We start from the raw sequence: 53,239 nt of genomic DNA, 5'->3' as shown, positions 1-53,239 counted from the left end.
TGCACATGGTTCTGGGGCAGAGGGCGTCTCTGTCCCTGCTCCTCTCCTGTAGTGACCCGTTTTTATCACCTGGGCCACCGGGAAAGCTTCTGAGTTATTTCCCTCTCCTCCTCCTTGACATTCAGAGGAAGCTTCCGGAAGGAGGCGAGACCCTGCCATTGATGAAGCTGGGGGTCTGGCTGGGCAGCGACCGGAGGCACTTCTGCCCCCTGATTCCCTTCAGCCTTTTTCTCTAGGGGCTGGAAGGGGGCCAGGGATGCAGCTCAGCAGCACAGTGCCTGCCCAGCAAGCGAAGGTCCTGAGTTCAAGTCTTGGTGCCAAAAACAAAACAAAACAAAAACAGAAAATATTTTCAGCTTTGGGGACATCCAGTCTCTGTCACTTCTGACCTCTGCCTCCGAGGAGCAAAGGGAGGCTCAGACATCATACAGACAGACAGGCGTGCTGTGTTCCCATAAAACTTTTATTTGTGGACACTTTACATGTCAAGATTAGTAGCATCTTCGCATGCTGTGGGGTTTTATTTTACTTTATTTTACTTACGTATTTACTTTTGGGACAGGGTCTTGCTATGTAGTCTAGGCTGGCCTTGAACTCACCATGGGCCCAGACTGGCCCCAAACTCCTGATGATCCTCCTGCCTCAGCCTCCTGAGTGCTGGGGTCACAAGTGTGTGACACCAGCCTGGCTTTTTTCTTTTGCTATTTTCAACCACTTAGAATGGAAAAGCCATTCTTAGTTCGGGCACAGCCTTTTCCAAAAACAGGCATGATCGGTGGGCCCTGCTGCTTAAGCTCTGGGCTGGAGGAGGGGTTGGGGAGGAGGGGGAGCCCATGGTCCAGGGCCGTCCTCCTGGGGTCAGGGTCAGATCTCAAGCCCTGCCGTCTGTTGGGCTGTTAATTTTTTATGGGAATGGGGACTTTGTAGCCCACGGAGAGAGATGCTCGCAGAGTCTGAGGACCTGAAAGGGAGGTGCCTGCTCCCCTCTCACCCCTGCACCTGTGTGCCCCAGCCCCTTGGGTTTGTAAAACCTGTCTTCAGTCTTCCCAGTGTCTCCCAAGTTATTTCACCTCTTAATCTTGCAAAGGACAGGCAGCTGGACAGGGCCCAGGCCTAAGGTAGAGCCAGAGTCCAGATGGGGTGGACCAGGCCTCGTGGAAGGCTGAGTGGATGGAAACGAGGCTCCAAAGTGGCTGGGGGGGGGGGGACGGGGGTCTCCCCAGAGGTACCTGGGCCGCCCGCTGTTTGTAAGCAGCAGACAGGGTCCCCTGAGCCTGAGCAGCGTAGCGCACATAGAAACCGCACAAGCGGAGAGGATCCCGCACCCGGTCCCGCACCCGGTCCGCTGCTGCGCCTGCCTGCAAAGCCTTCGTTCTGGGCCGCTGCCTTCCTTGCCTTAGCTCACAGGGCTGGGAGGGCCAGGAGGCCTCATTCCACAGCCAGAGGCTGTCACCGCCCGTGGAAGAGGGGGACACATGCCAGGGGCAGGATGAGGAGGAGGGACCTCAGGAGTTCACAGTGTTGTGGGCTGCGGTGGTGCACGGGAGGCTGAGGCAGGAAGATTGCGAGTTTGAGCCTGGTCCCAGCAATTGAGCCCGTTAGCCAGACCTTGTCTGAAAGGAACAAGCTGGGACCCAGCTAAGTGTGAAGGCTCCCACACGTGCTGCAGCTAGAGCCAACGCTGAGAGGGGTGTTTCCTGTGCCCGCCTTGCCAGCCGCCAGCTGTCATAGGCTAAGGGCTGCCCGGCCACCACCCACTGATGTCACCAGCTCTCTCATGAGGGGGTGGAGGACAGCCCCACAGGTCACTCATTAATCTCCCTGATGTAGCTTTTCCAGGAATCTGGCAACAGGACTCCGTGTCCCTCTGGCTGGGGACTGGAACCTGGGGCCCAGCGGGAGGTCACTGTCCACTCCAGGGACCGTCACCCAGGCCTGGGCTGTTTCAAAGGGGCTTCGGGTGCCAGGCATGAGGTGGCTGCAGGGCGGGGTCCTTGGAGTCTCTGTGCACTCAGGCCCCTGCAGGACTAGGTGGGGCAGGGCCCTTGGGTGTCAGGGGACAGGAGGAGACTTGCTGGGTCAGTGGTCAGGCCAGGAAAGGCGTCAGAGCAGAGAGGTCAGAGCCCACACTGTTTGCTTTGTTTCTTGTTTTTTTGTGACAGGCTCTCACTGTGCAGTTCAGGCTGGCCTTGAGCTCACGGGGCACGCATGGGTGTATATAGGTCCCACTATCTCAGACACATGCTGATGGTTTAAATTAAAATCTAAATTCACCATCAATGAAGATTATCTTGAGAGGTCACTGCCTACAAAGTGTCCCACCATGAGCTGGACAATTGCACGTTTTTGAATAAATAATTACAGGATTATTTTTAACACTGGGAAAATTTAGGAAGCTGTAAATAAAGAGACAGACCATGTTAATAGGCTGAACACCTCAGTGGTGTTAATATGCCCGCTTCTCACAAGCTGATACACGGATTTATTTCAGCCACCAGTCAAAATTCCAGGAGGCTTTTAACATAAACTATGCCACTTTCCCTACTCATATGGGCAGGAACAGACTCAGTAGCACAGAATCGCAGCCTGGGAGGTTTGCTCGGCAGCCAATGGCACAGGCACAAGGACAGATAAACAATGAACAGAACGGAATAGTCAGACCCGCATTGGTTGGGGCAATTAGTTTGCAAGTAAACTGTCCACCACAGTAAGCGGGGAAAAGTCAACCAGATATTGATATTGGGGGGAAAAAAAGGACTATCAAAAAAGGGTAGGTCCCATCTATTTGAACTCACGGCTTTTGGTGTGGTTTGGTTTGAGACAGGGTCTTATATGTAGTTCAGGCTGACCTTGAACTCAGTATGTAGTCTGGTGATCCTCCTGCCTCAGCCTCCCAAGTGCTGTGATTACAGGCATGCACCACCATGCCTGGCTATGATTTATGTTTTTAAAGAACTCTGTGGCCTGGCTTGCATGAGGCCCTGGGTTCAACCCCAACTACCAGCAAAACAACAAAAGCCACCTCTGGCTATTGGAGGGGTACCCAGGGTAAGCAGGGGACATGATCACGGTCTAAGAGAAGGTGGGAGGACCAGTGTGGGAGATGGGGTGTCGAGGAGGGGCAGCGTGGACATATTCAGAAGACACAAATGCCTGTGAATAAGGAGCTGCCTGCCTCAGTTTCTCCACCTGGCTGGGCCCAAGTTCCAAAGTGCTGCTAGCGACACCTCCCAGATCGCTTACCTCACAGGGACGCAGGGTCCCTGAGGAGCCCTGACCTGGGCCTAGAAGAGGGCAGGAGAAGGAAAGGTCATCTGAGGGCCATGCACCACCCCAGACCCGAAAGCCAGTCTGCAGGGTGAGGGCCGGGGTGTTGATGGGTTGCAGCAGCCAGTGGAGCACAGCTGAGCCGGAAGCAGACTGGTCCCCCACACCTGATCTCTGTCCCCACCCCAGTGTCCTGTCTGCTACTCTGTGTGCAGGGCCACTGCTGGCCTTGCGGGCCCTTGTTCCCTCCCTGGAGTGGGTGACCTCACTGCCCCTCACGTCACCAGTGCCCGGGCATCAGGAAGCCCCAGTCCCCTGGCCCAGGGCTATTTCTGCAGCAAGAACTGAAGGTTTCTGATGCTTGCAGCCCTGGGGTTTGGGTCAGAGTGCTGGGCACTAGCCTCTGGTTCCGTGGAGCTGATGTGACCCTGTGTGACCCTGGAAGGTTGCACCCAAAGCCTTGGGTTCCCACACTTCTCTCCTGCTCCCTACTTATTCATGGTCCTGTGGAAGGACCAGCTCTGAGTCCCCACCCCCGTCACCCCTGGGCATCCAAACCCACGTGGCTCATCTGGTCCCCGGAATTCAGGGTCACACCTGGGCTTGGGTGTGAGAGGTGAGGGGGGTCACTAGGGTCTCCAAGCTGTGGCTTCACATGGAAAGCAGAGGTGCCCGTCCCTCCCGGAAGGACTCAGCTGCCTTTAGTTCCAGGTGGAGGCTTCATTTACTCCGTGTTGGTGGCACAGACACCAGCAGGAAGCACAGCCAGAGCCCAACTGGTGACTCAGGGTGCCACCAGGGAGGGAACGGAGCCAGCCGAGTCCTGGGACCCATCCTTCCTTGATGCCAGTCCTGATGGGAGCCATGGCCTTGGGGGTCATCTGGGTCCTGCTGGGGCCCTGGGTTGCCAGGCTGGGTGTCACGGGGCCTGTGACCACGCTGGGAGCCGTCGGACGTAGCAGCCCTCTGCTGAAGGCTAGACAGTGGTCAGGACTTCCAATTTCATTTCACAAGGGAGAGGCGTCACTGCCAACCTCAGCCTCCTGAGTCCGCGGGGTTCGCACCAGGCAAGTCTCTCACGCACCATTTACTGGGTGCCCCAGGGAATTTGGTCACGGGCCAGGCTTTGGGGAGGCAGCCAAGCACTGCCGTCCGCAGCCAGGGAAGCACCCTCGGCCTTCCAGAGAGGCAGAGGCCGCCGAGGGGTGAGTGTGGGGGTGGGGTGAGGGAGGGGGGGCTCTGCGGGCTGCGGAAGGGCGTGGGACGCGGGCACCGGATCAAAGCGGGCACCTGGCTCTCCCAGCAAAGTCGCTTTCATCCCCACCAGCGCCTCCGCCAGGCGCTCTCGCAAGACCGCCGTGCTCGTCCGGCCAGGGGCGCAGGTTCGCGCCGCGAGGCGCCTGCAGTCGCCGGCCTGGGCCGGAGCCGGCCCCCCTCCTGCCCCCGGCTGCGCTGGCGCAGACCCCGGGCGCCCGGGGCGCGGGGCGGAGACGGGGGGAGGGGCCGGCTCCGCCCACCGCAGGTGCCGGGGCTCCGAGAGGCTGGCGGCGGGGGCCTGGCCCGGGGCGGGGTCTGTCGCCGCGCGCCCCCACGTGCCCGGGTCCCGGCCCTGCCCCCGGGCCTGTGTTTATAACCCGGGGCGCGCGCCGCTCCCGGCCCTGCTCCGCCGCCTGCCACCCGGGTAAGGAGCCTCGGCTCGCCTCGCGCTCCCCAGGTCCCAGCCCGAGCGGGCAGCGCAGGCCGAGGGGACCTGCGCGCCCTGGCCTGGGCCGAGCCGGAGGGGAGGCGGCGGGCGCGGGGCCTCTGTTGCGCACACGCGTGGAGACCGGACGAGTCCGGCAGTGGGGTGGGGGGCAGGCCCGGTGTCCCCGTGCGGACCTGGTCCTTCCCAGAATTCTCAGGTTCGGCTTCCTCTGAGTCGTGGAGCTCGTGGGTGGAGACCTGGGAGCCCGACGTGAGCAGGGGCCCGCATCCCCTCTCCCCCGCGCGCCTCGCCATCTGCGCCACCCCGTGCTAGAGGTAGTGTGGGGGGGTCCAGCCCCAGCGCCACCTCTGGCCCTCCAGACCTGCGGGCGTAGCTTTTCTCGAACCTCAGCTTACCCTGAGCGGAGACTCTGGCGACCGTCCTGGGGCCTTGGGTGGGAATTCCCCATCCATGCGGGACGGCGGAGGCCGTCCTGCCTCTGTCTGGGCAAGGCGGCTGCCACTCTGCTTCTTGTGTCCTAGGCTGGGCCAGGGGGAGGAGCTCTCCAGGAAACGTGGGCCTCTGGGTTTTATTGCCTTTGGCCCCCTGCAGGATGCAGGGTCTTTGAGGCATGGAGAAAAGGCCTCTCCCGTTCTGTAGGGCCCTTCTGGGAGCAGGTGTCTGGGCGGGAACAGACCTGACCTTCCCCAGGGCTCCACACAGCTTTAATCCCTCCCCTCCCAGCTCCAGGCCAGGCCCAGACCTGAGGGCCGGGGAGCCTTGGGTCAGCCGCCCTGTCCCAGTCTCGGTTCCCTTTCTGCCGGATCGGGCTCAGCCAGGCCCCAGGGCTAAGGCCATCCACGGAGACAGTCAAGGCAAAAGCAGCCAGGAAGGAGACGGGGCCTTGGCACCGTGTGGAGCCTGGTGGAGTCTGTCCCAGCACCCCCCACCCCGTCACCTTCTCCTGGTCTCCTTGGACATTCAAGATAGGCCTGGTCCTGGGGCAGCAGAAACTCTGAGCCCAATCCTCACTCTCCCGAGCACCTATTCGGGGCCAAGCTTGAGTTGGGAGACAGGGGGACCCCCACTCTCTGGACAGCCTCTGTCCCCTGAGTGCTGGCAGGGCCTCCACATTTGCCTCTTGCCCTGAGCTTGTGGAGCTCCACAGGGGTGGAGCCATGTCCTGCCCAGCTGCTGCGCCAGCAGGTTGGAAGGCAGGCAGCTGGGGGCCCCTGAAGTGGGCTCTGGGCACCCACACGGAAAGAGGTACCAGGCTGGAACTCAGGGGCTGGAGCTCTGAGTTCTGCGGCGATTCCGAGCACAGTGGAGCTTCCAGCCCTGGCTGCTTTCCTGGTGCAGGGCAGGTCCCACCCCGGACGGGGAAGGGCCAGGGAGGAGACACACTGTGACATTAGCAGAATAAACAGCCAAGCATGCTCTCGCTTCCTATGACCAAATGTTCCTAGGAGAACATTTAAGCGTCTCTGTCCAGGATCCCCGGAGACCTTCATCTCCTCCCCGTCCTGTACCTGGGGAGCATTTTCGTGGGAACTAGAGACCAAACTGGCCAGAAATGGTTCGGATTTTTCACGAGTTCAGACCCGGCCTTGTAGAGGGAACATGCGCCGCCTTCTGGTCGATAACGGAATTGCAGCCTAGCTTTACCATACACAAAACCTGCGAGACTGGTTGGGAGCTGAAATCCTAGCATGAGGAGCGTCAGGGTGGGAGAGAATTTTCCTGCTCAGGCAGAGTCACGACTTAGCGGGGGGGGGGGGGGGGGGATGACAAATGGAGCTCAGCTGAGCTCGACTGCCAGGGAGGACCTGGGAGGAGCAAGGACCGGGGATTCACAGGGGCCATGGCAGAGTGCAAAGCCTCCCACAGGGCTTGAAGCCATTGTGTCTGTCTTTGACAGAGAGTGGCTGTCTGCCCTGGAAACGACCTCCGAGTGGCTCTGACTGCGGCCTCACTTGTGCTGTGCCTCCAGCCCTGGCATCTTGGAGCCGTGGGAGTTTCCCGGGGCAGAGCGGGCACGCAGGCTGGCCTGGCGCAGGTCCCCTGGGCGCTGGCCAGATGACTGAGGCTGCAGAGAATCACCCCCCACCTTGCCAGCTGAGGCCAGTGTGCCCGGCGGCGTGACACGAGGTCACTTTCCCACTCTTCCCAGGCAAACGGCTCTCCTGGCAGAGGCTGCCCTGCCTGCTTGGGAACAGGGAAAACCTGCCCTGGGCCCTCCTGGGAGCGCAAGGGGTCTGAGGGAGGAAGCCCCCGTCCTGGGGCATCCAGATGGCTTTGAAGTCGAGCATCTGGGGAAAGCCTGGCCAGGAGAGTGAGGTCGTGAGCAGCCTTGCCCAGCCCTCAGCTCCCGCCCAGCGCCTCCCCAAGCCCTGGCCATCGCCTGCGGTGGTTGGATCTTCCTCGAGCTTGATTTGCAGATGGGCAGCCTTGCTTGGAGAGCTGCAGAGACTCGAACTCAGATCCGGAGGACGTGGCCACGGTCTCTGCCTACAGAGAGAATGCTCTCTCTCCCTCCTCAGTCAAGGCCTCCGCTCCTTTCAGATTTTGCCCCTGGCCCCAGCTGGGTTACACAGCCCTGGCTCTGTGGCTGAGGGAGAAGGGCGCTTCACCATGGTCTGGGAGCAGAGGAGACAGGGCAGAGGTGACTTCAGGTTACTGTCCCACTGCACCATTTACCCAGCCCAGCTGGCCCCTGATCTCCACGTGCACATACGGGCCCCAACAGGACACACGCATGAACATGCAGAGAAACGTACACACCCACGAGGGCAGGGGCAGTGACCGGTCTGTTCCTGCTGAGTGTCCCCCCCTACTCGGATGCCCCTTCTCGGCCCCACATGCATTGGTGAGGGGCGGGGGCTTCTGGAGCCACCTCTGCTGGGAGAGCTCAGGGGAGAGGGCTGAGCTTGGGTCTTGTGGCTGTGTTTATCATCAGGATGTGGTGAGAGTTTCAGGGTTGTGTCCCCACACTCGGGCCTCCCGTGTATTTTATGTTATCCCCAATCGTGCTATCTCAACAAACGCAATGGGATTGGCTGTTCACCGGACCCTGCCAGTCCCTCACTAAGGCAGGGCAGGGCCTCTGGGGCCCCCGGGCTGCCGGGCCAAGCAGCTGAGCCACTGTTCTTTTACAGAGTGCTCCCCTGCACTGGGAAGACAGACTGTGACAAGCGGAAGCCGCACCCCGATCCCAGGTACTGCCCACCTGCCCCCTGCCACCTTCCTGCAGCTTCCCAGCCGGTTGTCTGGCTGCCGTTGCCATGGGCACCGTCTGCTGGCTGCAGGGTCAGGGCCTGCAGCTGACCAGGGACTCAGCTGACAGTGGTCGCAGGCCCAGTGGAGGGGAGGAGCCAGGCCCACTGTCCCGAGAGTTCCAAGTGGCAGCAGGCGCTGTGAGACTGGAGGGAGGGTGGCCCGCGGCCTGGCCCAGGATGGTGCTGGGATCATATTCCACACTTTCAAGTTCAGCCCCGGAGTCCTGCAGAGTCTCTCAGGGCTGCCGGGGCCGTGGGCCAAGTTCGGAGGCCCCGCCCGCTCCTGGCTCCAAGTTTTGATAACACTAAGCCCAAAAGGCTCCAGTCAGCCCCGAGAAGTGGTACAGTTCTGGGGACTCTGGACAATGATTTTTAGTTCCATTATTTCTTCTGGGAAAAATCCACTTGGCAGTGGTGAGTTTGAACTCACGTCCCGCACCCCAGGCCTAGGATCTGGAGAAGTTGCGGTGCACTTGGGTGTGGGGAGCTACCCAGGCCAGGTGCACCCCTCCGCCACCTGTCCCTGCCCGCTTCCTGCAGGTTCCGGGCAGTGCTGCCTGCTGGGCAGCAGCCCGGGCTCCCAGACATTGGCTCTGTGACCTTGAGCTGTTAGTTCCATGACCTTGACCAGGAGCCTCTCTGAGCACTGTGTCTGCTCTCCCCAGTGGAGGTGACTGTGCCTGGGATGTGGGGCCCCGGAAGGGGTTCAGAGTGACCCACGAGCGTTGCTTTGTGAGGAGCCTGGACCTGGGTCACCCCTGCAGGCCACGCTGAGCCTGCTGTTTCCCCTCCGCTCTCTCCAGACGTGATGTCCGGCAAGGGCTCCGTGGTGCTGGCCTACAGCGGCGGCCTGGACACCTCGTGCATCCTCGTGTGGCTGAAGGAGCAGGGATATGACGTCATCGCCTATCTGGTGAGGAGCCGCCTCGGCTCCCTGTCCGTGTGTCCTGCTCCCTGTCTGTGTGTCCCACCACCTGCCCGCTGGGCTCTGCCACACACATCCTTGATGCCCGTCCCTCGCGGCTCTCTGAAGATAGTCCCAGGTTGGGAGGGGCACAGAGGCTGCCTGGGCATTGCTGCCATCCAGCGCGCATGGAGAGGGCCCTGGCCTCAGACAAGAGACCCAGTGCTCCCTCCCGGTCCTGGTCAGCTCCAGCAACTCAGTAAAGACGGCAGCTGGGAGGGGAAGAGACCTGAGTGCCCTGGGCATGGTAAAAGGTCGTGTGCAGTGTCCCCCTGCCTTGCCTGAGCACCCAGCAGTCGACCCTCATCAAAGCCTTCTCCACCTGGCTTTGTGTTCAGTCTAGAAATTGAACTGAAACCATGTAGGGAGAAAAACTCAGCACCAGCTGTGGGCACCCCCACCCCCACACACACACCAGTTGCCTCTCTGAGCCGAGACGCCTGGCAGTAGGAGGGTTCAGGCAAGGCTCCACCCTGATGCTCACCCAGCTGTCTCTAGCCTTACTCAGCTTCCTTCATGCCGCCTCAGGGCACATACGGGCTGCCCACGGCTACCCTCACAGCTGAGTTCTCCCCAGCCTAAGGGTGCCTTTGCGTGGGGGTCAGTCTTGGGTCACTGGCCTCTTTCCTGTGTCCCTGAAGAAGGGACCCTCCTAGGACAGCTTCTGTTTCCAGGGGAGGAGACGATGGTACTCTGGACAGATAGGTATCAGCTGTAGCCCTGGCGTGCTCTGTGCCGTCCCCTTGTAGTCCAGGTGGGGGAAACCGAGGCACAGGGAGAAATGCTTTGTCTGCAGTCACTGGATGGATGGCAGCCACAGTGCTGAATGGAAGCCAGGGCCCCGGGGTGATCCCCTTGTGGAGTAGCCCAGGCCCTGTGTACCCTTGGACCCCACAGGTGGAGAGGCTCTGATCTCAGGCCACCACTGCAGGCCTGGCTCCAGCAAGATCAAAATGCAGGACCCCAGGGGCTGGGGATTTAGCTCAGCGGCATAAGCGCCTGCCTTGAAAGCAGGCAGTCGTGAGTTCAATCCCTGGTACCGATAAAAATGAAAAAAAATGCAGGACCCAGGGCTCAGTCCAGAGCCTACAGCATCTAAATGGGGGTGACAGGAAGTGGAGGCCCAGTGGCTGGCACAGGGCTGCCTGCTCGGATGGGCAGGCAGGCAGGGCACTTCCTGTCTGGGAAACTCGCCCTGCCAGGCACTTCCTGCATCGCAGCCTCTGCACCAGCTCGTGTTGGGCATGCTGGGCCCTAGATGAGGCCAGGAAGCCAACAGCAGAGAGCTGGGCCCAGTGGCCTGGGTGCCAGCCCATGGCGTCCTGCTCCACACAGTTCCTGTGCTACCCACAGCGCCCCACCTGGTCCATGCCCTCTCCTTCCTGCCATGATCATGGCTGTGAAGGGCTGGGCTGCTGGTCCCTCCCACCCTCTTTCTTGTCCCTGGGCTCACTGGGCCTCTCCACCTTTGCTCCCCAGGCCAACATCGGCCAGAAGGAAGACTTTGAGGAAGCCAGGAAGAAGGCGCTGAAGCTTGGGGCCAAGAAGGTACGGGGCAGAGCTGGGCTGGGCTGGCGGTGGAGCTGACTGCTGGGGACACTCCTGGAGCCGTGGAAGCTCCGGCCCCGAGCACTGCTCCCCCGCATCCCGCCAGTGTGTCAGGAGTGTGAACCCCACTCTATCTGCTTCCCCGGCCACTCTTCTCCACTCACCCACTTCCTGTCCATCTGCTCCTGGCCGTTCATCCATCCCCCAGGCACCCTGTCTTTCTGTCTCCTCTCATCCATCCATCATCCATCAATCTGTCCATCCACTCACCTCCGCTAAGTGCAGCTCCTCATGACCATGTGGTCTCAACCTTGGCACTGTTTACCTGCAGCTGGCCTTTATCTACCCGGTATCACAAGCCCTCTGTCTTCCCCATACTTGGCAACTGTGACAAAATCCTGCCCAGATATTGCCAAGTGCCCCTGGGGACTTGGCACCACCCCTGGTTAAGAACGAGGGCTCCAAGTCTGGGTGGGGACTGAGTTTGGTTTTGTTGGGAAGGATTTCTGAGCTGCCTGGTTCTGTGGGTTGATAGTGTGGGATTGATTAGCAATGTCTGTCATGAGTGTGGCAAGGAGAGTAAAGATATGCTTTGCAGGAATCAGTTAGTGATGTCTGCTACAGCTGCAGAATAAGTGGAGGTGAAACTTCCACAGCTCTCCACTCCAATCACCTCACCCCTGTGGAACACCTGTCTCCCAGGTGTTCATCGAGGATGTGAGCAGGGAGTTTGTGGAGGAGTTCATCTGGCCTGCCATCCAGTCCAGTGCACTGTACGAGGACCGCTACCTCCTGGGCACCTCCCTTGCCAGGCCCTGCATCGCCCGCAAGCAAGTTGAGATTGCCAAGCGGGAGGGAGCCCAGTATGTGTCTCATGGTGCCACAGGGAAGGTGAGGAGGGGGATGGGCGGGCTCTGGAGGGCTGGGCCAAGGGAGGGGGAGGCGGGCCCGCCACCCAGAGAGCACAGCTCGCAGGGGGTGAGGGAAAGGAGCCCTGGGACAGCTTGGTGCTCAGCTACAGTCTGGCTTTAAGATCCCAGCAGAGCTCCCAGCTCCTGGGGAGGCTGAGGCAGGAGGGTAGCAAGCTCCAGTCTCCACCTTGCCATTGGCTCTTGAGCCTCAGTTTCATCCTTTGCAAAATGGGGATATGGCCCTACCCTGGCTCCTGGGCACCCTTGCCCCCCACTTCACCCACAGGACCACCCTCTCTGTGTCTGTCCCTGTACACATTTTTCTGTTTGTAAGGACACCCATCGTGTCCACCCTGACACCGTCATCTTAACGAGAACCCTGGGAAGGTCAAGTCAGGGCTCATTCTGAGGCCTTGGGGATTTGGACCACTCCTGTCCTTTTTTCTTTTTTTTTCAAGTTGGGGTCTCACCATGTGGTCCTGGCCTCACCCTCAGAGTGATCCTCCTGCCTCAGCCTTCTGAGTGCTGAGGTTATAGGTCTAGACCACCACACCGGGCCTTTGACCCCATCTTTTCAAGGGGACGCAGTTCGCTGGGTAACACAGCCCGTTCCCCTGCCTGTGTGAACAGGGCAGGTCTGAGGAGAACCCCAAAAGGGCTGAAAGACTGTCCTGAGCGTGTCAGCCCACGCTGCAGTGCCCCAGGCCTGCCGTTCTTAACAGTTCAGCTCCTGTTAGCTCTCAAAGTTAGTGAGAATGGCTGCTTAACCACATTCCAACATGCAGGCTCTGAACCTCCCTGGTGACCGGGAGCTCACTACCTGGCCTGCCCTGGGCTGCCGAGGCAGTACTGGCAGGAGCAGGTCTCTGCCTACTGAGGTGCAGGGCGGAGGGAGGAGGAGAGGGGTGAGGGCGACAGGGTGGGCAGGACCTTTGGCCAGGCTGGACGGAACGCCGTTCTGCAGACCTAGACGCAAGGGGCCAGGCAGAAACTGACTGTGGGAAAAGCAGCAAGGTCCAAGTCAGGCCAGATTGGCTGAAGGCCACATCCCGAGGGCGACTGATGTGGGGTCCTGGGCTGCATGGGGTGGCTAGCGACCCCCCAGGAATGTTGGGGAACCGCTCCAAACCGACCTGCGGATGTCTCAGCTGGGTGCAGGCGCAGTGGCAGTCCCGCCTGCCGGCAGCAGAGGGCGCAGAAGAGACACCCAGAGGCTCTGAACATGGGGTTCAGCGCCCCACAGCATGGCCCCGCCGTGACCTTACCCCCCACAAGCTTCTACTTCCTGCACAGTGAGGATAAAAATAGACCCAGCTGCTCGGGTGCCTGGGAGCGATGGGTAGGATGATCCCAGAAGGTCACCGCGCGGGGCGGGCTCGCGGGAACGCCCTGCGCGGGAGGCGAGTCCGGCTGGCAGTGATCAGAACTCGGGAGACGGGGTGCTCCCCGGGGAAGGGTCCCCTGGAACCCCCAGTGTGCAGCCGGCAGAGCTGTGGCGCTTGGGGCGTCTGCAGCCTGGGCGGGGACCTCGCCAGCCTCGACGCCCCGCAGCCTCCCGCGGCTGTGTGCGCACTGCCCCCGAGTGGCCACCAGGCGGCACCAGAGGCCCGGGTTTGAGGACACCTCGGTGGCCGGCGCCGCCCAGGGGCCCCAGGCGAGGTTGGCTTCCGTGCCTCAGTCTAAGTGTGCAACGCCTGGGAAGCCCTGGCGGAGCTTGGAGGGTGTCTTTCAGACTTGAGGTGTGAGAAGGGAGGCCCGGAACAGAGCACTGGGGAGCCCAGCTGTGGGCTGGTGGAGGCGGAGGTCAGCAGGGAGTAGGGCAGAGGTTGAGGGGATCCGGGCTGCCCCGTGGCAGCGTCTGCGCTGGGTGACCAGGAGTAGGGGTGCACGAAGCGGGCGACCCCAGCCCTGAGGTGCTTGCTGCAGCCTCAAGGCACCCACTCCGTGGGTGGTGGCCTGCGTACAGGGTTGCCCAGGGCCGTCATGGGGGCAGCCAGAAGGGGGAGCTTGGTGAGAATCAGAGCCCTGCTGCCTGCTGCACCCCTCCCTGCCTACCGGGAGAGCCGAGGTGGGGGAGGGGAGTCCTTCCCTGCTGTCTGGAAATGTGAGCCTGGGGCCGCCGGGGTGCGGGCAGCGGTTTGTAAGCTGCGCCATCTGTAGGGCTGGCCCGGGCAGATGGGTGGCCTGGGGCTGCCATCCACATGGGCGCTGCTCCGTGTCACACGCGTGGACACAGGTGTGTGTGATGCACCATGGCCCCTCCTCTCCCAGGAAGCTGCAGTGGTCACCCCGGCGCTGGGGGACAGGGTAGGCCCCGGGTTTCTGCCCAGGACAGACTTAGAACCTCGGAGGCCCCCCGCTGGGCTCCTTGGAGGGTCCCTGGAGCAGATGGGCCCCCCTCCTGATCCCCCCCTAGCAGCGTCTGGGTCTCAGACACCAGCCCGGCCCGGGAGGCACAGGCTACCTTTGTACAGGGGAAACGAGAGAGGCCTCTGGGGAAAAGAGTCCCGGGGAGGACAGCCACGCTGTGGAACCCTGGACTGTGACCTTTCCAGGTGCTACCTTGCCCTGCCCAGTGGGCTGCTGGTCAGGGCCCCCTAGTGGCCAGGGGCTCACTGGCCAGGTGATGGGGTGGGAGTGTGTGCTGTGTGACCCCAGACCGCTGGCTTCACTTCTCTGAACTCTGCTGTCTTCGTCCAAAGCAGGGCTGCCCTGGTGGCTGTCTGGGTGGCCGCATGTGGCAGGTGTGCGCTCCCGGAATGGAGTGGACAGGGGCTGGCGGCCTGCTCACTCTGGGGTCTGTGGGAGGGGAGCAGCTCAGCGCCCTGGAGCTGCCGGGAGGGCAGGGTTTCTGCATTGCCTGGCGAGACTCCGGGAAATGACACGTGTCCGTGCGCTGCCCGCCGCGCCGTGCAGTCTTCACAGCAGGCTCGGGTCCCTCTGTGATTTCCCGGCTCGGAGGCCAGCAGTGGGCGCCAGGCCCCCTGCCCGAGGGCTGAGCAGGCTCCCGTCTTCCCGGCGCATGGCCTGGTCTGTGGGTGTCACAAGAGCTGCGTTCAGCAGCAGAAGGAGCAGGTGTGGGTGCCAGGGCCCCCAGGCCTCAGTTTCCCCCGTGCACAGAGTGGAGCTGAGAAGCAGAAGGCTTGCTGGTCTCCTGTGTTCCTTCTCCATCCCCAGCAAGGGACCGAGGCACATGGGATGACAGGACCCGCCTCTCAGGCTCAGAGGAGCTGAGCACCCCTGGGCCAGGCCTTGACTCTGGCAGGGAGAGCCCCCAGGCCTCAGATGCCCGCTGTGGGGTCCTGCATGCGCCCCCAGAACACTGCACATACATGTCAGCGTGTGTGAATGCTGTGGGATTGCCATGAACTGCCTGCGCCCACACGGGGGACCCCACTCCATGTTCCTATATATGTGTACCCCTTCTCCTGCTGGGTGCCTGTAGCAGGTACCCCTGTGCTGCCAGGTGTGTGCCCCCTCCCTGCCACCTACACAGCCACTCATGTGCACACATGAGTCCCGCACACCAGCTCCTCCCAGCTGAGTCCTGGAAGCTGCCTCTGTCTATCAACGGAGGAGTGGGTAGAGAAAATGCATGTACGCACGGCGGAGTACTATGCTGCCATAAAGAAGGATCCCTCAGGCCACTTGTAGGAAAGCGAATGCACCTGAAACCATCGAGTTACCTGAACTGAATCCGCTCGGAGATCCCACGGCTTCTCTTCCAGGAGAAATTCAAAGTATAAAGAGCAAAATAACAAATCAGAGGAAACAGGGGTTAGAACTTACACAAGTGGAAGGGGGACCGAGGGGTGCGGGGAGGGGAGTAGAAGAGGGTCAGAGGGCTGAGCAGTGGTGGGTGTGCGCGCTGGCTCCCCAGAGCGAGTGCGTCACAAATGCTCGCCGAGGAAGAGAAGCGTGAGGCCTAGCTTGGGTGGACACCAGGCCAGTGGACACGGTTCCCCGCTCTCCCTGGAGCCGCAGGGCTTGGAGCCAGGCTGGGAGGACCTGGGTTCAAGTGCCACCTCAGCCTCTGTCTTTACCGGGTGCTGCGGGGCTGCCTCATTCCGTCTCCGACCCCGTGGCTCCTGACGGTCCTGCATCCTGTGTTTCAGGGTAACGACCAGGTCCGGTTCGAGCTCAGCTGCTACTCGCTGGCCCCCCAGATTAAGGTGAGACATTGCCTCTACCCTCAGCAGGGGGAACCTGGGGGCCTGGGACTCCTCTCTGTGTTGGGGAACCCGTGGCCCCACGGAGGCCTGGGGCGGGCGCTCTGCAGGGTCACTGTGCTGTCCCTCGTCCTCTGTTCTCGGAGCTGCCTGGGAGCCTGTGGCCATGGCCTTTGACGTCCGACGTGCAGGCCTGGACAGCTCCGGAAGGGGGGTCCCTGGTTTCTAGGCTCAGGTGCACCCTGGCCCCTCCCGGCTGCCTATGGCTGGCCTGTCCTGGCATGAGACTCCCTGGAATGTCAGGGATTTGCCCGCCCCTGCCCGTGGCATGGGCACTGTCCACTGTGCTCCTGCTGCCCCTCCAGCCTGACCGTGGCCTTGGGCCAGGCCGCACGTGTGAACCCTGCAGTCTGATTTTCCCAGCAGCCACGTTGAAGAAACTGAAAATACAGAGGTGGGGCGTCTCGGCATGTGTTTTATTGAACCCCACGTGTCCAAAACATGAGCATCCAGCTGGGAATCCAGTGCACAGCCCTTACTGGGCCTTCGGCTACCTGATTCCCTTCTGGCCCCAGGACCCGCCTCTCGGGGCTCAGTGAGGGCTGTGAGCACTGTCGACCTTGACTTGAGCTCCTCTGTGGCCGCTTCAGCCGAAGCCCTGTGAGCCCCGTCCCTCCCCGCCGCCCAGGGCTCTGAAGCTCTGTCCCCCAGCAGGGTCTCTGTCCCTTTGCCAGCCGGCAGAAGCCTGGGGCTGAGCGTGGCCCTGAGGGGCCCAGTAATGAGCTCTAATGATCCGCTTGGACCCCACATGCTGGGCCACCAGGCCACTGAGAGGCCTCTGACAGTGGCTGCTGTTGACTTGTGGCTGCCCTGGGTCCCTGAACCCCGACACTCATCTCTCTGCGTCTCTGGTTCCCACGCTGGCCTGAGGGGCTGGGGCATCCGGTTTCTGGTCTTTGTGTGTGGAGGCTGAGCCCAGGTGCTGCTGTGGGGCTGCGCTGGGGGCCTGAGCTGGTTTCTGGGAGCAGGGACGGGGACTCAGGGTGTTCCCCTCCCCGAGCTGAGCCTGGTCCAGGGTTGCTCATTCTAGGGTGGGGCCACTGCACCCCAGCTCCCCAACCCAGACATTGAACCAGTTTCTCTTGGACCTGAAACGCCCAGCAAACACCTGCTCACTGCAGTCCGAGGCAGGGGGCAGGTCTCACCTGGGGAAACTGAGGCACAGCTGTCCTGCCGCTACACTTGAGCCTCTTCAGGGTGGCTGCTTATCCTATCCTGTTTACTGGATGCCCCTCTCCCCCATAGACTGCATCCTCTTAGGGGGACCCAGCAAGAGACGCCCCCAGGAGGTCACCACAACTGTGAGCCCTGACCGAGGAAGCCAGCCATGCCCCTTAAGGGCCAGGAGAGGCCCGCAGCTTGGCGCCTGCCCTAACCCTGAGCTCTGCCTACAGGTCATCGCTCCCTGGCGGATGCCTGAGTTCTACAACCGCTTCCGGGGCCGCAATGACCTCATGGACTACGCCAAGGTAAGGAGGGGCCTCGCCGTCACCCAGGGCTTTGCTCACTGCCGCCCTCTTGGCCCAGCCCTGCTCGGGGGCTGCGACTGGGCTGGTGACGCTGGGCCAGGATGGACCAGTGCGCTGGGATTGAATCTCTGGCCCAGCTCCTCCCTGTGCGGTGACACCTGTCCCCTCCGCCGGCCGCGTGGAGGCTCCCCACACCTGTTTCCTGAGCAAGATTTTATTCTCTGCACTTGGGTGACCCAGGTGTAATTGTCCCTGGTGCTTTCCCAGGGACAGGTAGATACTCAAATAGCCCTTTTCTGTGGCCCCAGCCCTGTTTTTGAAGTAAGTTAAAATAAAATACACTCGAAGTTTTGCATCGAGACCCTCAGTGGCTCCCCAGAGTCCTTTCCTTTTTAGCGACTCTGGGGCAGCCCTTGACAAACAGCCTCAATCAATCTGACGGGGAAAAGCACCTCAATGCACGCACCGGGAAATTGTGCAGGTTTTTAAATAGCAGTCGCCGGGGCCGCCGAGGTGCAGGGTGGCGGGGGACGCTGCGGGAACGCAATGCGCTGCTGCCGTTAGCCTCCCATCAGGGCTGGAACGCTGGGAGGAGAGCCCTCCTCACCATCTGCTGTTGGATTATTAAGAGGGGAGTTTACAAGAGCAACCCCGTGTGTTGTCAAACAAATCATCAGATAGCAGCGCTGCTGAGGCCGCGCGGCGGCTGGCGGGGCTCCCCAACCCTGTCTCCTTGGAGCTGTGGGCTTGAAGCAGGTCTTTATATGCGCCACTATTCTGCCGCTGGCCAGGCTGGCCAGGGCTGACCACCTGCACCCCACACGAAGTAGCGGCCCCCAGGCTTTTCTGGCAGAGGCGAGTTCTGAAAGTGTCCCAGTCCCTCCTTCTGCCCAGGACTCGGGGAGGTGGCACTTGGCTTAGCTGCTGTCCCCGTGAACCTATGGAAAAGGTTTTTCTGGGCAGCGATGGTGTGGCCCCTTGGTCTCCCACCGCGGCTCTGGAGTTTGTTCCAGAAGCCAAGCTGCCTGGGAAGTGACCAGAATCACTGAGCAGAGGGGAAGCTTTGTGCAGATGCAGCGCCAGCCAGGAGCTGAACAGAGACAACAAAAGGACCAGTGCGGCTCTGAAACTCTGCCTTCAAGGCCAAAAGGTGCTCGGGAGGCTCGGATAGAAGTGCGCACAGCGCCCGCTGTCTCCCCGTCCACCGAGCCAGGCGGAGCAGCCAGGCTGCCTGTGATGGCCGTCGTAATTCATCAAAAAGCAGTGAACAGCAGAGCACGAAGTGGGCGCTGGGCGGCCTCCTGACCCCCGTGGAAGGGGCTTTATTTTCTAGTTACTGAGGGAGACTTGGGGGTGCCAGGTGGGGTGCAGGGATCGGGAACAGACGCCCTCCCAGGTCCTCCAGTTGTGACTGCCATGTCCGGGCTTCCTGCTTTTCTCATTCCCTGATGCTCGTAGCCCATGGTGAGAGAAAGCAGGGTTCTGGGTTCCCACGACACCTCAAAAGCAAAGGCTCCAAGGGACTTGGCCCTCGACTTTGTGAGCCCCCAGCCACCTAACAGGGAGGATAGCGCCCCACCCGCCACTGGACACATGTCTCCAACCTCAGGGAGCCCACAAACGGGGTGTTCTAGAGAAGAGGCTGCGGTGTGTGTTTGGGGGTTTTAGTGGGGTGATTGTAGTGCTGGGGTTAACCCTGACCCTCGCACTGAGCTATATACTCAGTGCTTTTTCATTTTCTGTTTTGAGACAGGGTTTTGCTAAGTCATTAAGTTGCTCCAGCAAGACTTCAGTCTGTGATCCTCCTGCGTCAGCCTCCCAGAGTGCTGAATCACAGACATGCACCACCACACTGGACTTGTTCTGTTTTGTTTTTAAAGCAAAGTCCGCTGGTGCCGCTAGGGACCCAGGGTTTATCCTCTTGGGTTTTTAAGCCTCATTTTCAGTTAAAATGGGGATGGAGGAAGTGTGGCGACTTCCTGCAGGAGGGTTCTCAAGTTGCTGTCACAGGTTCTCGGCCTGGGCTGAGCAGTGGCTTCCACAGAGCTGGCCCCATCCTGGGCGCAGTCTCCTGGGTCTCCTGTGTTCTGTCCCAAGTGCTGAGCAGGGTGGGCCTTGCCCGCCTGAGTGATGGATTGGAGCATTTGGGGAGCAAAGCGTGACCCGAGCCGGGGGGCCGGGCTTTCCTACCCCTAGCTCAGAGGCTGTGTGGGGCTCCCTGGCCTCAGGCTCCCTCGGAGATGGCTCAGAGTCTTCTGGAAGGGACTCTGATGTCTGCCTCTGCACTCCCTGGCCTCAGACATGGGTCTTGCGGAGAACAGCAGTGGGCAGTGCTGTCATCCCCGGGCAGCTCCAGCAGGGAGGAAGGTGGCCTGGGCCTCATTGTGTAGGGGCCGGAGTCTGGGCCTGTCTGGCACCGAGGGGAAATTGAGGCACTGAGCCTGGCTGTCTCCGCTGGGCCCGGTGCCTCAAGCCTGCCTGTGCTCTCTTTGGTCTGCAGCAACACGGAATCCCTGTCCCCGTCACCCCCAAGAGCCCGTGGAGCATGGATGAGAATCTCATGCACATCAGGTGAGCCCGCCTGCCCTCTGTCCCCCCCCCCCCCAGCAGCCTGTCCTGCTCCAGGGCACGTGGAGGGCCACTCTGGAAAGCAGCAGTGGAAACAACGGGGCATAGGGAAGAGAGTTGAGACAGAAGGAACAGCATGGAAAGGCACCCAGCAGCACACCCCATGAGCTGAGTCCCAGAACAGCCCTTCCTTTCCACAGCCCCGGGGGTGGCCCCCAAACCCCCGCCCCATGCAGTTGGCAGCAGGTGCCTGGGCAGAGAGAACAGGGCAGACAGGACTTGTGGAGGGGGCAGTGACTTCATCATGTGCCCTCCCGGCTGACCCCTCTCCCTCTCCCCCAACAGCTACGAGGCCGGCATCCTGGAGAACCCCAAGGTAATCATTCCTGGTTGCTGGGTGGGGGCGGCTGCCCTGTGCCTGCCGAGGATGTCTGACGTGTTTGTAGCCTAATTTGAAATTTCATGGGGCGGTTGCCGGGCTGGAGCCGGCCCTTCGCCTGCCCTGGCTGGAAGCTTTCGAAGACACCCCTCCCCTCCCCGTGCTCTTTTGCTAATTGCCGCTGGGATGAATAGGGAAGGAAATATTTCAGGGCGATACAGAGAGGGAGTGAGCGATTAGGACACAATGAAGACGTAATTAGGCGGATGAGACACTGGTGGGAGGGCCCAGCCTGTGCCCACCGTCCGGCCCAGCCCAGCCCTCTGCCGCCTCCGAGGTGGGGCCTAGGCCCCAGGACCCATTTGTCTGGGTCTGGGTTCCACACCCGCCGCCCTGGCCACCCCATCCTTGTCCCCGCCTCTTGGGTCCACCGCAGGCCTGTGTGAAGTTTGGGGTCTCTTTCCTAGGGCTTTCTGTGTGTCCCCCGCCTCTTTGGGAGGCGGAAAGGCAAGGAGAGAGTTAGCAGTTAGTCCAGTGGGGGTGTCTCCAGGGCCCCCCAGCCCCGCACCCTGGCCTGTAGACTTGGCATAGTGGGCGGCTTGGCTGACATTAGGGGCGCTTCTGGGGGGACATGCTTGTCAGCAGGGACAGCTGGAAGGCTAGATGCTTGGGTGGTGGGGTGAGGATGGGGTCCCTGAGTAGCCCCCCAGCCCTGGCTTTAGCGCTTCTCGGCTCTCCTGGCTGTGTGCACCTCCTGTTATGAGCAGGGAAAGTGAGGCCTGGAGTGGGACTCCCCGGGGCACCAGCCGCTGGACAGTGGCCCTGTCCCTGCCGGCCCACCACGTGGCCCAGCCTGTCACTCAGGAGGACTCGCACCCCTGTGCCCCGAGGGCTGAGGGCCCCCACGGCGCTGCCGCCTGCTGGCCACAGGCTTTTCCAGTTCACGCTCTGCTGACCCCACGACACGGAGGCCAGCACCTCCAATTAGCCAGTCAGTCAGCACGGAGGGGGACCAGGAGTCTGGGCCGGCGTCCCGCCAGGCCACTCACACTGGGAAGCCGCCCCCCACCCGTGTCTGAGCAGAGGGTGGCCCTCTGCTGCCCGAGAGAGGAACAGGAGGACCCCAGAACAGAGTCCGATAGGGAAGCTGTGCTGAGGCCAGAGGAGGCCGTAACCCTTTTACTGGGGCCGCCGCCCCATCCCGTGAGAGTCAAGGTGCCTGTTAAGGGTGTTGCCACCCGCTCAGCGCTGGGGTCCTAGAGATGGGAGGCCTGGTGCGGCTCCCAGCTTGGTTTCTCGTTGCTCCCCTCAGAGTCCTTGCACCCAGATCGGGAGACCAGGCCCTCTCTCTGGGGCTCAGCCTGGCACAGGGCAAGGCCTCCGGTCCAGGGTTGAGGTCCTCCTGGGGACCCCACCGCCCAGTGAGGCCTGATGAGAGGCGCCGTGGGCAGAGGCACCCAGTGCCCAGCCAGCCTAGCCGGGGGTCAACGCCATCCTCTCTGGGTCGGCCTGGCCCGAGGGGGCAGCTCCCCAGGGCTCCGTGCCGGACGCCGAACCCCAGAGCCCACCCGCGGGCCCCAGGATGTCAGAGCAGCCTGGCGCACCCCAGCCCCACCCCCACCCCGGCCTCTGGGAGCTGGAGCTCCAGGGACCTGTCCCCGCCCCCTCCCAAAAAAGCCCCTCGGCCTGCGGCAGGGAGGGTTTGCAGGCAGATGGCTGAGCCATTTTCTGCCTCCGTGAGGGCTGATTGAAGAGCAATGAGGCAGCTAATATGAAGAAAGATAGAAATTTACTCCCTTTAACTTCATAGGCCCCACAGTGAAAGAGTTCATTCAGTCGCTGGCCCGCCGCGGCTGACGGATGAATAAACCATTTGCCGCATTGATCATACCTCTACATCATGGTTTAGTTCATGGGCCATTTGATTCCAATCTCTCCTCCTCGGACCCTGTTTCGTGCTTTCTTTCGCCCTCCCCGCCCCCACCCTGCGCCCCCCTGCGCCGCTCGTCCAGCACCCCCCAGCAGGCTGACATTGGAAGTGGGGCTCCCACTGGGATGGATAAATGCATGGCATTGATACTGGCCAACAAACTATTTGTCATTTGAACTGGGCTTTTAGGAGGGAGCGGTAAAAAAACAGAAGGCCACCTCGGCCTGCAGAGTGAATATCGTTTTATTTCTATTTAGTTATTTTATTGCGTCGGTGCCGGTCAGGTACCAGCCAGCTCGCTGCCGGCCACTTGTGCTGTGGAGGGGACTGGCCCTCCTGGCCACCACTCTGTCCTCCCGGAACGCGGACCTTGTCATCTCTGAGCTGCGTGGTGGGAGGAAGTGCAGGCACCGAGCTGTGGGGACCCCGCACAGCCCAGGTGGAGGCTGGGGGCAGGCTGGGCCCTGCCATCACCCCAAACCCAGCCTGGTTTGTCGCTCTTTGGCGAGGAGGGCCGGGCCTCCGTGTGCCCTGGACGGTGGTGGGCCTTTCCCCAGTCCTGGCCCCGAGAGTCTGGACATGGTTTGGGCCTTGCTTCCCTCCCTGGGCCATGCAGGCATTGGGCCGGGGCTCCTTGAGGGTCCCTCTGGCCCCCCAGGTCTGTCTTTAAGGTGGGTTCTGGGTCACGTGTCCTGTTGCAAATGGGAGTGGATGAAGGGGCTGAGGGTCACAGAGGGCAGGGGTCCTGTCACGGCCTCTCTGACCATAGAAGTGGGGCTGAAGGATAAACCTTCCTGGTTTGCCCAGGCCCCTGAGGACCCTTTGGACCCGGCACTTTCAGTACTGAAAGCTGGACAGTCAGGGAAACCAGCTTGGCCCGTCACTCAGCCAATGAACGGCAAAGGGACCACAGGCAGGACTCAAGACATGTTCTAGAAGGGCCCCTAGGGGACAGAGGCCTGGGGCACATCGCTGACTGTCCTTCCTGCCAGGGCCCAACCCTGCGGTGAAACATCCCCTCATGAATGTTCACACCCTTAAATTATAAGATAGTCACCTGCCAGCCTAATTTCTCCATTGTACAGATGGGAAAACTGAGGCTTGGAAGGTAAGGCGGCTGGTCAAAGGCCCCATGCCCATGAGCTTAGCTGTTGGCTTGGTACCACTGTCAAGGCCAGCACTTGCTGCTTGAGCACCTCGTGGGTCCCTCCCTGCTGTGCTGGGCTCCAGGGAAGAGGCAGGATGCAACATAGCCCCCACGCCCCGCACCCCAGCCTCAACACCACCATCTGTGTGGGGTGGCAGCGCGTGGCCTGCCTGCTCCCCTCAGAAGCTGCCGTGCTCAGAAGCGACGTGCAGATGAGCGTGGGTTTGGAGGCGGCAGACTCGGGGACTGGGGGTGCCCGCAGGAGGCACGGCAGCCGTCGGGCCCTGTAGCCCCATCCCCTCCGCCTGCCGGGCAGCGTCCCCTCCTTCCCTGGGGACGGGCCCCTCTCCACTGCGGCCGAGCACAAATATACAGAAGGCTTGATGGGTTTTCAAATGGTTTCTGCTCTGCTCTTCTCTTTTCTCCCCGTGAGTATTAACCTCGGGGGCCCGGACGGCTCGCCTCGCCAGAGCACCTGCTGGGGTCACGCGCAGTCATTAGCTTTGCGGTCAGTGCGGAACAAACCCCAATTCCTGGGCCCGCGAGAGCGTATGTGCTGCTCCCGGGAAGCCGGGGCTCTCCCAAGTCGCGCTTTTCCTCCTGACTTGTGTCTCTGCTTTCCTGCCTCCAGCTGTGGGGGCGTCGAAGAAAAAGATGAGACCAAGTTGAGGGGAAATTGTCTGATTTCTCCAGCCTTTTGTCTCACAGCGCCCTGGCGAGCGGGGCTGGCTCCAGGCTGGGGAGCCCCGGGCCCCTGGTTCTGGAGAGGGTTGAGGGGTGCCCGTGCCTGGAGGAAGGGACTGGCAGGGAGGGGTGCAGGCTCATTGGGGTGCGGCCCTGACGCCGCTGTCTTGTTCCAGAACCAGGCTCCTCCGGGGCTCTACACAAAGACCCAGGACCCTGCCAAAGCCCCCAACACCCCTGACATCCTGGAGATAGAATTCAAGAAGGGTAAGTGTCCACCGCCAGGGTCCAGAGGGGGCCGACCCAGGCCCTCTGTACCCCTCCGCCAGCCTGGAAGCCAGAGTCCAGGCAGTCCCTGTCCCCGGGCAGTTTGGCCTCTGGCTGCCCCTCAGGCCAGGCCTAGGAACCTTCTAGCTCGCTTGCCGCACTTGCCAGCTGCTGGGGGATTCAGCGAAGTCCCTGGACTTCCCTGGCCCTCAGTTTCCTCATCTGCCAATGGCAGGTTGTAGAGGGGCACCATTTCCCTGGTGTAGGATGAGGTCTGTGTGCGGTGTGCTCTTGTCTTCCTCCTCGTCCTCACTGCTGTCATCGGGAAGTGACTGCTGGCCTGGCCTGACCTCCAGCTGGGCACCTCAGTCCACTCTTGCCCTGAAGGAAGGAGGGAGGGCACAGCATGGACCTGGGGCCGAGCGAGGCTGCGGGGTGCGGATGGGGGAACCTTGAAGTCGAAGGCTTCCTGGTGTCCAGCAGGAGCTCACAGAACCAAGGCCAGGCCTGGAGGCTGACCTGTCCACCCCTAAAGCGGCTCTGGGCTGGAGTAGGAAGTCAGAGGAATGGGGCTCCGGGTTTAAGCCTTTCCCCAGGGCACCTCAGAGACAGAGGATGGGGCGAGGGAAGCAACAGGCTGCTGGGGGGCAGAGGATCAGGCCACGGGTCTGAGCTGGGCGACCTTGATGAGCAGCTGGCCTCTGGGCGGAGGAGCATGGGCAGCTGCGGACCCCACCTGGATACTGTTGGTCCTTTAGTGCCCCCTCTCCCGGGCCAGGCAGGGGCGACATCACACCTCCCGAGGTTCAAAGAGGCCTTAGCGGGGCAGAGGCCGTGGGAGCCCTGGGTCCCTCCCAGGTGCCCTCTGCCCGTGTCCTGCGTCCCCCAGTAGCACCTGGGCTCCCGTGTGCGGGCTCCCGGAGGCTGCAGAGGGTCCCCAGGGCAGGCAGCTCTGCAGGCTGAGCTGGAGGATGTGACCTATTGTCAGGACGGGGAGGGGGACAGTCTGGAAGGAGAAAAGAGAAGGGGGAGAAAGGAGAGGAGGGAGGAGCCCTCCCGGCCTGGTTCCCATTCACTCTCTAGTTAATTTATTTGAAGTTTTAATCTAATTATTAACTATTTTAAAGGCTAAGAGGCTTTCTCCGGCAGCAGCACCAACAATGTCACCTCTCATCTCTGGCAGGCCCCGGCCCATAATAGGACCCAGGGAGGGAGAGAAAGGGAGAGGGGAGAGGCGGGGGCCCCCAAGGGGGTGGCGAGGGGCTTAGGGTTCATTATTGGGCAGCCTTACATTTAATAGCAATTTACAACCAAGTTATAAAACCCCTGGAAATGGGCTGACAGCGCCTTGAGCGCAGGCCTCGGAGCGCCCCGCTAATAAAGACTGGAAAGGGGCTATTGAGGCCTGATTGGCACCCGGTGGCTGGCGACATGGAAATGAGCCGGGCAGATGGGTGGGAGATTAGCGGCCAACTTGGAGCAGCTTTCCTTTGTCACTGTTACAGCTCTCTTGTTAGCCCCCTAATACATTTATTGCTCATTTCACACTGCTCGAGAAAGTGCCCCTGCTATTCAGAGTCAACCCTGAACCACCCCCTGGCCCCCCCACCCGCCACCCCTGGACGTGGCCAGCCCTCCCCGCCACCACCGCGGGAATTCCGGCGCCTCCCTGCCCGAGGGTGGGTCCTGCTCACCCCGATCTGTCAGACGGCCCTGGTGCAGGTCTGGGGTGCCGGGGTCGGCTCGGGGGTCCGCCTGACAGATGTGGCGGGGGGCTGCGGTGCGCGTGCGCCAGGACCCTGCTGCACCCCGGCCAGGCGGCCCGGGAACGGTGGGACAGAAGGGACTGCAGGCCTAAGACAATGGTGGGGCGTGAAATTCAATTAGTTCAGGGCCTGTTTCCAATTTCACAGCCCCTAAATGCAAAAGGGGTGAGGAGAATGGGAGGTGGGGAGAGCGTTTTTATTGCACTTTCCCTTTCATTCCGGGGGCTCCCTCGCCCCGTCCCCCACCCCCCACCCTTGGAAGGAGTCATTTGAACTCCATATCTGTCACATGCGGTTAAGGCGTTGCGGCCAGGGAGGGCGGGCGGCGGGCGGCCCAAGCTCCTCCTGGAGTCCTAGCCCCAGGCCCACAGTCCCTGGCCCTCCCTCTCCTCCTGCCCAGGGGTCCCCGTGAAGGTGACCAACGTCAAGGATGGCACCACCCACAGCACCTCCTTGGAGCTCTTCCTGTACCTGAATGAAGTCGCGTGAGTGTCTGGCACCACCTGGCCTCCCACGGGCCGCCACGTCTGGCAGGCGTGGACCGCGTTGGCAGCTGGCGGTCACAGCCGAGGTGCAGGGGCCAAGGAGGGCAGGCCGTGTCCTCACTCCTAGCCCCAGCGCCCCCAGGACTCAGGGATGGTCCCACAGGAGAGTCCTCCTCATCCTCTTTGAGTCTCCTCGGCCCAGCTAGGTGACAACCTTGCCAAAGGGCCACAGGTCTTCCAAGACCATGGCTGGGCTGGGGATCAGGGCAAAATAAAAGATGGAAGATGGACGTGGTGAGAGCTGGGGCCTGGCTGCCTAGGTCAGAGAGAATCAAAGAAGCTAATTGAACTCAGAGCGACCCAAGCAATCCTTTCTCTTTCTGGGCCTCGATTTACCCATCTGTACAAGGGGCACTTGGATCAATCACTGTGGGGGCTCTGGGGTAGGCACAACAGAGCCTTGCTCCAGGGCCTCAGGCGTGACGGGCTCTTTCCACAGGGGCAAGCACGGCGTGGGCCGCATCGACATCGTGGAGAACCGCTTCATCGGGATGAAGTCCCGCGGTGAGTGAGCTCAGTGCCCCGGGGGACTGCGCCTTCAGTGACGTGGGAACGTGGCTGTTGCCGCCCAGGTCTTGGTGCCACCAGGGGCACCTCCTGTCGCACAGGGACCCAGAGGTCAGGCTCCCCGTGTTCAGTGGGCGGGCCGTGCAGGGCCGATTTCGTGGTCATTAAGGCTGCTTCGCTCCAGCCCAGCCGGCAGGGCCGTCTCCTGCCAGGAGTGGGCGCTGCGAGCCATGGAGCAGCAGGGTAAGAGCCCAGGGAGTGGCCGCCAGGGGGGCTGGGGAGGGGCAGAATGGGGGCCCAGGCACACACCATGCCACTTGCCAGCCGGTTCGCTGCCGTGCCCTCTCGCCTGGGACTCGGTGTCCCCTGCTGCAGCAGGGGGCTCTCTAGTGACTGAGAAGCTGCCAGTGTGTGTTAAAACGTCTGGGGTAGCGGGGCAGGGGGGACACTAAAAGGGCAGAGGACAGGGTTTCAGCAGGCACAGACCCTCTTGACAGGTGCTCAGGTCACTTTAAGGCTCCTTCCGCTGGACATTTTGCTGGGACCCTAAAACCCTGAGAGGGCTGGTGGGCAAAATTGAGTCTAGAAGAGTGCTGGCTTGGGGGGCGGATGTCAGGGCCTCTGTGCCAGGCGTGTCCTGCTGTACCCAGGGACCTTGGGCGTCTCTGGGCCTCAGTTTCCCCAAATGTAGTCCAGTCAGCCCGGGGGTGGGAGTTGGATCCTTTTGACTCTAACCTGTTTGATCTGCTGTGAAACGCTGTGAGGGAGGAGGAAGCCGCCTTCCCTCTTTCCTGGGCTTCCCCCTCTCGGGCTGTTATCCAGAAGAAACAACCTAATTGAAACTCTTGAGAAGGCCTCTGCAGAACAATGCAGCTAATCAGCTGCTGCCTTTTATCCGGCCTTATTTTGTCTCTTACCTATTTAACATCTAATTAAATGTCCGCTTTGTCTCCACTGCCCTTGGCAGCCGTCACAATGGTGCCCTCCAAGGCAGAGCTGGGCGGGACCTTGGGGAGCCAGAGCCCAGCACCTTTTCCTACAGAGCGGGAAACCAAGGCTCTGGGAGGGAGAGTGTGCTCCAAGTCCCAGGTCTGTCTGTAGCAGGACCAGGGCTGATGCCTCTGCCTAAGGTTGTGGGGGAGAGGGCTAGGGGCTTAGTTCTGAAGACACAGACTGACCCAGGTTCAAACTCCCAGATAATGCAGGAACAGGTGCAAAGGTGGCACTTGGTAAATAGCGGCCAGTCCCCGGGTGCTGCTGGGTGAGCAGAAAGACAGCAGGGCCCTCTGGGAGCAGGCATTGTGGTTCAGTGGTGGCCAGTACAGCACTGCTCTTCATGGCCTTCCCATGCATGTGGAATGGACGTCTGGGGCTGGAAAGGGGCAGGAGGCACCCTAGGTGCCCTGGTGGGGTCTGTGCCCTGGGAGGCCCAGGGGAGACACAGAGAAGAGCTGGTGTTGAGGGCCCTGGCTGTGGTGTCAGCCCTGAGCCTCAACTTCGCTATCTGTGAAATGGCCTGAGGTGCTATGCTTGTTTGCCCAGAACTGGGTGACAGGGGCGTCCTCCTCTTGGTGGGCAGAGCCACAGACCAGTAATAGTTTGTCCCTCCCCCTTGGCTAACTACGGCCTGCCCAGGAAAAGGGCACACACCGTCCTCACTGTGCCCTGCTGCTGTGTGTGCACCTCTGGGGAGAGGGTGTCCCTCAAAACTCAGAATTTAATACGAGAGCTCTACAACTGCCTGGGGAAGGAGGTCAGGATTCTGACTCCCAAGAATTTGCTGGGTGACCCTAGGCAAGTTGCTCTCCCTCTCTGAGATTCCAGCCTTCAAAGGAAGAACCAGACTCCGCCCTGCTCCCAAACCAGAGTTCACGTTGCCTGTTTCCTTGCTTGGTAGTTTTAGGGTGTACCATTTTGACTTCTCCACTGCAGACGTTTCTCTGTAAGAAAGCCAGAGTGGGTAGATGCCTGTCAGTGCCATGGGCTCCTCCGTGACCAGGCGCTCCTCACGTGCACGGTAACGGAAGCAGCCGTTAATCTGTCGTGTGAGGGCAGAGAGGAGACCCTGTGGACCGTGCCTCTGTGTACCAGGGAAATGTCATTTGTATTGATTTTACAAAGCTTGTAATTGAAATTCGTTAAGGGCTTGGGGTTGTTTGGCGGGGGGTGGGGGTGTGCTGGGCAGCGCTGGAAGCCTGGACCTGGGGTGGCCTGGGGTCAGGGACACAGGGCTGAGGAAGCCGCAGGTGGAGGGGCTCCGCTGTATTGTGGCTGTTGCTAGCGTCATTACCACATTATCTTTTTAACTCTGGAGGGGGGCTAATTAAGTGAAGTAAATGAAATCAGTGGGGAGGAGGGGCAGGCAGGGGGGAGGGCAGAGAAAGGAGCCCGCCCTGGCCGCCTCTGCTCGGGGCACGCCCCGCCCAGCCTCGCCTCTGCCTCTGCTGTGGCCTCTGCTGCATCTCTGCCCGCCCCGGCCTCTCTCCCCAGTTCAGGGAGAACTTTCCTGAAGGAAGGTGGTGTGACGGAGCCCAGGGAGCAGAGCCTCAGGTCCTCTGTGACACCAGGGCACCAGGGGCACAGGATGTCCGGAGCATCACCCTGATTGGCCTCCCATCACCATAGCAACCGCCTCCGGCCCTGGTACCTAGGAGGAGAGCCCTTGGGCTCCAGCCAGCCTTCCCTGTCCACCCCTTTCAAATCTTCCCTGTGAACCCCCACGGTGACCCCCACCGGCTCGACAGATCCCACTCGGTTCTGCCACCTCTCTCCAGCCGGGCAAACCTGGCAGCCCCGAGAGAACAGATGAGAGCTGAAGCCGAGGCAGCTGTGCAGTGCCCACCTCCGTCCACCGTCCCCCGCCCGCCGCTGGCTCCCGCCCGGCTGGCAGTAATTACGGCGTGATTGAAGCTGCTCCGCAGAGCACTGCTGACACCTCTGTCTCTTCCTGTAAACACGGGGAGATGAAAATAGACACTTGGAGCCGCTGCGCGTGTCACTCGGAAGATGTCTGTTGTCTCCTCCGTGGCGGCACGGAGGTGCAGCTGTCACCGTGGCCTGCTTTTTGCGCAGTGGTTTGTGTGCTGACTGTCAGGAGCCCCAAATCCACAGTCTTTAAGCCTCAGGTTTCTGTCACCGTTTTTTTTAAGTCACTTTTTCCTCCAGAAGAAATATACAGAAATCGTGGGGACCCCTGAGCCCCCGCGGAGAGAGGGAGGAGCTTTAAAATGCACCCCACGCACCCCTGTGCACACAGGCCACACTGTCTGACCAGTGGCAATTAACTGATACCTCCCGAGGAAAGGAGTGGAGACGTTAATTTACTGCCCCGGCTGTGACCTTTTGCAGCTGCCTCCCAGGTGACAGCCTAGGCTGTTGGAGGCCCAGGTAGCGCTGCCTGGGCCACCAACCCCACCTATGGGTGAGCAATAGCCTCCTTTCCTAAGGGACATCTATGATGGGCTGGTCATGGCTCTGGAACCCTGTGTTCCCTCCTCCTCCTTGCTGGAAACTGGGAAGTGGCACCAGGGGTCCGTCCCTACAGGGCCATCAGCCTGTGGACTCACCAGGTGCCCAGGCAGGTGCTCTCAGAGGACGTCTGTGCAGCCCTCCAGGGGCAGAAAGACGCGGCCTTGTTTCCCAGACAGGTTGCTGCCTGGGGCTGGGAAGGGAGCTGAAAATGAGGCTCATACAGCCAGGCCAAGTGGGGCTTTCCATAAGGCTTCTAAACCCAGCGGGGCTGCAGCTCTCCAGAGTCCCCTGGAGGAGGGGACAGGCACCAGGGTGGCGCAGGACCCCCAGCATTGTCAGCCTGCAGCGGGGTCCCCTTCCACCTCTGCGGCGGGCAGTGCAGGATTCCACGGCAGGGTTTTGTGGAGGCTGCAGAACGGGCTGGCTGCTTTAACCCGGGGTGCTGGGTTCCGAGTCTGCGCCTGGGGGAGTCAGGGGAGGTCAGCCGGCTGCGCAGTGGCTGCTGGGAAGGGGCTTATTCACGGCAGCAAAGTTTCTAAGATAATTGCACACTTGCCCAGGAACCTTCCTGGTCTCACCACCCTGCAGGTAAATGTTTCTGAGCGTTCTGCCCTTGGCTCCCTATTTTCCCCCCGACATTCATTCATTTGTTCGTGTATTTTGTGGTCATGGAGATTGAAGCCAGGGTCTTCGCACTGAGCGACAGCCCCAGATTTATTTTTTTCTTTCACCTTTATTTTGAGAGTGGGTTCTTATTAGGTCCCCCTGCGGGGTTCAAACCGGCAGTCCTCCTGCTTTCACTCCCGGAGTGCCAGGAGGACAGGCCAGTGCCTGCTTTAAAACAGACTGCAGGACCGGCGGGCTTTTCTTTTCTTTTTTTGGTGCCAGGGATTGAACTCACGATCTCCCACTTGCCAGGCAGGCACTTATGCCACTGATCTATATCCCCGGCCCGGCGGGCTTTTCTTAATGGCTTGAGGCCATCAGAATCCGGAACCATCCTGTCCCCCAACCGAGCAGTGGCCCCCACACATGGCATGGACTGGACTTCACGGCCCTGGTGTCTGGGCACCTGTGTCACTCACACCTCACACTCAGGTGTTTCTTTCCTGCACTGCTGAGCACACAAGGTTGCTTCCCAAAGGCCCGTAGAGGTGCGTTGGGCCCGAGACAGGAGACTGAGATGCAGGTCTTTTCCCCTGCGGTTGGCCAGGTGACCTTGAGCAAGTCACTATCCTGTTGGGGCCTCAGCCTTCTCATCTGTAAAACTGGTGCATTGGATCATTCCACAACCCAAAGTCTGCCGCGGGAGCCCGTGGTGTGCAGGGGCCCTCGGCTCCCTCCATACGGTGTGACCATTGCTTCAGTTTGCTGCCCAAGGTCACTTGTGTATCAGGTTTGCAGCGAAGTTAGCTAAGTCAGGAACGTGATCAGTAAAGGCTTTTCATTCCAGAGGTGCCCGGACTGAGAGACCAAAGTACACAGGACACAGCGCGGACTGTTTTCAGGATTTGTGTGCATGTAGCGCAGGGGCAAAGTCGAGTTCACCCCTGGGGTCGGCGTGTGCTCTGGGGCTTTATATTATTTTATTTTACTTTATTTTAAAGCCACCAGCCTGGAAAGGTCATGGTGGTCATTTCTGACAACTGAGAACTGGCCTCCTGAGGCCATGGTGATGTGTTGTGGGAAGCAGGAGCTTCCAGGGGAGGATTTGGGGGATTCTCCAGCTACTGCCCACTGCAGGCGTCCGTACTTCGGAACCCAGCTTGGCCTGTGTCACCGCAGCCCCTGCCTGGTCAAAGCAGGTCAGTTTGTAAGTGGAGAACAAGGTGTGCTGAAGGAAAGGACCTGAAAAAGTCCCTGTCGCCCTGACCTCCTGGGTTGGGACCTCTGTGGCCAGGTGACTCGCAAGCAAGCAGACAACACTGATGGGGGACCCTGCAGTCAGCCCACAGTTCTCCCTCTTGCAGGCCCTTCTCCTCATGGCCTCAGTTTCCCCATCTGTACAATGGGGCCAGCCCAAATGGCCACTCAAGCCCCGTGCCACCTCAAGTCTCTCTCGAGAGATGTGCTTGCCAGGGAGCCCACAGCTGAAGGTGGCCGGTGTGTGCACACATGTACACGTGTGTGGGAGTGCATGTGTGTGTGTGTGTGTGTGTGTGTGTGTACAGCACGCCCTCCCCGGTCTCAGTGGAAGGGAGGAAGGGATATTTGGGGCCCTGGGCCTGCCGTAGTTGGTTTAATTACAGGTTTTCAGCCTCGGGCCGGTGGGCAGGCGTCGGGAAGGAGGGGGGGCGCCACTTGGAAACCCTGTCATTTTCCAGCGTCTGAGGGCCTCTTCAAAGGGGGGCAGCTAGACATTTTCTCCACAAGCCGCAGAGTGGACTGTCGTGGCCCCAGCGTGAGCGTAATGACAGCCGCGTTTTGCAGCAAGCTGGGAGTGAATGGGTCCACCGCTCGTCTCCTGTCAGATGAGTCGTTATTATTTGTTTCATTTGCTGACAGTTTGGGTTTCACGCGTTTCTCTCCCTCTCTCTCTTTTTTTTCTCCTTTTCCCCCTGCCTGGAAAAATCGCTAGGTATCTACGAGACCCCAGCAGGGACCATCCTCTACCACGCTCATTTAGACATCGAGGCCTTTACCATGGACCGAGAAGTGCGCAAAATCAAGCAGGGCCTGGGCCTGAAATTCGCCGAGCTGGTCTACACCGGTGGGTGCCCGTCCCCTCCTCCCAGGCTGCCCTGCCAACCTCCGCTCAGGGAGGGCTCAGGGAGGGCCCAGGGGTGCGGGACGGGGTGGGGAGGCCAGGCGCCCCGAGGGAAGTGCAGAGGGAGCCCCACCTCCCTGCCCGCAGCTCTTCCTGTGACAGCAAGGCCAGGGGGCATCGTGTACCCTCCCAAGGGCAACCGGCCCGCAGCCCGCATAGGGCAGGTGCTGGGCACCACTGAGGGACACGTGACTTCCCAGGGGTCCTCACAAGTCTCCCTGGAAAACTGTGGCTCCTTTTACAGATAAGGAAACTGAGGCTCGGGGCAGGAGGGATTTGTTCAGAGCCCACATTGGCCTCAAGGAGTCTGAGTCTGAGCTCGAGTCAGACGGTCCCCACGCAGGACCAGAGCCGCTCTGAAGTGCTGGGGAGGGGAAACAGGGTGAACCCACGGGGCAGCCACGGGCCGAGCCCCCAGGCCGCAGGCGGGTGGACAATGAAGGATGACCTCTCGTGTCTCACCACGTGTGGCCCCAGCCATCCTGGCAAGCAGACAGCTTCTTGCTTGGTCCTGCGAGTCCCAAAGAGACAGTCCCTGGGCTGCATTCAGCCTGTCACCTGGTTTATTCAGCCATGAGCTAAGAATATTTTTTTACATTTTTGACATTTGGAAGGAGGAAAAAAAGAACTATTTTAGTGACATGTGAAAATGATATGAAATTCAAATTTCAGTGTCCAGCCAGGCTTGGTGGGGCACGCCTGTCATCCCAGGACTCTGGGAGGCTGAGGCAGGAGGATCTCAGCCTGGACAACTGGAGTTACTCAGCAAGACTGGTCTCCAAATAAAAAATAAAAAAGGGAAGAAGGAGCTGAGGACATAGCTCAGTGCAAAAAAGCTCTGGGTTCAATCCCTAGGACTGCAAAACAAAATCATTTCTTTCAGTGTCCAGAAATAGCTATCGTAGACACAGGGTTGCATCCACATGACCTGTGGCTGTTGTCAGGCTGTGGTGACAGATCTGAGCAGTAGTCAGCTGTCCACCCTGGGCCATTCCTGCGAAGTGCCTCCCTGGCCCCAGTCTGTCACGTCTTCTAGGTGGCGTGGGGAGCCCCTCCTCCTCTCCCCCTTCCCCTCCTGCACTGAGACCCACCTGTCCACCCCAGCCTCCCAGGAGGGCCTGCCGGGCTGTGACACTGGCTGACATTATTCCTCCAGCCATTGTCCCTCTCCTTGCCAGGTACAGACAGGTGCTGAAATGCCATTGTTTCCTGCGGGCTCTGGAGCTCCGCAGGGTTTCAACTCTGAAAGGTGGATTTGGGCTATAAAAGTGGGAGCGTTATTAAGTCATGGCGGGGTGCTGTGGCAGGGGGAGCACCTGGCCCTGCCGCCTGCCCGTGCATGCGTAGAGGCCAGACAGGGGACAGGCACAGGCCTTCTCGGTCCACGGTGGCCAGCCTCCTCCCCCTGCTGTTTTGCTGCTAGTGCTGGGCTCCAAGCTGCCCTCCCCCCCTTTTTATCATCGGTGTTGTTTGTTGTTTTGAGACGGGGGTCCTGCTATATAGCCCAGGTTGGCCTCAATCTCAAAGTGATCCCCCTGCCTCAGTCTCCCAAGTGCTAGAATGACAGCCATGTCTGCTGTGACCAGCCTGATGAGTGCTATCTAATCTCAGCTGCACAGAGGCAGGGAAACTGAGGCCAAGTCAGGCAAAGGCCCTCATCCCAGGCGCAGTGGCCGATGAGCTGGGACAGCTCTAGGCTCAGGCCAGGTGGCCTCAGAGGCCAAGTTCTTGGTTATTCCAGTAGATCCCAGGGGAGCCGCTAGTGTGGGCCAGGGAGCCCTGGGTGTCCGGGCAGGCACAGTGCCTCTGCTCACACTGCCTGCATCCAGTCGCCCTGCGTCAGCCAGTGACAAGCCCTCTAAATCCCAAAATGAGGTGCAGCTATTACGAGATTTAAAGGAAACAAAACCTCTGGGTGGAGGCATGGGGGGAAGACGGCGGGGGAGACCGCGCTGGTCCAGGTCAGTCTGCTAACATTAGCTATGCCCGGCCCGCAGGGTCAGGCCCAGCCGCTGGCAGCAGCTGGGGCAGGGGGGGCTGTCAGCTGCAGCTCCCCACTCTAGGACACACCCAGGTCAGCCCAGGGTGGCAGGGGGCTCTGGCTGTGTTTTCTCCTGGAGCCTCAGTTTCCCCTGCTGTAAATTAAAGCACACCAGCCCCAGAGCATACCAAGGTCTCCTCCTGGTCCCAATTTGGCTCTTGGGGTATAGGCCCCACCATTCTGTTGTAGGACACAGGTAGGGAAACTGAGGCATGAGGAAGCCTTTCCACCTGCCCCAGCCCCTCTGCTAGATGCCCTGGTTCTGTGTGGCCACTGTCTCTGGGCCTGTGTCCCTGGGTCTGTCCAGCCGTCCCTCCTCCCCTCCCAGTTTCCTGATCTGGCTGGATGAGGTTCAGGGAGACCCTCTCCCTTCAGGAAAGGTGATCTCCAGCAGGACCCTAGCTGCAGGACTCTGGAAGGGCATCTCATGCATGGAGTATAGCTCATCTCTGCCCACTTGCCTCAGTTTCTCCTGCAGTAAAATGGGTATAATGTACACATTGCACAGAAAGCTGTCCTGAGCTCTGTGTAGTATGCTTGGCATGGCCTGAGCCATGGGGGAGGGGAGCCCACCGTGGCTCAGGCCTGGCTAGCCCACAGCCCATGTACTGGCCTGTGGTACCTCCCGGCTGAGTGCCCTGGGAAAAGAAACCTGAGCCTGAGACCCCTGTGGGGTGAGGACAGGAGATAAAGGCTGGGCCAGCTGCTCCCACTCAGACCTCTGGCCTCCCTATCTCTAGCTGCATCTCCACCTGCTTTTCAGCCTGGGAATGTAATGGGGTAATTGCCCGGCTGGGAAAGCCCAGCACAGAGCCCTAGGAGGGTGGGGGTGGGGTGCATAGTGGTCCCCAGCCGCTGCCCAGTGGTGTATTTGGAAAGGTCTTGGGCCACTGTCCAGAGTTCTCCATCTGACCTGGACTCAGCCGTGGCCTTGCTGTGTGGCCAGATTCCACCCTGTCTGGCCTCTGTGTCCCTGTCTGTAGTAAGGACTGGCAGAGGTGGTGGGGTTCACCACAGAGCAGTGCTCAGCACCTGTGTCAAAGCTGGGACCTAGGGACTGAATAGTGATAAATAGTGTCCCTCTGTACAAATGCGGAGACAGCCACAGGTCAAGGCGGGGCCTGGACACCAGTGGGTGAGTGGGGACCCAGCGTCCTCCATCCATGCACCGCCAGCCCCTGTGCCCCAGCAGGTGCCCCAGGCCCGGGCCTCTGACAGTGGCCCCAGCACCGAGCCTGCCTGGGCTCTTATCAGGGCTGGGGATCACCGCCATCTGGCCCCGCAGCTGCCCAGGTGGGCTCACCTTCCTAGCTCTATTTCAGAGAAACCCTATGCCCGCCAGCACTGTCCCTCCCCCACCTGGCCGGGGCCACCTGTCCGCCCTCCACAGAGAACAGAGGAGGCAGCGGCAGCACACAGGTCCTGGCCTGTCACTGAGCCCAGAGCGGCCAGGACTGAGCAGCGACCCTGACCTCCCTGACCTCAGGCCTTCCACTTGTGCATGTTAAAATGCTGGAAGCTCACAGGCTGCACACAGTAGTTCAGTTATTTGGGGTTGGGAGGGTCCCCGAGATCCCTATTCATAGCAGCCCCAGGTCTGACACTTGCCCAGTGCAGGGCTCCCCATACAGTAGTACTGTATCGTCTCCACTCAAAGATGGGGAAACTGAGGCATGGAGAGGGAAGGCCATGAACTCTCAGTGTGTCTGACCCTGAGCCACTTGCCCTGGGCACTGCATAGAAGTACCAGGGCATGTCCTCCACTGGGTCCCTCATAAGGGCATGATGTCCCAGGGTCCAGGTGAACAAGACCAGGCCTACAGCCCAGTGATCACAGCATGAGGCCTGGGGTGTACCTCCTGTACCCCATCCTCTCCACACTGTGGTCCCAACAGGCTGGCAGCACTGTGGCCTCCCAGGCGCCCTAACTCTTCCCTCCCTGCAGGTTTCTGGCACAGCCCCGAGTGTGAATTTGTCCGCCATTGTATAGCCAAGTCCCAGGAGCGGGTGGAAGGGAAGGTGCAGCTGTCTGTCTTCAAGGGCCAGGTGTACATCCTCGGCCGGGAGTCGCCCCTGTCCCTGTACAACGAGGAGCTGGTGAGGTAGGTGCCCGCGGCTGGGCCTGGAGCTTGTGGCTTGTTGGGCTGACTTTCTCAGCAACCCACGCTGAGCAGGGTCAGGCACTTTGTCACACAGGAGGCAGAGCCACATGGTCTGTGTCCTCAGGGGACTTAGCAGGGCACCTGGGGAGAAAGGCATCGCTCAGAAGCTCATGAGTTATGCAATTGGAAAATGCGCTGGGCTGTAAGGAAGGAGCAGCTACTCCAGCTGGGTATAATAGTCGGACTGCAGAGCTTCAGTTGCCACCGAAACCACAGCATTGCAGCCATTAACCTGGTGTATAGGGCAGGCGCTTCCAGGGCAACACCACACGTGCATGCGAGGTTCCCAGCCTGGGAAGGGCCTGGAACATCCCACACACTGCAAGAGCTCCTTGTGGGGAGGAGGAAAGGGCCAGGCTGTAGAGGAAAGAGCAGATCAGATGTTCCTAGGTGATCCTCATGGCTGCACTGCAGAGAAGTCGAGCGGGATCGGAGCTGATGGCCTGGGCCAGGTTGATGTCCCTGGGATCAGAGGAGCCAGCGGAGCTCACAGATCTTGAGGAGATGGCCCTGGATGGGCTCGGAGGTGGAGGGAGGGTGGTCCGCAATCACCCTGGCTGGCAGTGATTGCAGGAGGTGATGGGGTGCTTGTGGAGTGCTGGGATTATGGATGTGTGCTGTCGTGCCTGGTCGGGAGTTTAGATATTGTGGGCATGGGTCTCTTAGAAGAACCATGCAGGCAGCTGGTAGACACATGGTTGATGACTTTGGTGCGTTACTGTTCTCTGAGGCCACGAGCCAAGAGGATCTGGTCTAGGGCAAGAGGAGGACGAGCCCGGAAGGGGTCTCTCTCGAAGGTCCTGGTGTGGAGTGGCTGAGAGGGAGCTCGGGGGGGCCCGGTCAGCAGAAGGCTGGTCATTGTCCACACCGAGGCTGCATCACACTCAGCAAAAGGCCAAGGGTCTCCTTTGGCGGCCATGTGGCCGCACCAGGGGTGGGGCAGGCTCCTGGGGGACAGGCAGCCCCGGCTGACCCGACCCCGGCGCAGCCCCAGCCCGGCCCAGGCTGAGGCCGGCTCTTCCCTCCCGGAGACCAGTTGGGAATTAAAGTACGAGTTTTGTTTGGCAGTCAATATTATTTTTTTCTTCCCCTTCTCTTTGCCTTGTTGAGCTGCTCCCCCCTTCAATCTTTCTAAACACTTTATAAGCCATAAATATAACCGAATCAGTTGAGATCAGTCGGGGTAAATGTCAAATTATCTTCTCTCTTTCTCTCTCTGGCTCTTTCTTCCCTCCCCCTCCCAATCAGCAGCCTCTAATAATCCGTCCAACCCTTCATTAAGCCTTACAGTTGCACTCAGGGAGATTAAATGAATAAAGTAAAAAGGGAAAGGGGGAAAAAAGAGAAAAAAGCAGAAGCATTTATTCTCACTGTGTCTCCGACCATTTCCCTTTTCTTTTTGATTTCTACATCGCTGACTTGAAAGCCCTTGAGTGACAGCGTCACAGGGACCAGCAAGGAAGCCGCGAGAGGTAGCAGGGCTGGAAATGCCGTGGCACAGTAGGTAGAAAGTAACGTAATTATAGAGCAGGTCAGAGCCACTCGAATGAGCAAAAATAAAAGCGCAGAGGTTTTCTGTAGACCGTCAGGGGAGGTAAAAAAAAAAAGGAGAAGAAAAAATCATTGTAAACTCTTTCTCCATCTCCCCTCCCCAAACCACAATCTTAAAGAGCAGCTTTCCACTCCTAAGAAACACCCCTTGGAACTGTCTGTGGCCTCGTGGGACAAGCCTGTCCGCTAGGGAGCCCCTCTGCAGGGACCCCTGTCTTGGGGACCGGAATGGGAGAGTTTGTGCTAGACAAGGAGAGAGACCAGACGGACGCGCAGGGGCCCTTCAGGCAGGCGGGAGATTCTGATGGGGTGGGCCTAGGTCCCAGAGCCTGGGGGACAGTTTGTGCCTGGGGCGAGGGTCCCATCGGGATGTGTATGCTCCACCCAGCCCCGCTGCCCCAGCAGGGTGTGTCACAGGGATTGCGGAGTTGCTGGCCATGACGAAGTCTGCCGTCTTCTGTCCCCTCAAGGAGCACACTGGTCTGGCCGGCTCCTGGTGGCCTCAGCACCCGAGCCCTGGAGGGAACCTGGAGATGGAAGCAGGGAAAGACAGAGGTCCAGGAGGGGACAGCATAGGTGTGACCACTAGAGAGTTCACATACCGGCTTACGGTCAGGACCAGGGCACAAGGGCTAGGGGCGGAGCCCAAATCCTGGACAACACACCAAGCCACGCAGGGTAGGAGCAGAGACCTCGTTTATTCTTGCAAGGAACCAGGCAGAGGCACAGCCTCAGAACTGCTCGGGAATTGCTCCCTCTCCTCCTGCCTGACTGCACCCCAAGGGGTTCTCCAGAGGACAGGCCGTCTTCTCATCATCCAGAACCTGGAGACTGCCTTATCCTGAGCCTGGAGATCTGCAGACATGGAAACGATGCATGATGAGAGGTGGTGAGGGACCGTCTCACTCTCCAAGGCTAGAGTAGGGGCCTTGAGACCATGGTGCCCTGGATTTTCACTAATCAAGGCGGTGGGTAATTGATTGCTTATGTCTGTCCGGCACCAGGCGCCCGCTTACCTGTCCTGGCTTCCTCGGCCACAGGCATAGCCTGGCCTGGCCAGTCACGAGTGCTTCATAAATCTCTGAATGAATGAATGAATGAATGAGAAGTGAATGAATCAATACATGAGGTCAAGCTTACATGATTTCACTGTGCAGAGAGGAGCCGCTGTCCACTGTGGTCTCAGGGCAGAGGGCACATTGCCCGGGGCTCTGCAGAGGCATTGCTGGCAGAGCTGACTTGCAAACCTTGTCTCCAGACTGACCGAGAGCTGTGGCTGGGAAAGCCCAGGGAGGACACCTAAGAGATGAGCATGAGAGAGCCAGAGGCTCTGGGATGCGGAGGATGGACCGTTAGGGGTCCCACTGGTTGGCCAGGCGGGGAGAGGTGATGCAGGGGGATGACCCATAAATGCTGGTGGCTGCCCTATAAATTAAGAGATACCATCTCCTGTCCTGGCACTGAACATCAGCTGTTCCCAAGCCTTTCCCCTGGGCCCAGAATGGCCCTGAGGACAGAGCAGGCTTGGGTGTGTCTGCAGGGGGTGGGCATGCTGGCCTTTGTAGGACGATTTCATGGAGCTCTGGCTGGCAAGCTGGGGCTTGAGCGGAGGATGCTGGGTGCACTACCAGGTCCCTCGGGTGCTGGCAGGGTGCCCGGCCCAGAACAGAGCTCCCAGAATGGGACAGCAGTGGATGAAAAGCCACAGGGCAGGCAGGTGACGGGCTTGGAGCCTCATGGGGGGTGCCGGCCCTGTCCAGGGCTGCCTCCCACCTGGCTGAGCCAATGAGCTCCTGCCCTTTTCCTGCAGCATGAACGTGCAGGGTGATTATGAACCCATCGACGCCACGGGTTTCATCAACATCAACTCCCTCAGGTGAGACGCCTGGGCCCGGTGACGCCCTGACGCTGCCCTGTGCCTGACCCTCACACCCAGCCCCTCCAACCACAAGCTGTCTGCTTGCTCCTCCTCGATGGGGCAGGTTAGACACAGACGTGGCCTCCATCCATGTCCCTGTCCCTAAGCTGGAGGTCTAGCTGTCCACCATGCAAGCCACATACATGTCCACAGTCCACTCGTGGTCTGAAGTCACAGACGTGGTTGGAGCCCCAGCTCTGCAGGGAGGGTCTCAGGCCCCTTCCCGACCACAGGAGCCACGAGGCAGGCATTCGCCACACCTGCCCCCTGGGTGCGGGTGCGGTGAAGGCTACTCTGTGGGAATCCAACATGTGTCCCAGAGCCGGGCTCGTGGGAGGAGCCCGGTGGCTGACAGCAGGCGGGCTCAGCGGCAGGCTGGCGTGTTCAAGGGCAAGCAAGGTCGCTCCTTGCCAGCAGCTGCCGTGGGCTAACCTGCTCCCAGGCACACTCTTAAGCTGCCTGTTTTAATTCTTGCACAAATATGCAGCTTCCTGGAACCGCACCCAGAAGGGTTAGGTAACCTGCCCGAGGGCACACAGCTAGGAAGCCCAGGAGCCGCGTGGCAGACTCCTGTCTGTCCTGTTCTGGGTTTGGCACCACTATCTCTCTCCTTGCCCAAGCTGCCTACGCCAGGCTGCGTCTCTTCTCCCAGAGAGCCTGCCTCTTGTTCCTGGGGCACCTCCGACCCTTGGCTCCCCCTCTCACCGCCCCGCCTCTCCCCTCTGTTTGTGTTTTATGACTATAAACCCCTTCAAACAGCCCCGAACACACGGGATTTCATAATGGCCTCTTCACAGCGCCCATTGCCAGCGCAATGCTTTGTCTTCAACAATGACAAACAGTGTTTTCCCGCTAAGATAAATTAATTACATTATCCTGATTGGAGGGCAGGAGGGACTGGGATGGGAGAGGGGCTAGAAGAAAGGGACATCTTCACACACAGCTGCCCCCGCCACTGAGCGGAGAGCGTGTTGTTATTGTTAATTTACATTTCCCTTTGTTTTGAAACTGGATTCCAGGCTGAAGGAGTATCATCGGCTGCAGAGCAAGGTCACCGCCAAACAGACCGCCTGACAAAGGGTCGCGCCTCGGCCTTCCCGCGCTGCAGGTCTCCCCAGAACAGGCGCCGATTGTGCTGATAATTTGTAATTGTGACTTGCTCTCCCGCTCGCCTGGCAGCAGCAGAGCCGGACTGCCCCCCCACACCCCCAGCTTGCAAAAGTGGTCATTGGAGGGTGGGGGGCCACTGTGGGGAGCTCTAAAATGACAATTAAAGAAAAAGGTATAGTAGTCTTTTTGTTTCTGGATTTCTCCAGAGGAAGGTGTGTGTGTGTTTGCGTTTGTGTTTTTCTTAGCCCAGCCTTTGTGCCTTCTTATTCTGCCCAAGGCCACCGTGTGCCCAAGAACCCGTGCCCCCGGGAGAATCTGCCTTCTCTCTGCTGACAGAAGCTCGGAACCCACAAGTGCCCACCTTGGGCAAACTGTAGCCCAGCAGCTGGGATTTCATTACCAACAGTGGCTGTGGGACATGTGCCAGAGAAGCCGAAGGGAATTCTGGTGACATGCTAGGAGAAGGTAGGCGCATGGCCTACAGGGGACTTCTGGGTATGGTGCCCAGGACCAACCCTGCGCACACTCCAGTGTCACAGCCAAGTGGCACAAGAGTGGCTTAAAGCTGCCTGCGCTGTGGGGGATTGAGATCCTGCAGTAAGAGAATCCTGGGCAAAGAGGAGAAAAAGCAGGCACAGAATCGGGCATGTGCTGTGTGGGCTCCAGCAGCCGTGATCTCCCCATGGCCAGTGGAGAGGCAGGGTCCATCGAAGCGTTATTTATACCGTGACCCTGCCCCCTCAGTCCAGTTTGATTGGGCCGTAGATGGACACCTGATCTGAGCTGGGCCAATGGGAACCCGAGTCCCAGGAAGTAGGCTGCAACACAGGGCCAGAAGAGAAAACAGGTCCACCCAGGCCTCATGGGTGCCAGGAAGGGTAGAAGGAATGTGTTTAGTCTCCCCTTCCCCATCCTGGTCCTCACAACGCTAATGGCACAGCTTGCCCTGGAGCCCCCCAAGATACTTTGTTCTCATAGCAAGTTGGGGACTAAAGCTCAGTGGGGAAGTTCTGCCCCCGGTACCCAAAAGCATCTGACTAGGGGGACCTGAGCACCAGCTGCTCTGGGCTCACCCGGTGTGGACTTGGAGCCTGAATTTGGGGGGCTCCCGCCGGGGCCTGAGCTCACGGGCTTCCCTTTAAAAGCAGTTCTGCTTCTAAATTCCTCCTCTGCTTACACCTTACATCTCACTGAGGTTTCCAAAGAGCCCTGTGCTGTGTGTGCTTCTGTCTCCACTTCAAGAGGCGGCGACTGCTCTGCAGACGAACAGATGTGCTGGTCTGCTCTGCTCAGACAACAGAGCTCTGGCCTGGCTGACTCCAGATTGTGTGTCCATAAGATGCTTCCTACTTAACCATAAACTGGTTTCGGTGCCTGCACCCCTGAAAGTCCAGCACTTAGGAGGCCAAGGCAGGAAGATGGCCATCAGTGTGAGGCCAGCCGGGGCTACATAGTGAGACCGTTTTTCAAAAAATCAAAAACAGGAAAACCTAGAAATAATTTGCCTGTCATTTTACTATCCAACTACAAATACGGCTTGCCTTTTGTAGGTTCATTTTCAGTTATTGTCCCCCTGCTTACCCTTTTTCAAAGTTATTGATAAAACACTTCTTGTGGGATCGAACCCAGGTCCTCATACATGTTAGACACACCCCTGAACTATATCCTCAGCCCCATCAGCTCTTATCTTATAGTACATGACTGTATGTTCTGTACCTTCACATATTTGTACTTTATGTACTTTGCACCCTGGTTTTAAAAACTTAACACACCATTAATGCTTGTCTGCACCATTAAAAATCGATCTCCATAAACTTTTTCTTTTGCCTTTTTGAGACAGGCTCTCACTATGCAGTTCATGCTGGCCTTGAACTCATTTTGTGCTGACCTCAAACTCCCAGCAATCCTCCTGCCTCAGCCTCCCAGGTGCTGGGTTTACAGGCATATGCCGCCATGCCCATAAACATTTTCAGTGCTGCATAGTATTCTACCATGTGGATACTCCCTTGCTTCTTGCCCATTTCTAGAGTAGTTTTTCCACATTCTAAATTATTTTTTCTGCCTCCCACTAGATTTCATTGAACATTGTTGGTACCTGGCTTTTTAGCTATGTCTATTTTTGCTTTTTAGTGGCCTCTGCAGGGCTCATGATACACGCCCTTAACATGGCCTAGCCTACCTTCAGTGAATATTATGCTACTTGAAATGTAACATTAGAACCTCACAGCTGTAGAACTTGAAGCAGTTTTTTGGTTTTGTTTTGGTTTCTTGAGATGCGGTCATGCTACATAGCTCAGGCTGGCCTTGAACTTGCAGCAGTCCTCCTGCCTCAGCCTCCCTAGTGCTGGGACTGCAGGCGTGTGCTACCACACTTGGTGTTCTCATTTTTAAAAAAACTCTGAGGTCTTTTTCTTTTCCATGCAAATGTTAGGAGCAGATTGCCAATTTCTTCAAAAAGCCTGCTAGGATTTTTATCAGTGTTCCACTAAAACAAGGGGCCATTTAGAAGAAGGTGACCATCTTACCAAGTTTTCTCATCCATGAACATGGTATACCTCACCATTTATTTGGGTTTTGTTTAACTTCCCTCTGCAATATTTTGCAGTTTTTCTAAGTTCAAGTTTCCCATATTTTTGTTGTTTTGCTGATTCTAATAGTTTTATTTTTATGGTACTTAAATGAAGTATTAAATTTCCTAATGTTTACTGCTGGACGTAGATGTACCTTTGGGTCTGTACTCAACTTTGCTACGTTCACTCACTATTTCTAGTACCCACTGTGCGGGCCCATTTTTGTTTCCTACATATATGATCAGATAATCTTCAAATAAAGGCAATTTTACTTCTTCCTTTCTTATATTTATCCCACTTCTTTTTCTTGCCTTACTGTACTGGCCAGAAATACCAGTAATATGTTGAAAAAGACAGAGAGAAGGAAAGAAGAAAAGAAAGAAAGAAGAAAGAAAGAAAGAAAGAAAGAAAGAAAGAAAGAAAGAAAGAAAGAAAGAAAGGAAGGAAGGAAGAGAAGGAAAAGGAAAAGGAAAGAAAAAAAAGAAAAAGTAACAAGAATGGATGTTTTATTTCCTAGGGAGAGAACATTGGGCTTTTCACCGCTGAATTTGAAGCGAGCCACATAAGTCTGAGATCAAAGAAATTCCCTCTGCTCCTCACTGGCTGAGAGCACCTCACTGCTCTGATATAATTGAGCACTGAATTTTGTCCAACACTTTCCCAGCATCCTTTGAGACAACCTCATGGTTTTTCTCCCGTGTTTTGTCCACGTGATAAGCAACATCCGCCGAGACTCTAGACCTGTGTTTTGTTCTCAGGATGGACAACTTTTGTTTATGATAATTATTTTTTTTATATATTGTTGGGTTTGAAGTGCTATAATCTTTTTTTTTTTTTTTTTTTTTTTTTTTAGTACTAGGAATCAAACTCAGGACCTTGCACTTGCTGGGCAGGGACTGTGCCACTGAGCTGTATCCCCACCCAATGTGCTAAAATTTTATCACCGAACTTCGTGACCAAGTTCATGTGGAGTGTGAGTCCCTAGTTCTCTTATGATGTCTTTGACTGACTTTTGGATTGGTCTCCAAGAAATGCATGGTGCCTTCTCACCATTTTTTGAAAGCTGATGTAGCATTTTGATATTTTTTGATATTTATGAAAGATAAATACTTTGTATAAACCATCAGTGCAGCCATCTAAGCCTGGGGTTCTCTGTGAGATACTTTTAAAGTGTAAATTCAGGCTAGGTGACATCCCCTGGCATGGTTTTGTTCTGTTGTGGTTCACTGAGCTTGGGCTCGTGGATTTTTGAAATTGAATTTGAAATATTTGGGGCCTTTTCCCTACCGCGTTGTTCATGCTCGTCTCCACCCCTCCCTTTCCTGGCATTCTAATTGTGTGTCTGCCGGGGCACTTGAACTGTTCTGAAGTTCCTGACAGAACCCCTTCACCCCTGCCCCTCCGCCCTCTCGTCCGTCCCTCTTTGGGCCTCGGGGTTTGTGTGATACCCATTCTGCACCTTCCCGTTCCCTGATCCTCCCTCTGCAGTGTCTAGCTTGCCATCAATCTTTAGCTCATGTATTGATGATTTCAGATTCTCTTCACCGGCAGAGAAGTCACTTTTTAAATCCTATTTATTTCATCATTATACCTATGTTTTCCTTTACATCCTTGACATGTGGAGTTTTGTTTGTTCTGTTTTTGAGCCAGGAATTGAACTCATAACCTCGTGCTTGCCAGGCAGGTGCCAGCTGCTGAGCTATGTCCCTGGCCCTGGAGCATATTTCTCATGGCTGCTTATCCCTTCTGTCACTTGTGGGTGTGTTCTTTTTGACAGACCTTTCTCCTGGAAAGTGTCATATTTTCTACTGCCCTATATAAGACATGATTGAAATATATGGTGAATGTTAAATTTTTAGAATATATTAGAGCAAGGGGCTGGGGATTTAGCTCAGCACCATAAGCGCCTGCCTTGCAAGCAGGCAGTCCTGAGTTCGATCCCCAGTACCGATAAAAAGGAAAAAGACAAAAAAAATAAAAAAGAATATATTAGAGCAAAGAAAGTTGCTATTCATTCACCTTGCTTTAAATGCACTCATCCCATCCTTCCTTCTGCTTTCCGAGGCAGTTCCGAAAATGTCCTTTCCTGAGTGTCTTGTGGGATATGATAAAAAATCTGGTGACAGCAGCTGCCGAGCGCCCCCTAGTGGGAAGGCGGGCGGGCTCTTTGTAACATGACTGAGGGTCCTGGTTCCACACTGTGGGACCTGGTTCCTCCCCAAACTCAAAATGACCATGACAAGGAAATGTTACGAACTGATCCGGTACATGGAGAGGTCACAACAGCCCAGCTGAAGATCCTCAAGAAAGGAGATTCCGGAACTGCTCCAAAAAGCAGTGGGATAAGTGTGCCCCAAGTGACAGGGAGTGTTTGAGGGGATAATAGCGATACATCTCACTAATGTTTAGATTTAAATAGCCAGGGGTTTAGCTCAGGGGCACAAGAGCCTGCCTGGCAAATGTGAGGCAGTGAGTTCAATCCCTGGTACCAAAAAAAAAAAAAAAAAAAATCAGCTAACCTGCAATTAATTGAACCACTTTCCAAAAAAATTTAAAGGAATACAAGACAATTTAGGACTTGATAATGTAAAAAATTGTTTTCTTTTGGAGGCAGGGTGTCCCTATGTAGCAGGCTGGCCTCAAGCTTGCAGTGATCCTTCTGCCTCAGCCTCATGAGTGCTTGGGTCACAGGCTTGCACCACCATTCCCAGTGAACAATGTCAAATTTATAAATGTTTAGCATCCAACACAAAAAATTAAATATAAAGTTAAAACATGGTGACTATTTAAATCTAAACATTAGTGAGATGTATCACTATGTAGTTCAGGCTAGCTTTAAAAACTCTTTTTGTAACCCAGGATGGCCTTGCACTCCAGTGATCCTCCTGCCTCAGTCTCCCAAGCGCTGGGACTGGAGGAATGCACCACCACATCCAGTTTGGCTTGATCTTTTTATTTTATTTATTTATTTTTTGGTCCCAGGGATTGAACTCACAACCTCACACTTGCCAGGCAGGCGCTTAAGCCACTGAGCTAAATCCCCAGCCCGATCTTTCTATTTTTAGTTTTCTTTCTGAGACAGAGTTTCACTATGCAATTCAGGATGGCCTTGAGCTCACTTTGTAGCCCAGGCTGGCCTCTGACTCCAAGCAATCCTCCTGCCTCAGCCTCCCAAGTGCTGAGATTACAGGAGTGTACTACCATGCCGGGTTTAGCTTGACCTTTTCAAAATTTGGTTTTAAATCCTTTTAGAGCAGGCCTGGCCTTTATTGCATCTGCGGTACAATGCTGCTGTGTTTTGGGGAGAGATCTTTCCTTTCCCAAGAGGAAACCCCAACCATTCCTGGTCCTGTCTGAGATCTTCAGTTTCTCTCCTTGGATTCCAGTCTGTATTCTGTTGCTATCACAGAGTACTGGAGCATGGGTGATTTATAAAAGAAAGAAGTTAATTTTGGCTCAAGGTCCTAGAGGTTGGAAATGCCACAAGCTTGACAAGAGCCACAATTCATAGCAAAGTTTCAATTTCAATTCATAGCAAAAAATCCACAAAAATGTACAAATGACTGTGGAAAAGGTCAGAGCCCAGGCAGGCTGGCACTGCCACAGCTGGCCCTGGGGGTGACTCACCTCCAAGACAGGCAGTAACCCACTTAATGACATCTTAAAGCTCCCAGGCAATGATACCCCCACAGTGGCAGTAAATTGCTGCATGGGTTTTAGGAGGACAAATGGTATCCAGACCACAGCCATCGGAGTGGGGCTTTTCCCCTACCCCTGAGGACCCCGGAACCCACCACAGACTCCAGGGCCCAGGAAGCCAGGCCTGCACTGCTGAGTCTGAATGCTGGAAAATCTTTGTCCAGTTTTCCGTTGTCCACAATAGAAGTGTAATTCCGTGCCTCTTCTTTGGGACAGAATCGGAAGGTGATACTTCTCAGTATAACAGTAATAGATTCCTGGGGCTGGAGATTTAGCTCAGCGGCATAAGCGCCTGCCTTGCAAGCAGGCAGTTGTGAGTTCGATCCCTGGTACCGATAAAAATGAAAAAGACAAAAAAAAAAAAAATAGTAATAGATTCCTGATACCCCTGGGCCGTTCTGGCCTGGGCTCCCAGGTATGTCAGGAACTCCAGGGTCCCCACTCCTCTTCCCTCGTGACCCGGCGCCCACCCACCCACCCAAAGACATTGGTACCCTATACCTCCTGTTTGGTGCTTGAGCTGGTATAGTAGGTACTGCCCTAAGCTTGTTAATTCGAGCATCAGCTGCCCTCTTTTTTGGTGGGAAAGCCAAAGTTCTTATTACGGAACCCAGGCCCATCGTGCAACATGGAAAGGGATGCCCTGTGGGAGCCCAAAGCCTGGCTGAACCACTGCAGGAGACGAGCAGAACCTGCAGGCTCAAGAGAAAGAAACAAGTGGCTTTTTAAATGCACCCAGGTTGGGGCTGTTTAGTAAGCAGCACCCCGTCCCAGCCGCTCCTGGTATGGCCACCTCCCTTCCTGGCTCCTTTACTGTCCTCTCACCCCTGTGCAGCCCAGAAGGCCGAGCTCCGCCTGCAGCACCCTCTCCCAGGCAGCCCCGGGTACCCCCAGACCAGGGCGCCTTGTCCCTTCCTGTGCCCCATCATGGCCTGACGCTGTGCCCTGAGTGTCTAGTGGTTCTTGGAGAGTGCTGGGCATTGCTGAAATTCTCTTCCACTAGCCAGGGAGCTCCCTGTGATCAAGGGCCAGGACCTACTTGTCCACAGTGGCCCTGAAGCTGGGGCCATCACAGGTGTGCAGTAAATCCTCACTGAGTGGTCTCCGCCAGTTCCAGTGATGGTCCCCATGCCCACTGTGCTACCTGGGTCAGAGCGGCCGTTGGGAGAAACAGACTAAGGAGGAATAAAATACCCGGGCCTGCAGTGCAGACGCCCAAGCTGTGGTCTCCTGTGTGGTGTCCCATCCTAGCCTGTCTTCCGAGAACTGCTCCTGCGGCCATGCCCGTGGATAACCAGGCCATTCCCTCCCTCCCCTCCCCTCCCCTCCCCCTTTCTCTCCCCTCCACTCTCTCTTCCTCTCACCCATTCTCTAAGGGCTGGGGTGGGACTGGCTGTCAGCACTGGCACTGGGTGGAGGATGACTCTGCCAGACTCTCTGTGCTTGAAGAAACAACACACAGTGGGTGGATGTGGCAGAGGGAACTGGAGGGCGAATGGGGGCATCCAAGCTGCATTCCGACCACCCTGGAGGAGCCTGGTGGGAGCAGAGGGCTCGGTCCGAGTGTCTGGAGCAAGCGAGGAGCAGCCGTGTAAGGGTCCTGGGAAAACGCATCGGCCTGTCTGAGGAGACAAGATGGAGACTTTCTTGATGGGTGTCTCGGGGTGCAGCAGAGGACTTTATGAGGCGAGGTCACTGGTCACACTGGGCCAGGTGTAGAGTTTCATTCTAGGAGGTGCAGTGTGGGCTCAAGAGAGGAAGAGATGGAGCTGGGTGGTGCAGTGCACACCTGTGACCTCAGCCCTCAGGAGGCAGAGGCAGGAGGAGCTCTGTGGGTTCAAGGCCAGGCCAGACAACATAGAGAGATCCTACCTCAAGAAAAGAGGCACGATTAGACTTGGCACTGTGTGGTGGGGGAAGCAAGAGAAGACATGAAGGGTGGGGCCCATTTTTTTCTCCTTCCCCTCTCCCCAGCCGCCTCGCTGGGCACCCATCTCCAGGGCCAGCACCCACTGAAAGTTGCCCCAAAATCTAGTTTCTCCCGGCTTCCGGCTGGAGACATGACGTAGGCCGCCCCCTTCCGCCTCAGGAAGAGACAGATTAACCGTCACTTCCTCCTTTTTGTGTTTTAATAATCCTTGATCCACATGTGCAATACATGTTGGAATAATTACACGGTAATCATTGTTATTAGGAAGAATTCTCTTTCACGGGAAATTAGGCAGCGCTCCGCTCACTGTAATTAGGTCCACATTGGGTTGCAAGGTGGCAGAGTGTGATCGGGAGGTTTGTAACACTGTCACCTGCAGCCGGGCACAGTGGTGCACACCTGTGGTCCCAGCCAAACTCTGGGAGGCTGAGGCAGGAGGATCACAAGCTCCAGGCCAGCTTGGGCAGGCTGTTGACTTAGAACTGTCTCAAAAAGTCTGAAAGGAAAGGGAGGTAGCCCAGGGTGAAGGGCCTGGGTTCAGTCCCCAAGACCACAGAAAGAAAAGAGGAAAAAGGTTTAAACTACAGAGCGTACATTCAAATAAAATCTGGGGAGGAAAGAAGACAATGAGAAAGAGTTAGCAGGAAATTAAAGCTGTGAGTGTCAGCTGTAAAATAGCGAACTGGAGGCCGGAAATGGTGTCTGCCTACAGCGCACAAGGCCCTACCTAGGTTTACCCCAATGCCTTGAAGTAAAACAGACAAACATAAAACAGCTTGGGCTGACTCCTTGATTCCCAGATGGTCTCGGCAAGAGCACTAAACCACTGAGGTGGGCGCCTCGCTGAAGACGGTCCCACCCACCCCAGGCTCCATGCTGAGTCCATCTCCAGCCATTTGTGAATTCTGATTTTGAGACAGGGTCCTGCTAAGTTCCCCAGGCTGGGCTGGACTCGGCATCCTTCTGCCTCAGCCTCCAGAGTGCTGGGATCACGGAGGTGCACTGCCATGGCCAGCCTCATCTTTTGTCAAAGAAAGTTTCTTAATTTTGAGAGATTTATACAGACGTGTTTGAAGACAGCTTATATATATTTGTATTTGGTTCAAAACCATATAGAAGGAGGAAGCAGGTGGGGGGTAGATTGGCTTGGCAATCAACTGATGGGTGTTATTATAATATTCTAATTCTATGGGGCACGGGGTGCATGCCAAAAATTCTAGCACTCAGGAGGCTGAGGCAGGTGGACTGCTGTGAGTTTGAGGCCAGCTGGGCCACACAGTGAGCTTAAAGTGAGCCTTGAACTATATAGTGAAGCCCTGTCTCAAAAAACCAAAACCAAACAGACAACCAAAAAACTATTTCTGCATGGTTCCAAAAATTTTTTATTTAAAAACATATGGGCTTTTATTTTTTGATTGTTTGTGGTGGGGTCTTCCAAGCGATCCAGCTTCTGGGTTCCATGATCCTCCTGCCTCAGCTTCTTGAGTTGCTAGGGCTACAGGAAGCCCTATGTTGACTCAAGAAGAGTTTGATGAAAAAGAATTGAAAAACGGAGAGGCTGAGCAGCTGGCTCTGGTCACACAAAGGGTGGGGGGTGCTGGGCTTTGTATGAGACCTTTATTTACAGGCTGTTACTTCCCGGGCTTTGGGGCTGAAGAGACACCAGAGCCTGGTCATCAGCCAGCCAGACCTCTCCTTGCAGCCCAAAGCAGTCCGTGTGTGGGCAGACTCTGAACGGTGCTTGGATTGTGAGTGCACTTTAGCGGACTGGAGCTAACGAGGCAGGGTCTAGGCTGCTGGGGGAGGGGCCTCGCTGTTGGGGGCGTGGCCTGGAAGAACTCATGAGCTCCCTCATTGGCTCCTCCCTTCTCTGCTTCCTGACTGACATGCAGTGAGCTTCCCCTCCCCACCCTTCTGCCATGACTTCCTGACTTGGCGCCTACCCACTATGGACTAAAAAATGTGAGTCACAATAAACTTTCCCTCCTTTAAATTGTCGATGTCGGGTAGTATTTTGTTCCCGTAACAAAAAAAGTGACCGTGGAAGTGTGTAAGGCAGGGGATGAGGCTGGCTTGTGCACAGGTACAAGACAGATACACACCCATGCACAGCACATGCGCACAAGCAAACGGCACACACGTGTGCATGCATACACAGACACAGGCAAGCACCTGCGTGTACACATGACACAAATGCACACACATGCGAGCTCACACATAATAGCATTCGTGGGGGACAGCGGATGAGCATGGACCTGTTACTCAGCTGGGTGACCTCCAGCCATATAAAGCCATATAAAGATACAGAACACTGTGGGCCATGGTGCGACTACCTGTGAAATTGAAGAGTTAAAAGCAAGGCGGGGGGGGGGGGGGTGGCACACACCTGTCATCCCAGCAGTTGAGGCTGAGGTGGGAGGATCACCGGGAGTTTGAGGCCAGCTTGGGCTCCAGAGTGAGTTAAAGATCAGCCTACATAGTGGGCCATGTAGTGAGACCCTGTCCCCAACCAGGAACAAAAACCTCCCCAAATCATGGTGCACAAAGCAAAGGAGAAGCCTTCTTTTCCTTCAAAATACAGAGAGGGTACAGGCAGCAGATGGGCGGGTGGGGCAGAGTCCTGTAGAGGCTTCCTTGCTTATTCTCGCCTGCCCTGGTCCCATCCCTTCAGGACTCCAGGAAGGCGTGAAGAATTTTCTTCCATGAGGGAAGAGCTTGGCCTGAAAAGTGACTTCTGTGAGACACTGGAAAGGTGACCCCAGCCCCAGAGCCTTTAAGGAATGGTTTAGCTGTGTTAATGATCTGTGGCCTTTGTTCATTGGGTTTGCTACCTCCCCAGCCCTTTTTGGTTTTTGATTTTGAGACAGGGTCTTAGTAGGT

At 57.8% G+C, this 53,239-nt stretch overlaps 2 protein-coding genes across 2 annotated transcripts; one reads left to right on the top strand and one right to left on the bottom strand.

Annotated features, from left to right (window-relative positions):
- Positions 1-4,581: 4,581 nt before the first annotated feature.
- LOC134474970 (collagen alpha-1(XII) chain-like) lies at positions 4,582-8,234 on the bottom strand. Its single transcript, XM_063244107.1, has 4 exons — positions 8,178-8,234; positions 6,925-7,037; positions 5,368-5,494; positions 4,582-5,280 (listed from the first exon to the last, which is right to left on the bottom strand). The coding sequence occupies exons 1-4, from the start codon at positions 8,232-8,234 to the stop codon at positions 4,582-4,584; spliced, it is 996 nt and encodes a 331-aa protein (XP_063100177.1).
- Positions 4,874-42,340, top strand: Ass1 (argininosuccinate synthase 1). The gene is made up of 16 exons (XM_003470940.5): positions 4,874-4,948; positions 8,107-8,166; positions 9,030-9,139; positions 10,670-10,738; positions 11,441-11,629; positions 15,765-15,821; positions 17,273-17,347; positions 19,848-19,918; positions 20,261-20,291; positions 24,232-24,322; positions 26,489-26,573; positions 27,073-27,137; positions 33,190-33,321; positions 37,365-37,521; positions 40,943-41,008; positions 42,070-42,340. The coding sequence occupies exons 3-16, from the start codon at positions 9,035-9,037 to the stop codon at positions 42,122-42,124; spliced, it is 1,248 nt and encodes a 415-aa protein (XP_003470988.1). The 5' UTR covers positions 4,874-4,948; positions 8,107-8,166; positions 9,030-9,034; the 3' UTR covers positions 42,125-42,340.
- Positions 42,341-53,239: the final 10,899 nt, after the last annotated feature.

The sequence above is a fragment of the Cavia porcellus genome, unplaced genomic scaffold (genome assembly GCF_034190915.1).
Source record: "Cavia porcellus strain 051 isolate PalLab524CR breed Dunkin Hartley unplaced genomic scaffold, mCavPor4.1 scaffold_49, whole genome shotgun sequence".
NCBI classification, from domain to species: Eukaryota; Metazoa; Chordata; class Mammalia; order Rodentia; family Caviidae; genus Cavia; species Cavia porcellus.
This window is presented reverse-complemented; position numbering and strand designations above follow the sequence as displayed.

Bases quoted from the DNA above. Each gene is read 5' to 3' on its own strand.
- LOC134474970 (XM_063244107.1), bottom strand. From the start codon at position 8,234: ATGGCAACGGCAGCCAGACAACCGGCTGGGAAGCTGCAGGAAGGTGGC. The intron at 5,495-6,924 runs GTGAGGCCGCAG...CCCCTGGCCCAG, and splicing joins GGGCTGGAGGCACAGCACAA to CCTAGGACACAAGAAGCAGA. The intron at 5,281-5,367 runs GTAAGCTGAGGT...CACTACCTCTAG, and splicing joins CGCCAGAGTCTCCGCTCAGG to CACGGGGTGGCGCAGATGGC.
- Ass1 (XM_003470940.5), top strand. From the start codon at position 9,035: ATGTCCGGCAAGGGCTCCGTGGTGCTGGCCTACAGCGGCGGCCTGGAC. The intron at 10,739-11,440 runs GTACGGGGCAGA...CCTGTCTCCCAG, and splicing joins TGAAGCTTGGGGCCAAGAAG to GTGTTCATCGAGGATGTGAG. The intron at 27,138-33,189 runs GTGAGTGAGCTC...AAAAATCGCTAG, and splicing joins CATCGGGATGAAGTCCCGCG to GTATCTACGAGACCCCAGCA.